Source organism: Embiotoca jacksoni, unplaced genomic scaffold (assembly GCF_022577435.1).
Source record: "Embiotoca jacksoni isolate LCO1_2020_lvr unplaced genomic scaffold, fEmbJac1.0.p SCAF_1, whole genome shotgun sequence".
In the NCBI taxonomy this organism is placed as follows: Eukaryota; Metazoa; Chordata; class Actinopteri; family Embiotocidae; genus Embiotoca; species Embiotoca jacksoni.
Window position 1 is genome coordinate 1419200 of NW_027185229.1, and position 72089 is coordinate 1491288.

The 72089-nt window shown below is 41.4% G+C and overlaps 2 protein-coding genes across 3 annotated transcripts in view; both read right to left on the reverse strand.

Annotated features, from left to right (window-relative positions):
- Positions 1 to 241: 241 nt before the first annotated feature.
- grm2a (glutamate receptor, metabotropic 2a) lies at positions 242 to 33001 on the reverse strand. 2 transcript variants are annotated; one of them, XM_069153990.1, is made up of 6 exons: positions 32122 to 33001; positions 20475 to 21204; positions 7789 to 8626; positions 5532 to 6595; positions 1888 to 2071; positions 242 to 688 (listed from the first exon to the last, which is right to left on the reverse strand). In XM_069153990.1, the coding sequence occupies exons 2-6, from the start codon at positions 21000 to 21002 to the stop codon at positions 615 to 617; spliced, it is 2688 nt and encodes an 895-aa protein (XP_069010091.1). In that variant the 5' UTR covers positions 21003 to 21204; positions 32122 to 33001; the 3' UTR covers positions 242 to 614. The 2 variants fall into 2 exon arrangements, with proteins under 2 accessions (XP_069010091.1, XP_069010102.1); XM_069154001.1 differs by lacking the exon at positions 20475 to 21204 and having other exon boundaries at positions 32122 to 32998.
- A 9280-nt stretch (positions 33002 to 42281) lies between these two features.
- Positions 42282 to 72089, reverse strand: part of tex264a (testis expressed 264, ER-phagy receptor a) — a 68144-nt gene continuing 38336 nt past the window's right edge. Inside the window, exons 3-4 of the mRNA XM_069154012.1 lie at positions 51123 to 51291; positions 42282 to 43502 (exon numbers count right to left, since the gene is read on the reverse strand). Coding sequence (XP_069010113.1) covers positions 43102 to 43502; positions 51123 to 51291 — 570 coding nt within the window. The 3' untranslated portion in view covers positions 42282 to 43101. The remainder of the gene's footprint in view (positions 43503 to 51122; positions 51292 to 72089) is intronic.

Below are 72089 nucleotides of genomic sequence, written 5' to 3' on the forward strand. Positions count from 1 at the left end.
CAGTCTATACAATCATATAGAGTTTCAGCTGTTTGCTGCAGGGTGAAAATTATACGTAAATATGTAGTATGACAGGATGTTTGACAGGTTTGTGCAGGCTGCAAAGACAACAAGGTTAACTGCATCTTTCTCTTTCTGCAGTGTGAAGAGAAGCAAATCATCATTTCAAAGCATTGTTGCATACATTATCGTCTGGAATATGCATCTCAGGATGATGAGCCAATCAAAAAAAACAACACACTTTATTTGATTTTGGTATTAATAAAAAACACATTTTATTTACATAAATTACAAGAAAGCACAAACTGTTCCACCAGAATCTACATTAAAAACGTCTTGTATATATTACATTTAACAGATTTACTATAATTTACTCAATTGTTGCAAGTAGACTCTTTAAAAATGAGGGCTATATGCGACTTTATTGGCATCTCATTCAAAATTGCTACGAGTCAAAGAACAAAATAAAATAATTGGGACATTGTACTCACAGCACTTTGAGGACAACAAAGTCAGGACGATCGTCTGTGTGACCTCTTTGATATCTGAGACACCTGATTCAGGACTAGTGATTATATAACTCTGTTTACAATGCTTGGCAAAGGAACTCATCTTCACAAGGAGGACGTCGTGGAGTCCACCACCTCTCGTCCGTTACACACCGTTGGAACAACGTTGGAGGCTGACGCTGAAAAACATTTAAAAAAAAAAAAAAAGGTTATTATGGGTAGTAAAAGAAATATAGACACAGGATGTAACGTGCTGAATGTGTTTCTGTTCCACTGATTTACTGAACGCTGCACAACCCAGAGGAGCTCGTGTTTCCAGATGAATGAGCAGCTTGATAAACAAGTCATGAATAATGTGGAATGAAATCAAATCTGCAGTTATTTGTGTGTATATGTTGGTGTAACTCCTCCAAATAATGATGCTAAAATGGTTGTGTCCTCTCTCTCTCAAATTACGCATTATTTTGACTGATTTATAGAAAGGACAGAAGATTTTTTTTTTTATTATTATTTTACTGGTGGACGTTTTTCATATGAACAAACTTAAGCCTCAAATAGTAATACAATTACAAAAGATTTAGTTTGTTCCAGCAAAAACAATTGCAGGCTGTTAAAAAAAGTCGAATAATCTTTATTTTTTCATTTAAAGAAATGTCTGTTAAGTAGGGATGATTCAGCATTTTTTAATTCATCAAATTTTTTTAAAGGTTGTGTACGACTATTTGTCTTGAATATAGCCTATATAAGGGAAAATGTAAATGTTGTCCTTTATATGTAGGCTATATATGGTTACCTGCACATGGTAGTGTTACTACGGCCAGCAGGTGGCAGCACTTTACCTAAAAGCAGTTTTCCAACCGCAATAAAGCAACAAAAGAAGGAGCAGACGATGCCGGTGTCACCGGGCGCATTAACACCTGAGTGGAGCTGAGATCCGATGGACGGAACAAACAGGAGAAACATGTGAGCCTCAAAAAAACTGAGCACTGAAGAAATCATCTGATCAACAATTCGTGTTGAACTGTCACCAGAGGAAGTAAGTTTGATGTTGGACCTGCAGAGCAAACAATCAGCTGTGACTTTGTTCTCAGCTGATTAAAACCTTCACATTTGATTTATTATCATCTGAACTGGATGTCTGTGGCGACATTCCCGGGAAAAAAAAAAATTACAATCAACGCATGGGCGGAGCTACAGCTACAGACTCGCTCTTCAATTGGCTCTTCAACCTCCGACTAACTGACGTCACACACGTGACAGTGTTTGGATTTCTGGGAAGTGAAGTCCAAAATAAGAACTGATGCTGCCAAAGACAAGAAACTGTTGATATTGTGACTTTCCATGTTTTTTGGTAGCTAATGAAGTTATCTTTATGTACCTTGAGAGAAACTGGAGCAGGAGCCGGGGCCGGTGGTGACGCTGAAGCGGGTGGTGGCCACCCGGAGGTTGCTGACATTCTTCTGCGGCTGGAACAGGATGATGTGAGTCTTGGGAGCGAAGAGGCAGCCCAGCACCACCGACCCGCTGAGGCTGACGGAGATGCACATGGTGGTGGTCTGCACCTGCAGGAGGAAGGTAAGCAAGCGGCCTCACGCTCAACAAACCAAAACACCCGTTTCATAGAGAGTTCAAGCTCCTGCATCTCCTGTACATCTTAAAGATACTCAGTGATTCACCAATATGTCGAAGAAATTCACATTTCTGGAGTGACAAACGTTGAGAGAAAATGTTTAAGCCCCAGCAGAAGTGCCAATCTTAGTTTCGCACCTCCGGAGGGTCCAAAACTGACAGAAAATAAGGTGGAGGATCATTTCTGAATATTCATTTTACCAAGAAATTAAATGATAAGCGCATCTTTCATAACTCAGGATGAAAGCCAGGTGGAAGGAGGAGCTCTCACCTGTTAACTAGAGGTGTTAAACGATCTGTTTATTTGCTTGTCAACCAACTCCTTAACCTTTCGACTGCTGCAGGTCACCAGGCGTCTCCTTCACCTCCAGCCTTTGTTTTTGTTTGCTGGGATACGAAGATGCCACCCTGCATCGTGTATTGTGTGTGTGTGTGTGTGTGTGTGTGTGTGTGTGTGTGTGTGTGTGTGTGTGTGTGTGTGTGTGTGTGTGGTATGACTGTGAATGGTAATGGAGGTATTAGGATGATGTGCTGCCGTGCACCGACTATCCTGCAGCAAAGATAACATGATAACAGCGAATAAACAGCAGCTGCTAGTTTGGATGCGATTGTAGCTGACACAAACACAGCGGTGTTTCATTGTTTTATGTAATTGTTTATCACTTTCTTTCCTTCTACATGTTTACTAATCACTCAGAATATTTTTTAGTTGGTAATAAAAGGAGAGAAAAAAAAAAATCCTTATTTTTTCCAACAGTTTCCACTGCTGAAGGCTGAATTTAGCTCTGTGTCTGGAGACGTGCTGCAGGTTACCATGTGCATTGAATGCAACATTAAGATTCACCTCATGTCATCTTTGAAATACAGTACACACTGACACACTCAGCTGTAGGGTACAGATGTAAATCCACTGATTGCCTTCCATCCCCGTATTTCTATACTGCAGATCTGAGCTGTGTGTTTCAAAACAAGAAGTTAAAAGTAACATAAAAAAACCAAAAGTGCACAAAAGCTAAATGCTTAATTCAGAGGTGGTTTTGAATGAAGCGTGGACAGAACTGCATAAGAATGACCTGTTAAGTGCTTTTAATAATTCACATGATGTTGCTGTGGAAGAGCAGAGGACAAGGAATCTGCTTTTCCCGTCCGATTATTCCAGATGTGGGTGGGTGGGGGTGAGGAGGGGTGAGGGGCGGGGTGGGTTGGGGAGGGGATATGGAGCACAGCTTCTGCTCACTCCTGTTTTTCCTGCGTTGACCTTTTTGAAGGTATTATTTTATTTAGAAAAGCAGCTTCAGATAGAAACGTCTGCTGTCTTCGGATTGTTTAATTCCTCCAGAGAATCTCACGCTGGAGATGAGAATCCACTTTTTATTGAGCTTTGTGCGTTTACTTTATTAAAAAGCTTTATTGGACGAGCCAGTCGAACAGCGCTGGAAATAGATTCTGTAATCTCAGATAGTGAGTGCGAGTCAGACGACATCATTTTGTTTGTAACTACTTTAATTTAACATGTAAGTTTGGTCAGCGAGCGTTTACTTTATAAATCATTTATGCTGAAGTTCTGTTGTCTTCTCTGATGCTGTCCGTAAAGTGTCCAGGTGATACTATGAGAGCTTTTATTATGTGCAGAATGTGGAGGACACCTTAGCGCTCTACTTGTATTAATGTCAATCAAACAAGCTTCATTTATTTTAGGAAAGATGTTTCAACACTCATCTTGATGGACATTACAGAAAGTGTAGAAGTTTCCAAGCTTTTCTTCCTCTGAAAGCTACATCGACAAAAGAAAAGTGTCTGAGAGCTCTTCATGTTGAGTATCATTTATTCACAAAGCTGAGCTCCACCCAAACCAGCTGAATCAGCTTCTTTTATGTGAACAATAACAAATTGTGTGGCCAAACTGGTTTCAAAAGTGTCTGATATCAGATTTAACAGGAAAATCCAGTGTTTCCCTTCGATTCTGCCCCTCCAGAGAGAAACACATCAAACTGGAAGGCTTTTAATTTGAAAAGTCGCAGTGTAACTTTGATCTCTCACCCACTCAGTGACAGACCCTCTTTATAGCTCCGCCCCCCTCTGTTGCGGTCCAGCTGAAAATATTTCTGTTATTGACCTCATTTGTGAGCAGCCGTTTGTTTCCAGCTCAGTGTGAGAGTCTCTGCTGTGTTTGTGTCCTCTGATCTCTGTGTGTCTCACTGTGGGCGGAGCTCCACCTCTGCTGCAATGCAGGTGGAGGGAGGAGGGGAGATTGTCCACCCGTTAATTCATCGTGTTGATAGCGTCGTTCTCTCAGACAGGTTAAAAAAATGAATAAATAAAACGTGCTGAAACGGATCAACCAATCTACCCGGGCGGCCTGGTTCTGTGTATTTGGACCGCAGTGGAAGTTTAAGTAGTTGTTTGTTGCTGATGTAAGATGACCGTCTCTCCCTCCGTCCTCAGAACATCTTCAATATTTCATATTTCAATCAAATGTGTTATTCATGGCCCAGCGGGTTGTTTTTAGCCAAGTTTAACATTTCATGACGGACTACAATCAAATGTTGTTATTCAGCTGGAGGTTTTGCATCAGGCTGCAACAACAATTTAAGAAGTGGTGTCAAACTGTGAGAACACTGGTAATACGTCGCTGCCTGTGAAAAACTAGAGACATCGCAGCAACTCAGCTGCTTCAGGAATGATTTCTCGGTGGAAGGGGAGTTGAGTGTCTGTCCGACGAGCCCCGCCGTGCTGCCTGGAGGAAACGTTCCTCTGAGGGTTCCTCTGAGCTTCGCTCCGGTCCCAGGACACCGAGCGCAGCTGGGACGCAGCATCCCGGCCTTTCACACTCCGTTCCACACAGATACTCACGGGGACGCGTCGGGACGCTCTGTCCCTCTCAGGCCTCACGTCCCGCCTGCCGTCTCCGTGCTGCTGCAGAGGCAGCTGTGTCTCTGTCCATGTCTCCCTGAGGGACGAACCCCCACGACTCAGACCACCCTTTCTTTATTCATTTGTGTCAAATTTTGTATTCCTCGCATGTTATATCACCACTAGAACCTGTTCGAAGCTTTTACTTGACTTTTGTCATTTTGATTTTTCACATCTTGGTATCATTCATTTTAAAATAAGAGAGTCAAAGGTAGCACAAGACAATTTGATGTACGCAGCAATTATTAGGAATTTAAGCAAAAAGTAATAACGAATAAATATTACACCGAGCCGGAGACATGGCTGACATGCTGAATCACTACTAGCTGACATTAGTTTGTGATTTGATGAGTATGAAATCCTGATCCGAGCCCAGAAGAAGAAGTCAGAAAGAAAGAAGAACCTAGAAAGAGTTTTTACCGCAACATTTTTTTTACTTAAAGAGGAATAAAGTGAGAATTCATCGATAATAAAACTCACCCTGTAGTCGCTGGCGGTGACGTAGAAGATGGGCTGGAAGGCGAGCCAGATGATGCAGGTGGTGTACATGGTGAACCCGATGAACTTGGCCTCGTTGAAGTTCTCGGGACACTTGCGGGTCTTGAAGGCGTAGACCGTGCAGAGGATGATGAGGATGCAGTTGTACGTGAGCGACAGGAGCATGCTGGAGTCCTTGCTGTTGCACTTGAGGGTGACCACGTCTCTCCTCTCGGGGCTCACCTCCTTCCTCACGCCGGGCGTCTCCACCAGCAGCCACACCACCACCACCACCAGCTGGCAGGAGATCAGAGCGCCGCAGATGGCGACCTGGGAGGCCGGGCTGATGAATCGAGGCCGCTGCGCTCCGTCCTTCACGCCGCTGAAGATCCGGGCGATGCGGTTGGTCTTGGTCAGGAGAGCCGAGTAGCACACGGCGAAGGAGGTGCCTAAACCGAGCCGGCGCAGCGTGCACACCGCCGTGGACGGTTTGGCGATGTAGATGAAAGTCATGTTGTAACACATCAGCACACCCAGCAGAAGGATGTAGGACAGCTCGCGCCCGCTAGCCTTCACCACGGGGGTCTCGTTGTGTTTGAGGAAGAGGCCGATGACGAAGAGCGTGCACATCATCCCCAGACAGGAGATGGTGACGGGTCCGATGGCCCAGGCGTCCTCCCAGCGGATGTACTCCTCGGGCAGGTCGTAGCAGCCCGTCAGGTTGGTGAGAGGCCACTGTCCGAAGCTGCAGTCGGCGCAGGTGAACTCGTCCTGCAGGTACTGGTAGGGCTGACAGGGGATGCAGATCCAGCAGCACACGTCTCCCGGCTGCATGCTCTTCACCTCGTTCTTCCTGCAGGGGTCGCTGCACTGGGAGGTGGGAAGCACGTGGCCGGCCCAGGGGATCAGGCTGGTGTTGAGGGTCAGGCTCTGAGCCCAGTAGCCCACTTTGCGGTAGACGTAGCGTCCGTCCTCTTTGTGGTAGTGGAAAATGTTGTAGCGGCCGAGGCTGTCTCCGAAGGCATCGAAGCGGACTACATTCTCCGTGTCGGGGGGGCGAAAGGGGGCTGGAGGGGATACAGGAAAACAGATCGGGTTGGAAACAGGTGTAAGGAGGGCATGGCGTGGAAAGTAAAGTAGTCAAACTGTTTTTGGGCAACAAGACTTTTCACATATGGTAGATGCTTTGGCTCCATAGTAAATTAGTCTTTTATAAATTTCATATGTCTCGACATTTGATTTGTCTCAGTAAAGACTGAACAGTGGCTGTGACGCGACGCAGCTGCAAACTGTCCATTTACGTGATGGAAGCCACCGTTTGAGTTTGTTTACTTTGATGGAAACTTCCTGGATGGAACAAAAGGTTTTGCACACAGATGGCACATCATAATGTATAAAATACTGTCGGGTTTCCACGTGAAATCAAAGCTGAAATAAACCGCCAATTAAAATTTCTAGAGGACGCTGACCAGAAAGGTGCTAAATGTACTTAAAGCTGAAACTAATTCATAACTCTGCAGATGATTTTCTAATTTGTTTAAACAATTTTTTTTTTCCATACAGCCAGCAGTCGAAAACACAGAGCGAGTTTTTGTACTCTGATAAATGGGAAAAAAGAATTGAGATGCTGAAACCCATTAAATTGTGTCCTTTTTGGTCCCCCTGTTTCTGAGTGTTGTCTCCTCGGGGTGCTGCAGTGCCTCTCGAGGCCGACTAAATTAAGGCTTTTAACTCAGTTTTAAGTCTCTGGATAGTAAAATCCTTTGGGTCTTTTTCATTTTTATTGAAATTGTGGAGAGCAGAAAAGCACAGCTGGATAAGAGCACAGTGCTCCACCTTTATCTCCCATCAAGGAAAATGTCAGCATTTCCATAAATCGAAGGATAAAACAAAGCATTCGCACTGTGTGGATGAGTGGATGCAAATCCAGCCATATTTGTGTGATGGGCGTCTGCAGTGCTCAAACCGAAGAGCTCTTTATTCACACACCAATAGAAGCAGCCGTGAAGCATGAGGATGTGGAAATGGTTTCATCTTTTCTAATTGAATTATTACTGAACTCATCTGCTGCTGCAGTGTATAAACATGTAGAATTATTCTTTCACTAATTCAGTCATTTTTATGAATAGGCAGAATGAATGTAAATGGATATAAATGTGGTAGTCTATGCAGATTGCACTTGTTTGTGTGGAGTTTTACGGATGCAATGAGAAATGCATTTCTTCTAAGCACCTTATTATTTCATCCTGATTTCACTCACCTTCAAACTTGACCTTGAGAATATAGTCCCTGTAAAACTTCCGTCCGTTGCCCGGTTTCAGAGCCTCGCACACCTTGGTGGAGTTGGGGCACAAGGCCTGCCTCATGTTATGTAAAGCGTTGGCCATTGCATAGACAGCGTTCACCACAAACATGATCTTGGACTCCGGTTGAAAGGGAACCTCTCGGAGCGAGTGCTTCCCGCAGCCCAGGTCGTGCAGGCTGCACTGGAACTGGTTCTCCCAGAACTCCCTGAACCAGGGGTTCCTGGTGTTGTTGTAGGGGTGCAGGGTGGTGAAGTAGTCATTGAACTGGGGGATTGGATAGGAGGCCAGCTCGATGGTGAACGCCCCGTCTGCCACGGCCTCGCTGCCCCTCACCACGCTCTCCTGCGCCCCCCAGCCGTCGCTGGCCACCCAGGTGAAGCTGACGTTCATGCGGTTGGCCGCCACCAGCAGCTCGCGGGCGTCTTCGCTGCGCGTGAACAGGATGACCACCCTGGCGTTGGACTTCTGCTGCAGGGAGCGGATCACGTTCTCGTAGCTCCAGCGGCTCATGGAGCGGCTCACCTTGGCCGACGTGGCGATGCAGATCTGGCGGGCGCGAGCTTCCTGCTGGAAGGCGTCGATGCCGGTCTCGCCGTAGTCGCCTTCAGAAGCCACGGTCGACACGTAGGTCCAGTTGAAGTAGCGCAGGATCTCCGCCATCGCCTTGGCCTGGTAGAAGTCCGGCGGCACGGTGCGGGCGAAGTAGTCGTAGCGGGTCTTGTCGCTCAGCTTGGCGCTGGTGGAAGCGTAGCTGATCTGAGGGATCTGGAAGAGTCGCAGCAGGTTGGCCACCTGGAAATGAAAGAAATACACCAGAACAGAGTCGGCACTAAATCAACCTGTACGCCTTGTCAATAAACTGTCATTAACTGTAAATATGCATGTAGTTAGACACGTGGTGATTACCCTGAGATCACACCTGCCAACGGTGGGACTTTTTATAATTGCCCGTCATTAAATGAATTAATGAAATTGGCTACACTACATGTTTTTCCCCTGCAGATGCAATTAGTCTCACCCCATTCAGTTGCTGTTTTTCCATTGGTTCCCTGCTGGGCCCTTCACAGCTTCACTCTCCTGCTGACTGAGTGGTGAGATCCTGCATTTAACCAAACGTGGGGGTTTCCTAATCTTTTCTGATCCGTATTACTGTCAACAAAACGAAACTGAAAAATACGCACTGTACGCAGGACCGAGTGGCTGCAGGTGTCACACACCATGGAGAGCATGCACTGTACTGCAGACACATTTTCAGGAAGCTCCTGCTCTGCTTTGGAGGGAAGAGAGAAGTAAACAGGAAGAGACAGAGAAGCAGAATGAGGTTGAGGGGAGTGAGAGGGAGTCGAAGTATCAACGAATCCTGAAACTTAGCGTTTTCTGTGTAATGGGTTTTGTCAGTGTCATGACACGGCAAGCAGTCTGCAGAAGCAGCTACTGACTCGAGCTCTTGCTTCAGGCACTTCTGTGGGAGCCTTAAGGGGAGCCGGTCTGATCAGTCGAGAGAACGCCAACCTGAATCTGGGTGACTTTAATGCCGACTCTCTCAGCAGCACACTCACGGCGCCACGTCTCGAATGCCGATGAGTCACTCCTGAGAAAGTCAGATGGGAAATTCACATTCAACTACATCCAGCGAGTGTTTCATTTGTCATTCCTATCTTGTCGTATCGTGGCTGTAGTGAAAGCGACCGCTTTCAAATAGCCCAGAGCGATCCAACTGCAGTTTTATGAGACAATTTCTCCTTCACGCTTTTCATAGGTTTTATGTACAGGTGTAAAAAAAATAAATAAATAAGTACATCCTGTGAAAAGTGTTGTCTTTCATCCCCTTGAACACCTGAAGAGCACCACGATGCAGCGTGTTATCTGGTTTCTGGAGGGTTGAGGTGTTGTGGTAGCGGTGGGTGGTTGTGGGAAGGTATTTGACGAAAAACTATTTCATTTTCATGGTATGTTCTGCAATAGAAATAATAATAAAGTTCAACTATGGTGGCTTTGGTGCTGTAAAAAAATTTAGTGCTGCACCCAAGAGGAGGGGAAAATTAGTTTTTAAACCATTTATTCAACAAAAATCATTTGATGTAATATTTTTCTGTGGAAAAAAAATGAAAGTGCAGCCTTGACCTCAGAGGCTTTTATTGCCGCCTTTAGCAGAAATATTTTTTGCATAATTGTTCAGTAGCCCCTGACATCAGCCTGCTGAAATGTTTGACCACTCTTCCAAGTAAAATGTTTTCTTGCATTTACTGTCTGTTTCTAATCCCCAACAACATCACTGTGACGAGTCTCTTCCATAAACCATCGTTTCTTCCTTCTGATCATCACGACTGTTTGCTGTCCTGGATCCTGAATGGTAGAATGAGCTCCTCAACGACATCAGGACAGCAGAAACTCTGAACATCTTCCACCACAAACTAAAAACACACCTCCTCCTCCTCCTCCTCCTCCTTTACCTTGAACAGTAGAACTTTAGTATCTTAAAATAGAACTTACTGATAGAACTTTGTAGTTTGGCTTTCTTGAAGAAATTGTATTTTCTTGATTCCTGTTGTTCTGGTTTTGTACCCTCATGGTTGAAATGAACTTATTGTAAGTCGCTTTGGATAAAAGAGTCAGATAAATGTAATGTAATGTGATGTAATGTGATGTAATGTAATCATTCTGTGGTGGCTTTGATGGCGTGCTTTGAATCATTATCTTGTTTAAAGGTCTACTTCTGGTTCAGCATCAACATTTTTAAATGGACAGCCTCACATTATCTTCAGCACTCTTTTTTATGATGCAGAATTGATTGTTGTAAATGTAGTTGCAGTGGTGGTAGAGTTTTGGTGCATATAGCGGTCACTGCTGATTGGTTAAAGGCTTTTCCAGCAGTTTTAAAATTAACCTGAGGTTTACGCACAGTACAACGCAACAACTGGAAATGATTCCCTGTTGGAGAGTGGAAAGACCACAGACTGGATATAAAACTACAGACTGGATATAAAACCACAGACTGGATATAAAACTACAGACTGGATATAAAACTACAGACTGGATATAAAACCACAGACTGGATATAAAACTACAGACTGGATATAAAACCACAGACTGGATAGAAAACTACAGACTGGATATAAAACCACAGACTGGATAGAAAACTACAGACTGGATAGAAAACCACAGACTGGATAGAAAACTACAGACTGGATATAAAACCACAGACTGGATATAAAACACAGACTGGATATAAAACACAGACTGGATATAAAACCACAGACTGGATATAAAACCACAGACTGGATATAAAAGTGTTCGTAGCTTCAGGTCTGTAAAATGGTTCCGATCCAGAAGTGTCTTCAGCTGCAATACCAGCGAGTGCCACTAGAGGTCGGCTCCAAAAAGCCTCCGGCTCCATAGACTCCCATTCAACTTCTCTCATCAAATCCAAAGTGAATAAAATGTGTCCATCAGTTATCTCGGTGTTGTTAGCTAAAGTCACTCCTTCTTATTAGTTTTCTGGAGGTCCATCTGAAAATAATCCCTCATTCATTAGAAAAGAAGATTCAAGAAGACCTGTTTTTGGGGGCGTGTCTGTTTGATTGACAGGTCTGTGGTGCAGTCAGGTTACAGCTATCGGTGGGCGGGACGTAATATCGTCAGGTTTCCAATCAGATCGGTCAGATCCACCGCTGGCTCCTCCCCCAGCTCGTCCAAATATGGTCACTTCCTGCTCCGAACCAGCAAGATGGTGACGGACAGAATCTGAACTGGATGCTTCATAACATAAGTTACCTGCAAACCCTAAGATTACATTTCTTAGACTTCTTTTTGTGTCCCACTGTAGCCACTTGTACTATTTTCCTGACAATGTGATTTATTTTCAAATAATTTGGAGAACTTTTTAAATCCCGAGTGAGACTTATCCACAACTTGAAGGCCGTAGAAAGATCTCTAGATCTCTGCATGATTACAACACGCAGGAGAACAGCAGAGCCTCCATGTCAGAGGTTTAAGTCGGTGAGGATCCACTCGTCAAACCTTAAGGAGACTCTTAATCACTAGCACCAAATCTGAAACCCTGATTCCACAAAGCATACGTCTGGAAAATAGTTCAGCAGTGTCTATAAATGATTTTACATGTCAGTGAATCTAATCGATTGTTATGGACATGATTAAGAACAAATCATCCCAATTTAGATTTTGGGTGGAGACCAAAACACAATCCTTATTTTCTCCAAAGTATCTGAATCAGATTTAAAAGGTACTCTTAAAAAAACAGATATTAGATAAACAGAATAAGGCAAGTATTCAATTTAAAGCATTTCTGCAGCCAAAGTGCAAATTGTTGATGTTATGGTCACAATAATGCTAAATTACTTAAATCTATTGTGATGTGATTGAACGGATTTCAATAATGACATCGTTGTTATTCTGCAGGATCACAGAGATGTGAACATTTAATGACCCGGTGGCAACCACACGACGACGTACGGACGTGATGTTTAACTGTTTTACCAGTTTGTGATCAGAGCTATTTCTGATTTGTCAGCGGTGAAACTACTGAAAAACAAATCCAGATAGGTGAAACACACAAAGCTCGGTTTCCCCCGAGAGCTCCAGGTCAGCTGGAGAGACTCTGACTGTGCAGGCGGGCTAATAATCCCACATCTACATGAAATCATGTCTCTGCTTAAAGCGCCTCGACAGCCTCTCGCAACATGTGGTGAAACAGCTGGCGGCAGAGCGCCGGCTCTCCGAGGAAGAAATCAGACTCTCATCCGAAGTGGCGAGTGACACATAAACACTAGATAATTGTTTGCACATCACTTTATTCTGTATTTAAAACTGCATAATTCCCATAATGATAAATTAATGAGATTCTTTTCCATAATTCCCTCATAATTGCACATTAATACTTTTTATAGTAATGGACGCTTAACTTGTTTGATATTGAGGACAGTTGACTCCTCAGATTTAATTGTGTGAACTGAACTAGTCTTTGCTTTCATACTTAACAAATATACCTTTTTTTCTGCTGTAATTACAGTCTGTAAAAGGATTTCAGCATGTTGCTGATCTTCATGTGTGAAAAAGTCATTGAAACTAATAGAAAAATGGAAGACACTTTTTTGAAAGAACATTTTCCTGAATATATCACAAATATCACATTTTCCCTGATGCTTCCTAAAAAGTGAATTGACTGACTTCAGGGATCAGCCATTCATATCATCATTACATCTTCATAAAACTCCAGATCCATCTTTTCCTTGTTGATCTCTCAGCCTGCCTTTGGGTGAGTGTTTTGTGATGCAGAAACTAAAGGAAATTAATATAAAGTGAAATTCTGCTTGGAAACCAGCAATCTCTCCTAAAAAGATGTTAATAAACAGACTACCACATTGTAATATATCTTACAGATCATTTAAAGGCTCTAATATTGGCTTCAGGAGGAACACGTCTGAGGATCTGATCCCTTTAAAGAGTGAGGTCACGTTTCTACTTCTAGTTTTAAGAGGAAAACTCAGAAAGGTTCTTGTATGAAAACGCAGGAGGTTCTCGTGGGACTTGAATCCAGGTCAGGAAGACGACGTGTGATTGTTGAGCTCCGGGACGAGGAAGACACGTGACACATGTCGACGCATTAACATGTGAGCACACGCACGTATGTAGCTGAGCGTAGCGTGGAGACTGAATTCAGGTGGACACATTAAGAAAGGATCTTTGCAACTACAGGACCAAATAACAAAGATGCAGTTTGGTGAAGACGGAAAATGGTTTCTTTAAAAGAAAACTGAGATTGTGCTCAACTTCTCTCATCAAATCCAAAGTGAATAAAATGTGTCCATCAGTTATCTCGGTGTTGTTAGCTAAAGTCACTCCTTCTTATTAGTTTTCTGGAGGTCCATCTGAAAATAATCCCTCATTCATTAGAAAAGAAGATTCAAGAAGACCTGTTTTTGGGGGCGTGTCTGTTTGATTGACAGGCCTGTGGTGCAGTCAGGTTACAGCTGTCGGTGGGCAGGACATAGTATCGTCAGGTTTCCGATCAGATCGGTCAGATCCACCGCTGGCTCCTCCCCCAGCTCGTCCAAATATGGTCACTTCCTGCTCCGAACCGCTCCGAACTAGCAAAGATGGTGACGGACAGAATCTGAACTGGAGGATTCATAACGTTCACAAACCAACGATGACATCACTGATGGTTGATGACATCACTGATGGTTGATGACATCACTGATGGATGCTGATTGGTCGTTACAAACTTCTCCAGGTCTTGTTCGATTTCTGCGACTGTAATCAACAAGTAGATTTAATTTAATTAGCAACCTTTAAGCTACTTAAGGGGAAAAAAAATAGTGTCTGTTGAAAATTGATCTTATTACAGTATTGTAGGACATCTTCTAAAAAGAAATTCATTGGAAATCATTCTGTAGACGTTTACATGTTTTAGATAAGAGACCAACGGCGGATATCAAATGGCAAAAATGAGCATCTAGAAATATTAACGGTGATCATGTTAAATTTTTTTTGATCATTTATAATCCTTGTCGTACTGGTAGAGAAAATGATTTGTTCCTTTACCCTGGGAGACCTCAGCCAACCGGCCACGAGATTTCTCCATCGAGAATCTCAACTCTGACAGGCTCAGTAGGAGATAAGATCAGAGAGGACAGGAAGTGCTTGAGGGATGAATCATGGGACATCAGAAAGTCTGAGCCGAAAGAGAAAGAGATGTGTAATGCATTGAGTCAATGTCCACACGAGGTAAGTTTCCATGCTGTGTTGTGTGTTCGTCTGCAGCCTCTGAGGAGCAACACAGTTCAACATGTGTGTGCAGCAACATGAAGACATGAACGTGAAGACAGACCTCTGGACAGTTCATTCATGTCATTGTGTCTGTGAGCATTCAGGGAAACTTCAGTTCAGAAGGACACGAGGAGGTTTACAAGTATCTCAGAGAGACTCAGAGTTTGTGTACGAGACGATGTTGAACAATGAAGTCCTGTAAGAATCAATGTTCGTAAAGTAAAGCAGATCAGATTGTAGATTCTTTCATGTGATTAAACTGGACCTAAAGTATATATTATAATATCAAAGGATGTAGGTTGTTGGTATAAACCTTTTATCAGCTGATTCATTTAGTCGTCGTTCTCCATCTCTTCCGCTATCTGTTACTCTTTTTTACATCCCCATGGCAACAGGAACCAACAACCTCCAAGCTAACGACACGCCGGAAATGGAAAATGTTGATAAAGTTTTTGGTATTTTGTTTGGACTTTGTTACCAGAGCTAAGAAATTCAAACGAACTGTTTTTCTCCCTTTTATCGAAATGTTATTGGTGCAGTCGGATGCGTCTTCAATGAGAGAACCAGCCAAACTGTACGGCTCACAGTTTCACACATTCGGCTACAAGGGATCATCCTGCCTGAGACGGCAACTTATTTCATTCAGGAAATGAAGACTCGGCCTGGTGTGGATTTACAGAGCCGAGCCTGGTCCCGAGCAGATTACTGTGAAAGTGGTTTCCTCTCCGAAACACAACACAACCACACACAACCTGCTACTGCAGATTCATTTGATACGGAGACAGCGAGAAACAGGATTGTTGTCTTCAGCTGTTTCCGTACAGGTCGATTAAAGCACCGGTGACACCTGAATTAAGATCATTTAGACTGAAAACATAGTTCAGTTGATTAAAATGAAATAGAAATGACGTTTCTTTCTTCAAATATGAGCTTTGATCTCTTGGAGATTCGGCACATTCCCTGCAGTGCTTTTATTTTGATGCGTGTCGAGATGTGTCCGTATGGAGGAGATGCGTTAAAGAAAGGGAAATACAAACAGAGAACACAGAAATAAGAGAGTCCCGGTCCTGGAAATATCAGGCCTACTTTGTCGAGATGTCATGATTGTTTTCTACATGAAAAGTCCATCTGCTCGTCCCAGAAGAGCGTCTCACTGCGCTCCGACAGCAACAACAGCGTCTTCCCAGCGCAGCGGTCCTTATCTCCACTCAGGATCACACGTCTCCGACACGTCGCAGCGTCGCAGCGCCGCAGCGTCGCAGCGACGCGTCCGAGCAGCGGACACGCATGCACACAGTGTCATCATTAGAGGACGCACTGAGTCATTATTAGTTTATTTCTTCCGATTTAGTTTCTTGGCAACAGCTTCAACAGGGTGGAAAGTGTTAGATACTCAAAGCGAGGATGTTTTCTCTCAGGTCCTGCCCCCTGATTACGCTGCAGGATAGTACGAGTCTCCTTCACGCTGCAGTCGTTCAGATCGCAGCACGTCGGGCCGCGGCTGCACCGCCGCTCGATAACAGCGTCGTAACTCGGCTTTCCACGTGCGCTCGCGTTCATTCCTTTCATTTCTCTCTCGTGTAACTCGTGCTCGCACAAACACAAAATTTAAAAACACGCGCAACCAACCTAATCGGGGTCCGTCCGACTTCCCGCCGCTCAGATCTGAAATCAGGAAACGCTCGTTGAGTTTGTGCTGCGGACACGATTTCAGCTGCGCAAATACTGGATTCTGCCAAACCGCTGAATAATCCAATCACATGTGAATTATTCACGATTTCAGAGCACGTTCTTTACTTTTAGCCATGAATAATGCATTTTCACTGCATGGCTTTACTGATACGTTTCATCGTTATTGTTCTCTCTGGCATGAATTCTGTCATGTGTGTCTCCGTGTTTAAATCCTTTGTATGACTCACGTTTGCTTGGCAGCGTCTACCTGCACATGGAGTTTAAAAATAGGCTTGTTTGTATCTCGAAGCTCATAAATCGATCTTATTATTTTGCTCACGCAGACGAGTCTTCAAATGTCAAGCCGGGCGTTGATGTCGGGATCCTTAAACTCCAGCACGTGTCCTTGTTAATGTGTCTTCTCCTGTCGCATTTAATCAGTTCAAATGAACATCGCTAAATATTCTGATCAATTCACAGAGATGCTTTTTTATTTTTGACACAGAGACACTTTCATCCAGATTCCCTGTTCGGCTCTGGGAGATCACAGTCGGTTACTTTTCACTTTTTGCACGTTGGTTCCAGAAATTTCTGCGTTCCAAACCGGAGAATATTTCTGTTTGTGTGCGTTTGACATTCGCCCGGTGATTAGGATGCTTCGCCCGGGGACGCTCCCTCACCGGTGACTCGTATTCAGCAGCGCAGACTGCTGCCGCGGTGACAGAAGTGGAGTCCCGTCCGTGAATTAATCAGCCGCCGGCCCCGAGGACACGACTTCCTGGATTGTCGTCGTAGAACTTAACACAACTCGGATCAACACACATTCAGGACGCTGCGGGCGAATGTTTCCGACATCACACCGGATGTTGACTGACGAAATGCTTTGGGGATATTTTAAGAAAGCAATGATACGCCTGAATATCTGCTGGTTAAACATGTATGTTGTCGGCTCTTCACACATGAATAAAGATGCTGAATTTAGCGAGCGTGTCATCACAAGGTCGTTGCTCTGCTCGCAGCGACCATCCGCCGGTTGGATAAACCACAGCGGGAAACCGTTCAAGGCTAAATACTTCAATCACATAAATATTTGTACATGCATATTCAGTCAAACGGACCAGATGGCGCCTCAGACGTCCTTCGGACTGTTTAAGATACGGGCTTCGGTTGTGAAATGCTTCGACGCCACGTGACCGACTGCGTCTCCTTCCATCCCAGATCCGACCTGCCCGTCGTCGTCTCCGTGAAACACGACGCCGCTTCCTCGACTTCCTCGACTTCCTCGACTTCCTCGACTTCCTCGACATCCTCGACATCCTCGACGTGCGCGCACACCTCTGCCAACCCTCCCGACAGCCCGGCTGCGACCACAGATGGGGAAGACGGGACCTCGCCCCCGAGAGCGTCATGAAACTTCGCCTCCACACTTAACTCGATCTGCGCCCACGGAACGGCAGCTCGGCCGGCCTGCAGCCAGATCCGCCCCCAGATCTGCGATTGTCACACCGCAACGCCAGCAGCACGGCAACACGCTTCTCCGTTGTGACAGATTTAGACAGCACTCTGCGTTCTCGCCATCTGTCAGCTCGCCATGTTCCACCACGTCGTCATGGCGATAAGGCTCTTTGAACTAATGTTGTTACTTGTCCCGTCGCTGCCGTGCCTTTGGGGGTGAAACGCACACGTCTGTACGAACCACCTGCCGCGCAGGTGGACGGGGGGGAAGGCCGGTTCACTCGGAGGTCGGCGTTAGTTACTTTAGATTCTGGACAAACCGGCCGCTCACAAAGGACAGACGCACTGAGCGGAGACGGTATCCAGCGGCAGCACAGAAAGGCCACGTAGTCTCATGGCCCAAATGCATAACTCTGTGCAATAACGTCGTGAGAGCTTGTCTGAACACATACACTTCTTCTGATTTTCAAAAGGGCACAACTCAAATTTACTGCCATGATTAGATGCTCAGCAACCAGCCAGAAGAAAGAGCGGCAGAGAGATCGCCTCCCAACTGAACTTCATTACAATGCCGAGTTGTTCACGGTGAGAGAGGGAGCGGCGTCCTGCGGTGAAGCTACGACTGATGAGGAAGATTCAGTGACAAGCTGGAGCGGACCTCAGACCTCAGGCCGGTAATAGTACATCCATAAATTACCACAAGACAAGGGCGCTCTCTGAGGAAGCCCAGATGCAGAGTTTTGCTAAAATTACCGCTCGTTTATCAAATCCTTTATTTCCAAACTGTCCTTTTCGCCAGGATTCCCTTTCTAGGTGCTCTGAATCCTCCTCTTGCATCATTTCCCAGGAGCTCTCCGCCTCTACGATGCATCACTGTACTGTACGCTAGGCAGGACTACAGTAAACAAAGATCTTTGTAGAGCTCCAGCACAAATGGGAATATTTAACTTAACCTACTTTTAAAAGTAGGATTTACTTGGTAGGACAAGGCATGAATTTCAAATGTTCGAATAGTCGCTAAAATATAACAAAACCATTAGTATATGCGTCTATCAATCCTCCTTATTTCTAAGAAATAGATTATATATAAATGTGTTCGTAGCTTCTGGGTCTGAAAAATAAAGTGCCTTCAGCTGCAATACCAGCGAGTGCCACTAGAGGTCGGCTCCAAAAAGCCTCCGGCTCCATAGACTCCCATTCAACTTCTCTCATCAAATCCAAAGTGAATAAAATGTGTCCATCAGTTATCTCGGTGTTGTTAGCTAAAGTCACTCCTTCTTATTAGTTTTCTGGAGGTCCATCTGAAAATAATCCCTCATTCATTAGAAAAGAAGATTCCTCTGCAGGTGAATCTGAGAGATTCAATTTCAGCTGTAAAACAAAAAAGTTCTTATGGAACTCCTTCGAAAAAGAAATGAGGATGAGTTTCAGTCAAACAAATAGATTTTCAACACACTGGTTTAAACTTCTATATCTATAAAATATTGACCGGCAGTGAAACAGCTACTCCCTCTGATTAATTCACCACCTAGCCTGGCTTCACCACAGTGGTTTTTCCTGAATACAGCATGTTTTTTTTTGTATTGTATTGATGAACTCCAGCTGCATGACGAGGTGCTGAACGTTTATTCTGCGCTGAACACTTAACATGCAGCAATTTTATTTTCTTGTTTTATTTTAAAAAAAAAAAATTAAAAAAAATTCCCGTCAATGACAGTTGAAAAATATTAGCACTGCGCTCGACGCTGTCACCAGCCGTCCAACCCCAGTGAAGGAGGGGCGGGACAAATGCGGTTAACCACCGACACCGCTCGCTGATTGGTCCGCCCTTCAGCGTGACTGCTAACGCTGACGCGAGTTCCCAGACGGATATCACGGAGAAGGAAAGTGGCGCTGCGAGCGACAGGCGGTTCAGCCCGGCTCGTCCGTAAGTAGCTGCTAACGGCAGACCGCCGCTGGCAGGGCTTCCTCCTCAATCTGTGGTTTATCTGTGATTTGAATCCAGTTATTATTTCTGGACGGGTAGAGCGCGTCTCTGTCTTCAACCAAGCAGATATGTGGGACACGAGGACGTGTCTCAGGGGAGGTGAACCGTGCTCTTCGTCTGAGGCCGCTGAGACGATGATGACTCTGACTTGATGCTTCACGGCATCTATATTTGTGGGTATTTACAAATCTCAGCTCCAAAGGACACACTATCTCCTTTCAAAATGACTTGCAATTACATTGATGTGGCAGCCATATTACAGCTTGAGATTCAGAAACCCAATTAGCAGAGCTTTCATCGCATCAGCTCGAGTGAGCCGAGAGGCGCCGCTGCTGTGAGTAATCATGCCGTCACTAGTCATCCTGTCAGCCCGTCCCGAGCAACATCTGGAGCACGTCTGCCTCCGACAGGACCGCCGCTGAAGTGTGAATTACCCGGAAAGAGAAAGAGATCCAGTAAATTAGATCAGCCGGGCGTGTGGGCGTGCAGGTAAACAGATCCTCCGTGTGGAACCGATACTCATTCAGTCCCCGTGTTAACATCTCGAACATGGTACTTAAGTCTAAATGGACACTTGTATGACAATCCATCACTCTCTCTCTCTCTCTCTCTCTGGCTGCCAACAGTCAAACACACCTTCGGTAACTCGAGTGGCGTTTGACGAGTCATTTCACGGCACAAAGCAAAGATGGAAATTCATTTTCATTTTACAAATACGAGGTGGTGACGTCGTCCTACCTGGATGGAGACGTCGCTGTAGGAGCCTCCGATGACGCCGGAGATCGCCAGGGGGACGTCGTCGTGGATGGCGTACGAGCCGTCGGGACACGTGTACTCGCTGTCGTCCACTTTGGTGAGGGACGCCCTGACGAACTCCAGAGACTGCTCCAGAGCGTAGGTGTCCTTGGAGCACGTGTCCAGTATGTGAGCTCCCAGTCTGATCCCGGGGAGGATGCGATCGTCCCTGTTGATGTCGTCTAAAGCCAGCAGCATGGCCTCCAGTCTCTGGATGCCTCTCTGAGCGTTGATCTTGCCACAGTCCTCCACGCCTTCGCCCTTCTGGTGCACCGGGAACAGGCCGCCCAGCATCAAGTCTCCGTCCAGCGTGATCTCCCTCTTGGCGTCGGTGTTAAAACCCACCACGGGCAAACCGTGGGCCGCCCGGGTCAGGAGAGACACGCACAGGCAGAGCAGGCTGAGGTGGGACAGCCGGAGGGGTCGGGGCGCAGGGCGCACCCCCGACTCAGGGGATTTCCCCAATGACATATCCCCGGGCGAAACGAGGGCAGCGTCCCGCCTGCGGTCTGGGGTCAGCGTCCGGTCGGCGTTCGACGAGGAAAAGAACAGGAAGGCGCAGCGGCACCGCCGGGTCTCAGAGCAGCACTGTTTTTATTCTCACAGAGGCCATTTACAGCATCATCGCCGTCCTCGCGGCCGTCTCTCCTCCAGAGTGTTTGTAGATTACAGCCTGCAGATCAAACACAGAAAGTCAGTCGCAGCTTTTTGAGCCCGAGCACAATGATGCCTTTGTCTCGCGGACGTCGTGTCTGGCAGGGACGGACGTCCCCTCTGGAAATATTTGCCGTTGTCGGCGCAAGTTAGTTAATATTTGCATCCTTTATTGTTTATTATCTATTTATTGATGATGATTAATATGCAAGAAAGAAAAATAAAGACATTTGTTAAGTGTCATCATGCGTGATACGACTCGTGGAGTAAACTTTGAGTAAAACATCTTCAGGTTTTTTTACAGAAATAACGAGGACGGTTCAGAACGTCTCTGTTATGTAAATTGATGATTGGAAGATGTATAAAATATGACGCTAATGAAGCGCTGGCAGCAGCTGGAGGACAGAGTTCACATCAGAGCAGCGGTCAGCGAGGACGACACAAACATCCTCTAAATGCTTTTCTCCTGTTGGTTGTAAAGCTCCTTCTCTCCTCTTCCTCTCGTCTCATTGTCTTTGTGACCTCGTGTTACTTTTCTTCTTCAGCAGATGATTGTACAACTCTTTTATAATCCCATGTGCACATGCTCCTGTACACCGAAATACTGCAGAGATAACAAACCATGTCCCCGAGGAACATTTTGTCAAATCACATTAACTGCTCATGCAGTCGCATAAAAACACTATTTATGCACGAGAGAAAAAAAAAACGCACGCATGAAAATAAAAGCTGATAAAGTATTCAAATCTATTTTGAGCGCACAAATTCATTTTGCCGCCAACGCGTTGATTTTATCGAGAGCTGCATAAAAATATTCATCTGTAGTGTGTTGCATTATGTATTTTTGATACGTTGAGCGAAACTCCAAATTAACGTGAGAATTTCTTCTTCATAAAAGTGACTCGTACCGAGACAAACAGTCCTTTTAGGGTTTTATGAAAAACCTCAGTGTAGTCTATGTAACACATTAGATTTCCTGTATTAGGTTTAGTCCTGTCTTTAGGTCGCTCTGGGAGTGAATGAAACACGGAAAATGTTTGCAGTTTAAAACAAGGAACTGAACTGCAATTTATTCGAGTTATTAACACACACAGAAAATCAAGGGAACAACAAAGAAAAATAACAAATTCAAGAAATGAACCCAATACCGGTATTTCTCTCTCAGTCAGTCAGTTTCAGTCTCTTGTCTTTCAGTCTACTACCCGGTAGTTTATGTCTGGAGGCTCTCAGACTAACTCTGATCTCAGTCTTCTGCTCCTCGGTGCTCCTGCAGGAGAATCCAAGAAGCCCAAAGATGATCAGGGGTCACAGGGTCACTCAGCTCCAGCTCTGTGGAGGTTTCTGGGGATCGCTGTCTCCATCACGGATCCATACAAACAAAAACAATCTGCATGCAGCAGAATTTAATACGATGTCACTACTGTAATTTATAAACTCTATCGTTGGTGTAACAGTAAATGACCAGTAATATAGTATACACACACATACATATATATATATATATATATATATAATATTCACTATGGTCAATATTAACATAGCACCGTATCTCACACACACATGTACTCATGTCTCAGTGACATCTGTCACTTACACCTAACAGGCATTATTTAAACGTCCACCGTTACTAAGCAACACACTCAACAGCTGTTCTCAATCTGACCTTTACTTCTGGCGCTAAAACAAGAACATGACGTCATCGTTCCCGCTCGCCTCAACCGGCGCTTAGCTAGCCCCGTTGCGTACATGTAGCTCCACAATCGCAGATATCAACCCCGTAAAATAATATTCATCAACTAATTCATATTTATCTCCGACTGGTTATTGTTCTCTTCTCTCCTGATCGGTATCTTTAACCCAACTAACAACTAAACAACTGTCCTCCTTTGTAGCTCTGCAGCAACGAAGAACTTCTTCCTTCGGAGTCGGTCTGGTTAACGACCAAATAAATAAAGATCCTCAACAGCAGAGAGCAGAAATCAACCCAATGAGATCTTCATGGAGATCATGACCTGCTGATGGAGACATGAAGGGTCTTCTTCAGGAGGCTTTGATCTCCCGACGTGCACCACAGCGCCCCTCTGGTGAACGTCGGTATTGCATGTGTGAGTTAACCCTTTAGTTTCTGGTAAAACTAACGTGGGTTACATCAGTTTTGGTGAGAAAATCTGCCTTTAAGTTATGAATGATTATAAATTCCCTGCATGTGTTTATTTAAAGAGTCAGTAACTCTATTGATCTGCCACCAGTCAGAGTCTCTGAGTGACAGGAGAGGAAACGACAAGTGCAGCTCGTGTGCCGCCACATTACTACAAAACTTGGACAGTTTGTACTTTCGGAGCAGCGACTCCAAGTCTGATGCAAGTGGTTCAGCAGTTTGGAAATCCTTTCTAACAGAGAGTGGGACAAGAAAAGTGGTTCCCACCTCATATCCATCTATTAAATATGAAGCTACGGTCTGGAGATGATCAACCAAGTTAAGCACAAAGACTGACAGCGGCGGGACGTAACTACGGTACTAATCAAGGTACTTTTACTTTACATGACTGTTTCCATTTGATGCTACTTTATTATTTTTCGCCACGATGTTTTTCCGACAGCTTGAGTTACCTTTCAGATGAAGATTTGACACAAAGGATCATTTGAAAAGCTTTTAAAATACAACACATTGTCACAGATTAAATGTTTGTTTAATACCTTTATCGCGTCTCACCAAACTGGGAATTTGCCCTTTAAACTTTTTCTAATGGTTTTAGTTAAACAAACGTTCAAATTATCCAACATCTCACCAAAAATGTGAATTGGAGAAAAATAAATCAAAAAATTTAAATCAGAACTTTGTTTTTTCTTCTTTCCTCTTCCAGTAATCAGCTGATGACTCCTCACATTCATCTGCTGCTGTCGCTGTATAACAGACCGTCTGTGACTGTAAGATAGAACACAAAGGCTGAATCTGCTGTCAGAATAAGAGCTTCACATGCTGTGTACTTCATATTAATCCAACACAGACTGTATGCACAAAAACAAAGTTCAGTCTCTTACAGCTGGAAGTGTGTAAAAAAAAACCTCATTTAACATACAGTATTCCTCATTTTAATGATAAGATAATAACAATAAGATAATGATAATGATAAGACCACATTTCCCACAAACTCCTGATGATTGTTTACAATTAGACCGACAAACAGATGTGAGATAAATGTATAAAAGGAGCCGTGAATGTCCACAGCTGCAAACTGACAGCTGTTGTGGTGTTGAAGGAGAGTCGTACCAGCGTAGCAAACGTCCAGTGAGTGGGCAGGTATCAATACGCAAATATCCGTTTCAGGCGTTTCCGTCTGAGAGGAAACGGGGCTCACATGTGTGCGTTCACTTCCACAGTGATTAACATTTATGAAGCAGCAGCAGTGGCTTTATAAATCTGTGTAAAAGAATGTGTTTGCATATTTCTGTTTTTGTGCGTACACTTGATTTTAGTCGTTAATCTGCGGCGAGTTTTTTTGCCTTTCATCACCAGTGTCGGTCGCCACAAACCCCAGAGGCTTAATTAAGGCGAGTGTTGAGTGCAGGAGAACTTTATCAGAGTCAATTATTGAGCCACAATGATCTGTCTCGTATCCTCTGTCTCAACAAGTTAAGTAGGCTGACGAGTAGTAATTAACTGTATTGAAGGGAGATTATGAAAACAAAGCAGGGCGATATTAATACTCATATTTCTTTCTCTCTGTTTCAAAATGCTGACTTACCTTTAAAAACAACATAAAGCTGTGAAACAGGAGTCAGACTGCAGACCACGTTCTTTGGTTTTTTTTCTCTCCCTATCCTCTGTCTCTCTCTCTCTCACCGTTGTTTCCATGGAAACTTGCCAGTAGATGGAGAGGGTTGAGAGAAAGTGGAAGACAGACCAGGACAAGTGGGGCAGTCTGATCATGCATGGTGCTCGGCCTTGTGGGAGAACTGGGAAGAAGCCTGCACTGTGAGCTGACCTCACCGATCAGATTCCAGCCGCAGCGTTTCATGTTTTTTCCTTTTAAACTGCAGCACGCCCCGAACGAAACAAACAAGAGTCTGTTTCAGACCGCTGATGGGTGCAGCTCCCGCTTTAATATCTTACCTCTGATGGAGCCGTATTATTCTGCAACTGTTTGATAAAGAATCACTCACAGCCTTGAAGATGCAAACGCATCTTTTAAAAAGAAATAAGAAGTGACATCAAGCAGCGTGTTTCAGCAACCGTCACTGAAACTTAAAAGATCCTTTTTCTTTTGCCACAAAAGTGAAACTGCAACAGCCTGCACATGTGGGCCGAGTCACAACCGCTTCCCGTGCAGACGACTGTTGGACGTGGTAATGTCTGCAGGGTGTTCTGGCTGCAGCATGTGAAACACGAGTCCTAAAATCCCACATGGCAGATTTAAAGTAAACATCAGGCTGTAAGATCGCTAAATGTCCTTATTTTGACTTGAATTCTGCAGCATCACTGGTGAAGCACGCAAGCACTCGATCTCGAGAGGGAATGGTGACAAAAGGATTTGTGGCGGACACGTTGTCAGTCTCCTCCCCGATCCTGCACTCCCACCGGAGGCCTGCGTCTCACCAGAGGACATTACATTTACACAACATAATATACACTAATAACATATAATACTAATGATGTGCACCTCTGTCTCCACACTCGTGTGTCCAAACGAGACTCCTTCTGGAAAACTGGCCTTTAACTATTCTGTCGATGCAAAGTTAGGAGCGGGAAAGGTTGGTCATCTCCAGCTCGTCTACATAAAATACCTTCAGACGAAACAATTCATGTGCGAGTGCATCCTCAGGTTCAGACATTAACACTGAGGAGTTATCAGTTTAAACCACTCTCATGTCTGTATTGTAAATATGACTTTACGACTTTGGGTTTCCTCGAACCAGTGAATCTTTGTTGCTGCTGAACAACACTATTTGTAGCTGAATACTAGATCCGTATAATGCAACTCCAAAGTAGTGTGTGCATGCATAAGTGACAGATGCTAAGAGCAATATTTAGACTTTTGGATGTAATATCCCACCCAGGATTCTGTCTACACATTAACTTCAAAGACGAGCGGTGCCTCTCGTTTCTTCGCTCCCCTCCTCTAGCCTGCCATCTCGTTTCCCTCGTCACCAGATGGCCTTTTTAATTCAAGAGCGTAAAGCCTGCCAGCCTCTCACACTTCAAACCAGACTGTGTGAAGGAATGGGGGGAGTGGATGGTGGTGGTGGTGGTGGTGGTGGGGTTGATAAAATACAAGAAAGGATAGCAGATGTGAGAGGGCAGAGAAAAAAATAATCATAATCATAAAAAGAGGAGTGGATGGCCGTGTGGGCAGCAGAGGGATGAGGGAGGCGTTTGAGAAAGATGCCATCCACACTGATTTTTAAATGACACTCATTTGGCCCCAGGAGTAGAGTGCAGCATTAATATGCTAATAACCCCTCCCCCCTCCCACATCCATCCCCCTCCCCCACCACCCCCAGAGTGGAGGTCATCTGCTGTATATGCAGCCCAGAGCCTGAATGGGCAGGTTGAAGGTCCCCAGTGGAACGACTCGCTGAGAGGAAGCGAAGGTAATGGAAGTCAGGCTTCCCTCAAAATCACATTTCCAGCTGACAAAGAGGATGGTCGGGGGGAGGGGGGGAGGGGGGGAGAGGCTGCTAATGGGGAAGAGTGCACACATACATATATCATTATGCACAAACAGTGAATGAGGCTCAAGATGGGATCACCTGTGACAAATGAAACTCTGTCATAGGCTGCAGTTGAATATTTTCATTTCGTGACGCTGTATTTTCCTCCGTTGTCCAAAATCACTAATTTCTCGTTCCTTCATTTAGATGAACACAGACACTGTTGTCTATGTTGGGTCAGTTCCACCTTCTTCTGCACTTAAAATCCTCCAGCGTACCGAAAAGGACGTGTTATTCCGTCGCCTAAAACTGTCCCCAACAAATGCAGTTTGATTAATATTATAGTTCCCAGCTGTTTAAGGAAATAACTTGAAGTGGAGCTGCTGTTTATGTTTGTGGCGCGTGATGTTTTTTAGGATTAGTAGCAAACGACACCAAAGTGACTCGTGGAAGAAAATGTATTTATTTTATATTTAATGAGAAGTTGAATTGGCGTCTATGGAGCCAACCCCTGGTGGCACTCGGTGGTATTGCAGTTTAAGGCACTTCCGGAAGCTACTTCACCCTTAAGATACTTAAACTCCTTGACTCGGGGCAGGTATTCAGTCCCAGCCTGGAGGACGTGTTACCACCTCAGACACGTCCACTTTCAAATATATCGTCTGTAGTTTGTTTTCCGTGTGAAGCGAACATATTAGTATTGAATTATTTTAACTGATGCAGTTTAACGTACGTGATGTAGCTTAAGTAACAAACCTAGTTATTTTTGTGACTTTTTTCCGTAACCTAACCAAACTGTGACTTTTTAACCGTGTAAACTACTGTTACCATGACGATGAAGCTCCAGTATGTCCTTTCGTTTATTGTCTCCAACGTTCAAATTACCTATGTTGTCATTTAAGTGCGAAAAAGTGTTGATCTCATTTTGTGAGTTGACATATTGTGTAGAAAGACATTTTTTTAGGAGGACGTCCTGCATGGAACTAATGTTGTGTTTTGTTACAGTTTATTTCTACTTGGAGAGAAAAAACAGCTTTAGTTTATTTAATCTGAAAAAAAAAAAAATTCTCGAGGTTTTCTACCCCAAATTTTAAAGACAGATGACACTAATATTATTGATACAATCTAGTGATGACACATGAATATTTACAGGATACCTATCTGAGTTATATCTGAACACAAACCCAGTATTTGAGTCCAGTTCGATTAATGTTGCAGGAAAGACCGACAACATCCATAAAACGCGCTGTTACGTCATTAAAACGAAGAAATGTCTCCTTTCCAGAAAGGACGTTTCTTCAACTATCAATTAAAGATGGTGGAGGACATTGAAGTTTGAATATGAGCCAAAGAAATTTGAAGACATTGTCTGAAGAGGCTGCGACCGTTAAGAAGACGTGAATCGATTGAGAGGACATCTGCATTCATAACGCCTGGCTGAGTGAGGCTGAGTCTCACATTTACTTCATTATAATCTGCGTATGTTGATGTGCTTCTGTTTAACAAACCGCTCGCTCCGTCTTCCAGAGCTGACTGCGTCATCCATCTCCTCTCGCTCCACCTGAAGGGGGGATTCCCTCCCTCGTACTCGGCGGTCCCGTCGCCTCCCAGGAGCCCCGTTCTGCCTCCCTCATCAAACATTCATCCGCTCTCCTTGTCTGTCAGAGATCATTATTGCCACGTCTGCAATTGGCCCGAGCACCGTGATGGATGTTTGGTGCTTTTGCTCCACAGGTTTTTATTGTAGCTTTGCATTATTCACCATCACAGCACCACACGGTTAAAGGAAAGTGGGCTGAAACACCAAAGGCTTTTTTTCCTTTGAGTGATATCATTCGAAGTGCTCGTTCTGGACCAGGAAGTCATATCAGTGATGGAATTTAAGCTGCATTATTTTACATGTGACATCATTTGTACATTTTAAAGTCAGAGCAACCAAGTTTGCTTTTTTTTAAATTGAGTTATTGCCAACAGTCAAAATAAAACCTAAAGACCAAGTTGTGATATTGCGGGAATACCACCAGGCAAGATTACAGTGATATTTCCCTCTTTATTGTGTTCCTTTTTAGTTTATTCATTTTACTTTGATTCAACTTTCCAGTAACAAATAAATATGGAAACCTGTCCTTGACTTGTGCTTTTTAAACCCTAGTTTTTAATCCAAAGTGTTTCTCTAGAACATTAAATAATTACGACTAAATAAATCATCCTTCATGTTGTGTGTGTGCTGCATCCAATACAATTAGCAAATCAAGCAAGTCCACAGCTGTCGTCAGATTTAGACCCAAAGCTTGGTAAGACCTGATTGGTGCACTGAAGTACATGACATCACATTTTTTCGCACCACCTAATTCAAATGAGCGAATACAGACAAATACAGAAATTTGTAAATCTTGCATGTGAAATAACCAACGTTGCTCCAACATTGGCAAAAAACATAAAAATAAAAAACAAACATTAAATCCAGCCAGTTCAAACACCTGAACGTCCATTCAAAGACTGATCCAACAACAACAAAGCAACTGTAAAGTCTAGAAGTCAACTACCAACCGGACATGACTGCAGAATCTGGATAAAATCAGGTGTTTCAGTTTTAATATTTAAATACATATTTCCGTTCTGATTAAAACGCTGCAGATTTATTCCTTCAAGATGGTAAAAAAGATTCAAATGAAATAATCTGAGAAATCCTGAGGAATTGTTGCGACCACCAGCCGAACACAGTGCCACTGCTTTAATACGTTAACTCAGCTGCCATCACTTTTGTTTTACTGAAGCAGAGAGGTCAGCTGGCCTGACCCCCATCCCCCACTGGAACCCCCCCCCCCACCCCCCCCACCCCCCCCCCCCCCCCCCACACACACACACACGCCCCACCCCCCTCCTCCACCGACCATTTGTACAAACAGACTCTATCTTTGTGAACGTGAACATCTCCTGAACAGAAGAGGAAACCAGACTTCCAGTTTTCATCCACAGATGTAAAACAAATCCTTTTTAAATGCTTTTGCATTACTGAAGTCAGGATTTATTTCAGAGGAATTAATGAGGGTTCATTATCACTCACCATATTGTGCAGCTGACCTAGGACTCACCTACAAACCTCTCACTCAGGCAGTGCAGCAGTTCATTTCAACCTGAGAGTCGCGCGCACATCATTAATTAACTGGAAGCTTCTCCATGAATGAGATTTTTGGCATGATGGCACAATAAATATTGGAATTTATTTAATTGGAAATGTACCCAGAATGCATCATTAAAACATAAATTACAGTCATTGTTTGCATCTAAAATCAGAGCCAAGACTGTTTTCTGTCACTTGTGATCCTTCATGGTCACTCAGCCTTCATCATGTGCACTTGCCTTATTAAGAGTGTTGCAGATCAGCTTCCCAAATACAAATCAGTGCATAAACACCTCCATTAACAGGAGTGTGGCGAGATATTTAATATTTCATTTAACAGATGTTGTGGGTATCAGGTGCACGATATAGACGAGACTTCACATGGACGATACTGGCAGACGTCCAGCCCCCTGCATGCTTGTGTGTATGTGTGTGTGTGTGTGTGTGTGTATGTGTGTGTGTGTGTATGTGTGTGTGTGTGTGTGTGTGTGTGTGTATGTGTGTATGTGTGTGTGTGTGTGTGTGTGTGTGTGTGTGTGTGTGTGTGTGTATGTGTGTGTATGTGTGTATGTGTGTGTATGTGTGTGTGTGTGTGTGTGTTTGCATGACCATGAGGAAGCTGTTAATCTGTCCTTTTTGATTGGACCGGCGTGCTTCATCATACAGGACTTTAATCACTGATGGCTTCCCCTGTGGATGGTAAAAGGTTTGAGTGATGATGAAGTAACAAGGCAGATGTCTCTTAACTTGAAACTGAGAAAAGTTTTGTTGTGCTGTGTTATCGGTCCTATCGATGCATCCTGGTGGCAGCTTTTCCTAGAAAGAGGCTTCCCAGAGAACCTTGTTGTCATAAAACAGAGTTTTTCTTTCTCTTGGCAGATAATGAAAACATTTTCCATTTTTTTTGTACCTGCTGCTGCCCCGCTCTGGTCGCCCAGCACCCACAGTAATTACAGTCATCATGGATTCCTGTCCCCGTGTTACACATTGGCAGAGAGTCCACTCAGCATCGCGTCCAAAGTAACAGGTGAAGCACACAGGACGGAGCTGAGAGGTAGGACACGCTTTGTGTCTGGACTCAGATGATGGTAGCGGAGCATGTTCTTCTTCAGTCAGTCGTGACCTGAATAATTCATAGTGATCAACATCTTCAGCCGTGAGTGCAGGGCTAACAGACCATTCTGTTTACTGTGCAAGCTGGTTACGTAAGAACATTCAGAAACATCCATCTGATGGTCCATGAAACAGCTTCCTAATTATTCTATTATTTTTGGGATAAAATAAATCTTTGTGTTGGCTGAACTGATTACACTGAACACTGAAGCTTCTTTTTAATGTGTTTTATCTGCTGAATCTGCAGCTCAGATGCCCCTGGGACTGCAGGAAGCATCCACAGTACATTCTGCTTCCCTTGATGACTTTGTCCAGTATTAACGATGCAGCCTCAACATTTCTGCACCTGTGGGTGTTCAGTCCTATTCCTCATGTGTTTCAAAATGTATTTTAAACTCAGTGAGGAGTTACTCACACATGGAGTATCTCGCTGTTCATCAGTGTAAGCACGATTTAAATGTCTGTTTTAATTCAACAGCAAAACATGTTACATTTTCTAAGACAGGAGACTCCAACTCCAGAAAATACAAACAGAACAAGATCATCGTCCTCCCTCGAACACTCTGTGGCACACAAACTAATTCTGATGAAGTTTTTAACTGTTAAACGGACCTCTCTCTAATGTTTCACACTTTTTATCGAACAAGTGATTTTCCAAATGAGCGAGATAAGGAGAGATGTCTGTTGGTGTGAAACACTGCAGCGTCTGTTTAGTAGTTCCTCAGCAGCCTCGCACATTTGGAAGGTTGTGCAGCTTGTATGGCTTCAGCCGGGGATGTAATGGTAAACAAAAAGGAGGTAAAACGTGCTCCTCGTATAATAAACAATCACGATAAAAGAATCATCACATCGCCAGAAAAGCGTAAATTACGCACAAATTGACGCCTTTTTCAGAACTAAATGATGCAAACTCCAGACATTTGATCAACATTAGGTCAGCTCCCAACAAAGTCCAGCCTGAATGAGCGGACTTAGTTTACCTTCTCTACAAACCAGCTGGTAAAGTTCAGAAAAATGCACCGTGAAGCCTTCAGCGTTTCTTCTTACCTGCTGCAGGGTTCCTCAGTTTCCAGCGCTGCCGTGCAGTGAACGCACCGTGTGCTCCAACGCATATCCTCCGCACTGCTTTTAAGCCTGAAACGAGCGTGGCTGGGGACTACAGTGGAGCTGGATGGATGGACGGACGGACGGATGGACGGACGGATGGACGGATGGATGGATGGACGGATGGACGGACGGATGGATGAAGCAGGCGACTGTCGCTGCCTGAAGTTTGAGCCGCGTGCCAGGAGCTGGCCGTGGTGCTGAACAAGCCGAGCCGCGCAAAGAGGATTCCTGGAGGTCCGATCCTGTCAGCAGCGGTTTAAAAGTCACACTCCCTCAACACGCCGGGAAACAAACGCAACATGACGCCCACTTCATTGTTCTCGCCTAAAAAAGGCGTTCACGCTCTCGAGCCTCAAGTGTGATGGACATAAACAGGAACATTTAAAAAAAAGATGGTGAGCCTGGTTTAATGACAGAGGATCTAATTTAGCGCGGGAGACAAAGTTTGAAGTCTACCTGTTGGTGGACAAATTTCTCAGTGACTGGCAGCAATGTTTTAATGTATCAGCTGATGAGCGCGCGCTCGCTGTGGCTCAGCTCTCCAACCTGCACGAGACAGCCTCAACTCTCAGAAGGGTTAGAACAAAGACAGGAGGAGCAGTCCCGGAGACATCTGCCTCTAAATGAACATCATGTCATCTCCACTCTGCGGTTTCTCTTTCCCGTTTGGAGAACTGTTGGATGACACGTGAATATTAGCGGGGGGGGGAATCGCCTCCTATTTGTTCACGTGCTCCGCAGGGGGTCGTAAAAATACAGATTCTTCAGAGACTGATTTTTTTTTTTTATTTGGGAACAAGTTGTGACAAGGCACGAGAGAGTGTGAGGTCAGTCCCAGATGACAGAGATGCGGGATGCGATGCTACCCTTCTGCAAAGCAGCTTCACGCGCGCTGATCGCTTCTAAATGTGTATGTTGAGACATCGCCTCTCTCTCTCTCTCTCTCTCTCTCTCTCTCTCTCTCTCTCTCTCTGTCTCTCTCTCTCTCTCTCTCTCTGTCTCTCTCGCTGTCTCTCTGTCTCTCTCTGTCTCTCTCTCTCTCTCTCTCTCTCTCTGTCTCTCTCTCTCTCTCTCTCTCTCTCTCTCCTCTCTCTCTCTCTCTCTCTCTCTCTCTCTGTCTCTCTCTCTCTCTCTCCCTCCAATTGCAATCTAATGTGATTAATAATTGACATCTTGGGAAGACAATAATCTCCGTGCCCTGGCGCTGCATGACACCCCTCTAGGTTTCACAATTAATTAAATCAGTTGTTGACCCAGTGTGTCATCGCAGTCTCTTCCTCACTCATTTTCATTTTTGCCTGTGGACAAAGGTTGGGTTGCCAGGATGAGACTGAAAATGCAACAGACATGTGGTGAGGACATCTGTCCCCGCGGACCGATCACACCTCTGCAGGCACGAGCTGCACCGATCTCATAAATGTCTGGAGGAGTGTTGGATGAGGGATAAATATCCAGGATGATGTGTTGACAAGAAGTGATGCTTCATTTCTTCATGACACATGATGGACAAACTAAACTGTTGGTGTTCCTCCACCAGAAGGAACACCAACAGGAAACAGTTTCAGCACTTAAATTTATTCTTTGTTTTATCTCGAGCAACATAACACAAGCAAAAATGTTTTAATTTATTATCATGGAGGACAAAATGAAGCAGAATATATTATCATTAAGAATCTGGAAACAGTGTTTTAAATGACTAGTTGCTGAAGCTCCAGTTGGGCATTTGGTTGCTGGTTGTGTTTTCTGCTCCTGAACTAATTCAGTGATATTTTTTGCCTCATATCTTAAATGCCTTTGATACCTCTCTCCATTCATATTTTTTATTTATTTTTATTTATCAACCCTCCGTATCTGCTGCCATCATGTAGGACATTCAACAACAGCCTAATGGATATCATATTTTAGACCAAGATAACGATATCGATGTTTGAGAGTTCAGATGAATAAATGACATGTTGCTTTTTTATTTTAGACGACATGCTATAGTATGACTTTTATATCATATTTTGGACGACATGTTATAGTATGACTTTTATATCATGTTTTGGACGACATGTTATAGTATGACTTTATTATCATATTTTAGACGACATGTTATAGTATGACTTTTTTATCATATTTTAGACGACATGTTATAGTATGACTTTTATATCATATTTTAGACGACATGCTATAGTATGACTTTTATATCATGTTTTAGACGACATACTATAGTATGACTTTTATATCATATTTTAGACGACATACTATAGTATGACTTTTATATCATATTTTAGACGACATGCTATAGTATGACTTTTATATCATATTTTAGACGACATGTTATAGTATGACTTTTTTTATCATATTTTAGACGACATGTTGTAGTATGACTTTTATATCATATTTTAGACGACATGTTATAGTATGACTTTTATATCATATTTTAGACGACATGTTATAGTATGACTTTTATATCATATTTTAGACGACATGTTATAGTATGACTTTTATATCATATTTTAGACGACATACTATAGTATGACTTTTTTATCATATTTTAGACGACATGCTATAGTATGACTTTTATATCATATTTTAGACGACATGTTATAGTATGACTTTTATATCATATTTTAGACGACATGTTATAGTATGACTTTTTTATCATATTTTAGACGACATGTTGTAGTATGACTTTTATATCATATTTTAGACGACATGTTATAGTATGACTTTTATATCATATTTTAGACGACATGTTATAGTATGACTTTTATATCATATTTTAGACGACATGTTATAGTATGACTTTTATATCATATTTTGGACGACATGTTATAGTATGACTTTATTATCATATTTTGGACGACATGTTATAGTATGACTTTTTTTTATCATATTTTAGACGACATGTTATAGTATGACTTTTTTTTTATCATATTTTAGACGACATGTTATAGCATGACTTTATTATCATATTTTAGACGACATGTTATAGTATGACTTTTATATCATATTTTGGACGACATGTTATAGTATGACTTTTTTTATCATATTTTAGACGACATGTTATAGTATGACTTTTATATCATATTTTGGACGACATGTTATAGTATGACTTTTTTATCATATTTTGGACGACATGTTATAGTATGACTTTTTTTTATCATATTTTAGACGACATGTTATAGTATGACTTTTATATCATATTTTAGACGACATGCTATAGTATGACTTTTATATCATATTTTGGACGACATGTTATAGTATGACTTTTATATCATATTTTGGACGACATGTTATAGTATGACTTTTTTATCATATTTTAGACGACATGTTATAGTATGACTTTTATATCATATTTTGGACGACATGTTATAGTATGACTTTTTTATCATATTTTAGACGACATGTTATAGTATGACTTTTATATCATATTTTGGACGACATGTTATAGTATGACTTTTTTATCATATTTTGGACGACATGTTATAGTATGACTTTTTTATCATATTTTAGACGACATGTTATAGTATGACTTTTATATCATATTTTAGACGACATGTTATAGTATGACTTTTTTTTTATCATATTTTAGACGACATGTTATAGTATGACTTTTATATCATATTTTAGACGACATGCTATAGTATGACTTTATTATCATATTTTAGACGACATGTTATAGTATGACTTTTATATCATATTTTGGACGACATGTTATAGTATGACTTTTATATCATATTTTGGACGACATGTTATAGTATGACTTTTTTATCATATTTTAGACGACATGTTATAGTATGACTTTAAATATCATATTTTGGACGACATGTTATAGTATGACTTTATTATCATATTTTAGACGACATGCTATAGTATGACTTTTATATCATATTTTAGACGACATGTTATAGTATGACTTTTATATCATATTTTGGACGACATGTTATAGTATGACTTTTTTATCATATTTTGGACGACATGTTATAGTATGACTTTTTTTTATCATATTTTAGACGACATGTTATAGTATGACTTTTATATCATATTTTAGACGACATGCTATAGTATGACTTTTATATCATATTTTGGACGACATGTTATAGTATGACTTTTATATCATATTTTGGACGACATGTTATAGTATGACTTTTATATCATATTTTGGACGACATGTTATAGTATGACTTTTTTATCATATTTTAGACGACATGTTATAGTATGACTTTTATATCATATTTTAGACGACATGTTATAGTATGACTTTTTTTTATCATATTTTAGACGACATGTTATAGTATGACTTTTATATCATATTTTGGACGACATGTTATAGTATGACTTTATTATCATATTTTAGACGACATGCTATAGTATGACTTTTATATCATATTTTAGACGACATGTTATAGTATGACTTTTTTTTATCATATTTTAGACGACATGTTATAGTATGACTTTTATATCATATTTTAGACGACATGCTATAGTATGACTTTATTATCATATTTTAGACGACATGTTATAGTATGACTTTTATATCATATTTTGGACGACATGTTATAGTATGACTTTTATATCATATTTTGGACGACATGTTATAGTATGACTTTTTTATCATATTTTAGACGACATGTTATAGTATGACTTTTATATCATATTTTGGACGACATGTTATAGTATGACTTTATTATCATATTTTAGACGACATGCTATAGTATGACTTTATTATCATATTTTAGACGACATGTTATAGTATGACTTTATTATCATATTTTAGACGACATGTTATAGTATGTCTTTTATATCATATTTTGGACGACATGTTATAGTATGACTTTTTTATCATATTTTAGACGACATGTTATAGTATGACTTTTATATCATATTTTGGACGACATGTTATAGTATGACTTTTATATCATATTTTGGACGACATGTTATAGTATGACTTTTGTATCATATTTTAGACGACATGTTATAGTATGACTTTTATATCATATTTTGGACGACATGTTATAGTATGACTTTATTATCATATTTTAGACGACATGCTATAGTATGACTTTATTATCATATTTTAGACGACATGTTATAGTATGACTTTATTATCATATTTTAGACGACATGTTATAGTATGACTTTTATATCATATTTTGGACGACATGTTATAGTATGACTTTATTATCATATTTTAGACGACATGCTATAGTATGACTTTATTATCATATTTTAGACGACATGTTATAGTATGACTTTATTATCATATTTTAGACGACATGTTATAGTATGACTTTTATATCATATTTTGGACGACATGTTATAGTACGACTTTTTTATCATATTTTGGACGACATGTTATAGTATGACTTTTTTTTATCATATTTTAGACGACATGTTATAGTATGACTTTTATATCATATTTTAGACGACATGCTATAGTATGACTTTTATATCATATTTTGGACGACATGTTATAGTATGACTTTTATATCATATTTTGGACGACATGTTATAGTATGACTTTTTTATCATATTTTAGACGACATGTTATAGTATGACTTTTTTATCATATTTTAGACGACATGTTATAGTATGACTTTTATATCATATTTTGGACGACATGTTATAGTATGACTTTTTTATCATATTTTGGACGACATGTTATAGTATGACTTTTTTTTATCATATTTTAGACGACATGTTATAGTATGACTTTTATATCATATTTTAGACGACATGCTATAGTATGACTTTTATATCATATTTTGGACGACATGTTATAGTATGACTTTTATATCATATTTTGGACGACATGTTATAGTATGACTTTTTTATCATATTTTAGACGACATGTTATAGTATGACTTTTTTTTATCATATTTTAGACGACATGCTATAGTGTGACTTTTTTTTATCATATTTTAGACGACATCTTATAGTATGACTTTTTTTTTATCATATTTTAGACGACATGCTATAGTATGACTTTTATATCATATTTTGGACGACATGCTATAGTATGACTTTTATATCATATTTTGGACGACATGTTATAGTATGACTTTTTTATCATATTTTAGACGACATGCTATAGTATGACTTTTATATCATATTTTAGACGACATGCTATAGTATGACTTTTTTATCATATTTTAGACGACATGTTATAGTATGACTTTTATATCATATTTTAGACGACATGCTATAGTATGACTTTTTTATCATATTTTAGACGACATGTTATAGTATGACTTTTTTTTATCATATTTTGGACGACATGCTATAGTATGACTTTTTTATCATATTTTAGACGACATGTTATAGTATGACTTTTTTATCATATTTTAGACGACATGTTATAGTATGACTTTTATATCATATTTTGGACGACATGTTATAGTATGACTTTATTATCATATTTTAGACGACATGCTATAGTATGACTTTATTATCATATTTTAGACGACATGTTATAGTATGACTTTATTATCATATTTTAGACGACATGTTATAGTATGACTTTTATATCATATTTTGGACGACATGTTATAGTATGACTTTTTTATCATATTTTAGACGACATGTTATAGTATGACTTTATTATCATATTTTAGACGACATGTTATAGTATGACTTTTATATCATATTTTAGACGACATGTTATAGTATGACTTTTATATCATATTTTGGACGACATGTTATAGTATGACTTTTTTTATCATATTTTAGACATGTTATAGTATGACTTTTTTATCATATTTTAGACGACATGTTATAGTATGACTTTTATATCATATTTTAGACGACATGTTATAGTATGACTTTTTTATCATATTTTAGACGACATGTTATAGTATGACTTTTTTTTATCATATTTTAGACGACATGTTATAGTATGACTTTTATATCATATTTTGGACGACATGTTATAGTATGACTTTTATATCATATTTTGGACGACATGTTATAGTATGACTTTTTTATCATATTTTAGACGACATGTTATAGTATGACTTTTATGTCATATTTTGGACGACATGTTATAGTATGACTTTTTTATCATATTTTGGACGACATGTTATAGTATGACTTTTTTATCATATTTTAGACGACATGCTATAGTATGACTTTTATATCATATTTTAGACGACATGTTATAGTATGACTTTTTTATCATATTTTAGACGACATGTTATAGTATGACTTTTATGTCATATTTTGGATGACATGTTATAGTATGACTTTTTTATCATATTTTGGACGACATGTTATAGTATGACTTTTTTATCATATTTTAGACGACATGCTATAGTATGACTTTTATATCATATTTTAGACGACATGTTATAGTATGACTTTTTTATCATATTTTAGACGACATGTTATAGTATGACTTTTATATCATATTTTGGACGACATGTTATAGTATGACTTTATTATCATATTTTAGACGACATGCTATAGTATGACTTTATTATCATATTTTAGACGACATGTTATAGTATGACTTTATTATCATATTTTAGACGACATGTTATAGTATGACTTTTATATCATATTTTGGACGACATGTTATAGTATGACTTTTTTATCATATTTTAGACGACATGTTATAGTATGACTTTATTATCATATTTTAGACGACATGTTATAGTATGACTTTTATATCATATTTTAGACGACATGTTATAGTATGACTTTTATATCATATTTTGGACGACATGTTATAGTATGACTTTTTTTATCATATTTTAGACATGTTATAGTATGACTTTTTTATCATATTTTAGACGACATGTTATAGTATGACTTTTATATCATATTTTAGACGACATGTTATAGTATGACTTTTTTATCATATTTTAGACGACATGTTATAGTATGACTTTTTTTTATCATATTTTAGACGACATGTTATAGTATGACTTTTATATCATATTTTGGACGACATGTTATAGTATGACTTTTATATCATATTTTGGACGACATGTTATAGTATGACTTTTTTATCATATTTTAGACGACATGTTATAGTATGACTTTTATGTCATATTTTGGACGACATGTTATAGTACGACTTTTTTATCATATTTTGGACGACATGTTATAGTATGACTTTTTTTTATCATATTTTAGACGACATGTTATAGTATGACTTTTATATCATATTTTAGACGACACGCTATAGTATGACTTTTATATCATATTTTGGACGACATGTTATAGTATGACTTTTATATCATATTTTGGACGACATGTTATAGTATGACTTTTTTATCATATTTTAGACGACATGTTATAGTATGACTTTTTTATCATATTTTAGACGACATGTTATAGTATGACTTTTATATCATATTTTGGACGACATGTTATAGTATGACTTTTTTTATCATATTTTGGACGACATGTTATAGTATGACTTTTTTTTATCATATTTTAGACGACATGTTATAGTATGACTTTTATATCATATTTTAGACGACATGCTATAGTATGACTTTTATATCATATTTTGGACGACATGTTATAGTATGACTTTTATATCATATTTTGGACGACATGTTATAGTATGACTTTTTTATCATATTTTAGACGACATGTTATAGTATGACTTTTTTTTTATCATATTTTGGACGACATGCTATAGTATGACTTTTTTATCATATTTTAGACGACATGCTATAGTATGACTTTTTTATCATATTTTAGACGACATGCTATAGTATGACTTTTTTTGTATCATATTTTGGACGACATGCTATAGTATGACTTTTTTTTTTTATCATATTTTGGACGACATGCTATAGTATGACTTTTTTTTTTTATCATATTTTGGACGACATGCTATAGTATGACTTTTTTTTTTTTATCATATTTTGGACGACATGCTATAGTATGACTTTTTTTTATCATATTTTAGACGACATGCTATAGTATGACTTTTTTTTATCATATTTTGGACGACATGCTATAGTATGACTTTTTTTTTATCATATTATAGACGACATGCTATAGTATGACTTTTTTTTTATCATATTTTGGACGACATGTTATAGTATGACTTTTTTTTTTATCATATTTTGGACGACATGCTATAGTATGACTTTTTTATCATATTTTAGACGACATGCTATAGTATGACTTTTTTTTATCATATTTTAGACGACATGCTATAGTATGACTTTTTTTTTTATCATATTTTGGACGACATGCTATAGTGTGACTTTTTTTTTTTTTTTTATATATCATATTTTAGACGTGTTTAAAAGATAAAAAAGTAATATTATAGTTTGTCGTCCAAAATATAGATAGCATACTATCGGATGTCGTCAAACTTTTCATTAAAAAAAAAGATTATTTATTTAAAATAAGACTTCATTTTCTGTCTGGTTGTTGGTGTATTAATCAGTAAAATCATCATGCATACGATTGTGTTGGATGGGAGACAACATTCATACTTATAGGTCATGATGCTCATTAAGGAGCCGCTGGCTAAAGAACACGTATGTCCATCAAACATGTTCTTCTGCTGTACACAGCTGATTAGATAAACTGTGACACAAATGCCAAACCACTCAGTTAACACTCCTCCTGCTAAAGTGACAGAATTTGGACACAATAACATTTTGTAATAATGCTTTTAAGAGTGTTTATGCTTCCCAAAGGTACCTAAATTGGAATTATTTTGTGCACTCATTAAACGGCTAAAGTGTGTCGGGGGAAAATACTCTTTCAAAATAATCTTAAAACAGCTAATTTGCTGAATTTGCCCTGAAAAAAAAAGAAGAAAAACTGCCATTATTGGCTTTTTCTTGAACATTCTTTTTATTGAGCTGCTGAATTCACGTCGGTTCCCAAACAAAGCAGAGCCAACGGCAGTCACCGCTGTGAGAGCATGAAAGGGCTTTAAGAGAAAGCTTAATAACTGACTAAGAAGCGACTGCTTCATCAATGACTTGTGAACAACACGGCCACTCGTCCTCTGCTGCATCTCCCAGACTGACAGGAAACACCAATAGAAGTGATGAGAAACGTCCTCGGTGCTCAAACTGGTCACTTTCTGGTTTCTGTGTCGGAGACGCATTAAAAACAACAAAATCAACAGCTGATTCCTGTTGAATGAACAGTTGAAGTTTTTATTACTCACAGAAAGACACAAACATTGCAACGTGCTGTACATCACCTCCACCGTCTCCAGCAGCGCCACAGCGTTCACCTACAAACACGTCACCACTACTCTGTGAATTCTGGCTACAACAGGAGAAACAGAAGTGAAGAAAAACAAACATTACATACAAAAAAAAAAACAAAAAGCAATTATCTGAGCACAGTGACGATAAAATAGTCTGTACAGTCTCCGAAGGGAAAGCATCTTTGAATTTTCTTATTTAATCCTGGTGACACGGAGGCGTCGGCATACTTAATGTGTCCTCCGCCTCAGATTAGTAAATAACAATGAAATAGGTCCATCAGAAGTTCAGCTGTTCACTCAACCAGTACTTCATATCAAGACACCGAATTCAGGAAACGCACACAAACACGTGACAGAAATCTCCTCAGGACAACATCGACTGTATCACGGAGACGGACCGGTCTGGCTGGTCGGGACCGTCGGTGTCATCAGATTTCCTTTGATACTAATCTCACACGAGGCGTCGCCTCCAATCGGAGCAGGAAGGGCGGCGATGCGCAGCAGATTAGTTTGATAGGAAACATGGGATAGTTAAACCAGCGGGGTCGTCTGTTTCTTTTATGTTTTTAACACCGGATCAGGATTTATTTTTAAAAAACGAGATTACATGATAACAAAGAGTACAGGCTTCAGAAAGAGATTCAGAAGGCGCAGAAACACGGCGTGTTGGTGATGAAACGAACGGCTTCAGATCCACCAACCAGATTCCAGGTCAGATAACCAGGACGCAGCCTCCTCTACTGCTCTCCTCCTCCCGAGTGCTCCTTCTTCTCAGCCACCAGTTCAACTGCTTCTCCGGCTCCATCTCGGCCCTCAGGGACAGCCGCCTCCTCCTGCTCCTCCTCCTGCTCCCCCCCCTCCTCCTCCCCATCTTCCTTCTGCGCCCTCTCCGCTCCCTCCTCCTGCTGCTCCTCCTGATCCATGTCGAGCTCTTCGAAGGACGAGCCGCTGCCTATAGACTCGTTGGAGCCTCTGTCGCTGTGTTCCCTGTGCTTAATGTCTTCGTTTGCGTCCATGATGTCCCTGAGTGGCAGGGAGGAGGCCAAGGAGGCGGCGGTGGAGGCGGCCAGGGACGTCTCCCGGCTGTCCCACGGCACGCCGCCGCTCACCGAGCTCACGTCGCTGTGGGAATCTGCACCTGCAGCCAAACACAGAAAATACAGACGGATCAAACAGGTTGAGAGAGGCGAGGCCGTGCAATGATTAACGCTAATTCAAGCAACCTCAGCAATATTTGCAGCTGCTTCCAATTTTGCAAAATTCCTGCAATTTTTCCACAAAAAAAAAATCATCAACAAAAACTCTGCTGAAAGTATGACGGCATGAAGTCGCCTTTACAAACAAACAAAACTCACTTTATTAACAAATATAACTCATCATTTCCAATCATTAAGCTCCGCCCCCTCTCCTCTTACCATCAAAACCAACTGCTATTTGCAATATTTTCAACTTTCCACAATTTTCCTGCAAAAAACTCACTTAATACTCCACAAAGAACGTCGTCATTTGTGACCGAATCCACCAGAAGACTAAACATGAAGTCGAGGGACCGGCTGACAAAATAATATTATTACACGCAAAGAAAGCTCCCTTTAAGTAAAATGTAGAAAATATTGTGCTGGTTCTTCAAGTAGATGTTGGGATATTTTACAGGTGTGTGACCTTTGACCTTTGGCAATCATTATAATTCATCAAAACTGGAGCGAAGCGGTTCGGTGAGCAGCCGGCCGGTCGGGTCGTCTTTCGTCTCCTGGTTGACACATGAAGTCACATTAACGTGATGCGTAGAGCTCATTAAAGATGATGCAACGCTGTGAAGATATGAGTCTCTGATTTACATACTCCACCATCCTTTGATCAAAGATGAGAAGTAATGTTGGTCTCCTGAAACTTCTCTGCACAAAAAATGAATGTTGAGCCCGAGCTGATCTCAGAGGAGAAACATCGTTATCTACAGACACAAACGAGCTTTGATATGAAGTCACGGACCGGTCGTTAGCATGTTAGTATTACTAGCTGCTAATCATCCTGTGTTGTGGTTGTGTCGTTGACTGCAGCGCTGCAGAGGGAATATTCCTGCTGCCGCCGTCTGCAGCGTCGATCTGGAACCACGAACAACCTCCATTAGCTTAATTGATGGAGATTTCCTCGCCCACATGATGAGCTCGCTAATACTTTCCGTCTCAAACCTTTGATCTCTGATTCACTGTGACCTGATGTACACTCACACCGCCTGGATACCGCTGTTCTCCGTCCACAGGGTGAGTGTATTCAAACACATTTTGTCCAACAATCCCTGGACAGCAGAGCGCTGCGTGTCGGGAGGATTAAAGATGGAGACGGACCAAACTGAACGAGAGACGAGACGAGACGTCTGTTGGTTCGCTTCCGTAAAATCTAAATCAAAATACGCTTTAGGACTGAGATCTGTAAGAAGCACTTCACACCTCCCACCTACACAACAAACACTCCTCAGTGTTCTTTCCACACTTCGTCTTCAGAGGTGGAAGAAAAGCATGTGAATAAAACGCAGTGAAAAGGCTCACGTATGGATTATATTCTCAAACACTCGTTTAAGCTGCGATCAAATCAACAAAACCTCCGTTTTATTCATCGTACAGGTTTGATTATTTCTACCTGGTGAAAAACACAGAAAGATAACTGATTACTGACATTAAGGTGTGTTGTGCATTTCGGTTACTATTTCCTCATCGCCATGGTAACAGAAAAAATGGTATTAAAAAACAGGAAGTGAACAGCGATCTTCTGTAACCAAGAACCACCTACTGAACCCGCCCCCTTTTTAATAAGAAATAAAACTTTCTCATTTTATCAACTGAACTGCGTCAGTTCTCCAGGACACAAAAGTTAAAGGTCCCGTTAGGGTCGGTTCAGACCACAGACTGGATATTAAAGGTTCGTAGCTTCAGGTCTGTAAAATGGTTCTGATCCAGAAGTGTCTTCAGCTGCAATACCAGCGAGTGCCACTAGAGGTCGGCTCCAAAAAGCCTCCGGCTCCATAGACTCCCATTCAACTTCTCTCATCAAATCCAAAGTGAATAAAATGTGTCCATCAGTTATCTCGGTGTTGTTAGCTAAAGTCACTCCTTCTTATTAGTTTTCTGGAGGTCCATCTGAAAATAATCCCTCATTCATTAGAAAAGAAGATTCAAGAAGACCTGTTTTTGGGGGCGTGTCTGTTTGATTGACAGGCCTGTGGTGCAGTCAGGTTACAGCTATCGGTGGGCGGGACGTAGTATCGTCAGGTTTCCAATCAGATCGGTCAGATCCACCGCTGGCTCCTCCCCCAGCTCGTCCAAATATGGTCACTTCCTGCTTCAAACCGCTCCGAAATAGCAAGATGGTGACGGACAGAATCTGAACTGGAGGATTCATAACGTTCACAAACCAACGATGACATCACTGCTGGATGCTGATTGGTCCAGACCAAAGATGATTTAAAACTTGGAACTACTCACAGTTCACCACCAACAATCTGAAACAAAGCAACTGAATGTGACATCTCCACAGCATCTCCAAAACTGACAAATAACCAAACAACAACGTTTCCCTGCTAGAAGCACGGAGAGGAAGGAAACATGACCGAATCAGGACGTAAGATGAGAACATGAAGCCGTGCAGAGGACGGCCCGTGTTCGGTGGAACATGCAGGTTGAACCGTCTGGTTTCATTTCTGCAAAGTTAAACTCCTTGAAGTTAAAATGTGTTTGACCAATAAAAGCTAACCTGACGTGTCCCTCTGGACACTCCAACACTTTTGTCCGCATCATTTTCCTTCTGCTTTCACACTCCGAATGAATCTCATCTGCACATCTAAGTGTGTTTGCACTAAATGTGTCATCGGGGACCTCGACACAATAAACAGGGAGTCTCACCGAGGTCACGCCTTCCTTTTCATTCATTTGAATCTCAGCAATCTAATTATCACATCCGGCAGTGGAGTGTCGGATATTATATATGAAGTCCATTTGGATTATTGTAAATGTCTATTTACGGGCATGTTGATTGGCCAGCAAGTCCAAACAGAAGCAGCGGGGAGGATCTTCAGGGGAGCAGGTCGGGTGTGAAAGTGCTTTAAAATACATATAGGTTTTATGTATATGAGCGTTTATGAAGTGAATTAATCCCATTTGCATGTTGTAGGAAAAGCATTTTATCCCAGAGAGACTCGTTTTACAATATCAAGAATTTTAGGGGAAATAATGGGTGTATTTAGGGTAATTGGGTGGACGGCCCCCCGAGGAAGAGCCTCAACACACCGACAACTTCCACCCTTTCACAACTGCAAGCAAGTTGTGAAATTGGTTCTGTGGCTGAAGCCTCTGAAAGTCTTTTAGATAACATTTGCCTGAATTAGTTGCTAAATTGGGCCCATTGGGATTATTAGCAGAGAATCAAGGTCTTGTTCTTCAAGCTGTTTGAAACGGAGGAGAGGATTTTTTTTCTTTTTCAGGAGATAATGAGACGCAGACGGAGCTGAAGCTCGCTGAGAGTTTGGAGAATCAGAGTCTGAATGGATGCCGAGAAAAGTGTGACAAGAAACGCAAAAACCGAAGATAAGAAGCGACGCAGGAGGCGGATATTCAAAATGTTCATGATTGTTTCCACAATTATCAGTCACCTACAGTAAACTGAACATTGTTACCTCATGACCTGAAGTTACTTCATGATTTGACTTTACAAATAGACGTTGAGTTTACAAATTTGAATTGTGTGAATAACTTCAGGAAGCTTGCTGTTTCTTTCTGCATGAAGTTGATCTCTGACGTCGGAGTATCTGGTTTCAACACGAAGCCCGCTGGCCTGGTTTTAACTGAGGTGCGTTTCTTTCCTCAAAAGATTAACAAGCTTCTCGCAGCACAAAACGAGTCCCTGCAGCGATCAGCTGATCATCATTAAAGAGTTTTCATTGTTCGCTGCTCTCCGGTCCGATCGGGACGAACGCTCAGCAGGACGCTCGCTAACCTGCACGACCCGCGGAAAAGATGTCGGCAGCATCGCACGCTCAGAAGAGGGACTTACACACACACACACACACACACACACACACACACACACACACACACACACACACACACACACACACACACACACACACACACCTATACATACACATACACACACACACACACACACACACACACACACACACACACACACACACACACACCTATACATACACATACACACACACACACACACACACACACACACACACACACACACCTATACATACACATACACACACACACACACACACACACACACACACACACACACACACACACACACACACACACACACACACACCTATACATACACATACACACACACACACACACACACACACCTATACATACACATACACACACACACACACACACACACACACACACACACACACACATTCACACACACACACACACACACACACACATTCACACACACACACACACACACACACACACACACACACACACACACACACACACACACACACACACACATACACACACACACTTGGACTTTGTTTTGAGGAGTCTTCATTTCTCCGAAGCCTTAAAAAATCACAGATTCCAGCTGTGACGTCGATATTTATTTTTCTTTCCTTCACATCTTCCTCTTCCTCTTCCTCTTCCTCTTCTCCCTGCGTGACGTCCTGTAACCGTGCAGATGTTCAACAATTTAAAAAAATGTCCACTTCAACTAAAATTGTTTCTGTTGCAGAAGAAAAAAATTGAAGAGGTTTTTAAAGAAAACTTCACCAACAAACAACCGAACTGTTTTTACAATCTTATTTCCAGGCAGAATATTCACTTCAAACACGCTGCTACTTCCTGTCAGCGCTCCGCTGAACAATAAAGAGGTCCCGAGTGTTAAGTGCTTCAAAAGGAGCATAAAAGAATCTGACGTTCTTCTAAACGGGGTCGAAAGCAGACGTGACGTATTTGTGTGGAGAGTTGGAAGCGAGAAGGTCGACGTTCCTGCGACTTCCTGCGTTTAGAAACTAAAAGATTCAAATGAATAACGGCTTCATTCAATCTGATGAAGCTGAATTTGACTAAATATACTGAGACACCGAGAACGTGATTCTCTCTGAAACTGTGCAGACAGGAAGTGAAGTTGTATCATTTGTAAACAAACAGCCGTCTACGGACCACGATGGACGCGCCGCTCCTCCGACTGATCTTCCGTTTCACCAGAGACTCCGTTTTCTATCGTCGTCCTTCATCCTCACTCTTTAGAAGACGGAGAAGATTCACGAAGCCTCTGAGGTTTGCACATATTTGTTTTTAGCTCAAGCTGAAACATTTCGAGCTTTGTGAACTCAGAGCTCCGAGATAATTCACGCCTCATCCTGTCTTTACGTCGACGCTGTATACGATCGCTGCCTCGACTCAGACAACTGGTTGGGTTCACAGTTCTAACTGTACAAGCACCAAACCAGTTAACAAGTCGGAGTGCTGACGGGAGTTTTTTGGGAACAGCCAGGCGAGCGGTTTCCTGTCTTTATGGTAAGATAATGATAATTAAGCATCTTGTTTTAGCACCACGAGTGCAGAGCTGGTTGAAAAGAACCTGTTATCATGGCGGTACGATGGCCTGGCGGGTGGTACCATCGTCTTTAGAGTTAATTGAGCTTGGTGCTGATCCTCGGTGTTTCAACCGCAGAGCAAACAGCTCGTGGTGGAAGTAGTTAAAAAGACCCGGTTAGCCGGCCGAGGTCGCCAGGTTTGCGGTCATTTTGCGGTAGTTTATCAGTCACCTTTTTATGAAAATGTATTTATATGAAACGTGTCTCATGTCCAAATCACACCAAACTCACCAGCAACACACACGGCGAGTCTGAAGCAGATGAGACGAACGGTGAAGGACAAACATAGATTTATGAAATTAGAAGATACGACAAGCAGGAGAGCCGCATCCATCTGTACCTGAACACTGGGAGGATAGAAAGACAACATGTAATCACATTCAGAGACGTGCGTGTGCGTGTGTGTGCGTGTGTGTGTGTGTGTGTGTGCGTGTGTGTGTGTGTGCGTGTGTGTGTGTGTGTGTGTGTGTGTGTGTGTGTGTGTGTGTGTGTGTGTGTGTGTGCGTGCGTGCGTGCGTGCGTGTGTGTGTGTTTACTAGTGGATGAAAGACACCATCTGAAAATTGCTTTCTTCTCGTGTGATTTTGAAAACATGCGACAGCAGCTGAATTTCATCTGAATTACTGTGCTGAAATGTTTTTCGAGCACTTTATTTCTTTCTTATTAACTTTCCCATTTGTTAGAAAGCTGAGCAATAATCCAAACTTTGTCTCGGTCCGGTGACGCCGACTAACTCATTTAAGGTTGTGACTTTCCTCAACTTTCAGTTCACCAGCGTCTCAGCGGCTCGGCGGCCGACGACCGGCGGTTCTTTATTTCAACGCCATCTAAACACACTGAAACCCATAAACATGCAGAGATCATGTAAGACCTTCTACCTGTTGGGTTTCCACAGGATGTTTATCAGCCTGACTCCGCCCACTCCGTCCCAGCAGCCCAACAGCATTTTCCTCCTCTGGTGATTTGTACACTGACAGAGTCGATACTGGCGTGACACCGAGCCAGCGGTCCAGAGTGATCGCAGCAGAGACCATGTCGCGCTCCAAGACACAAACTTGTAATGACAGAACAATTCCAGAGTCTCATATATCACACGTCCTCCATGATCGAGGTAGTGGGGGGGGATAAAAGGGTGGTGGGGGGGTAAAAGCAGCCTCATATTTCCTCTGTTTGCTTCAAGCTGACAAAATCTGTTGTCTCACCGGAGCAGAAACCTGCTGCACGTTTCTGCAAAAGAATCTTCTGTTTCCAACTGCAGACAGCACACCCTTAATGCAGCGTCGTTACCGTAGCGACGCCACTTGAAACTGCTGATGATCAGCTTGTCTTACAAAAACTATAAAACTCAATCAACTCTCCATCTCAATTGGCTGTTAAACACTAAAGGAAACAGTCGTGCCACCATGGACTCCGCCAAAATAAAACAACAAATTACGCATTTCTGTGACAGCTACACGTTTAAATAAAAGTCGGAGGATAAAAACCGAATCAAATGTTTTCAGAAGCTCAGATTTTGCAGTCGTGCCCACAAAACGTTTCGGATTCTTCATCAGTTCAGAAAAACAGATACTGATACGAAACATCAGTGATGTCATCAACCATCAGTGATGTCATCAACCATCAATGATGTCATCGTTGGTTTGTGAACGTTATGAATCCTCCAGTTCAGATTCTGTCCGTCACCATCTTTGCTAGCTTGGAGCGGTTTGGAGCAGGAAGTGACCATATTTGGACGAGCTGGGGGAGGAGCCAGCGGTGGATCTGACTGATCTGATCGGAAACCTGACGATACTACGTCCCGCCCACCGATAGCTGTAACCTGACTGCACCGCAGGCCTGTCAATCAAACAGACACGCCCCCAAAAACAGGTCTTCTTGAATCTTCTTTTCTAATGAATGAGGGATTATTTTCAGATGGACCTCCAGAAAACTAATAAGAAGGAGTGACTTTAGCTAACAACACCGAGATAACTGATGGACACATTTTATTCACTTTGGATTTGATGAGAGAAGTTGAATGGGAGTCTATGGAGCCGGAGGCTTTTTGGAGCCGACCTCTAGTGGCACTCGCTGGTATTGCAGCTGAAGACACTTCTGGATCAGCCTCATTTCGACGGTGTGTGATGGTGTGTAAAATTCTACCTGTGATGTCGGTCCCTCTGTCTTCATCTGAGTCCTCTTCTTTCACATCTGCTTTCACCTCCTTCATTTCAGGTACGAAGAAGTCCGTCTGACGGGACAGTGGAACCATGTAGTTGATGACGTCTGAGCTGCAGATCTCAATAGTTGGGAACGCACAGAGCTTCCTCTCCTGTTGAAAAAAAAAGAGACACAAAAGAGGAGGTTAGATCTACAACACATAAAACCCCGAGGACACGGAGACGCCTGAATATCAGCTGATGTTAACAAACGTGTGCATGTTCCTGTAATTAGGAAAGTGCTTAACTTTCAGAACAACATGGTGCCGCGAGAGGAAAGAGACAGAAAGGAGATGAGTCGCTTTAAGCTACGAGAAAGATCAGACCAACACTGAGAAGATCGTCTGCTCAAGTTCAGGATACAACAATGATGTGTGTTCATTTTCACAAGTCCAATTAATTCTGGTCTTTTCCGTTAATCTGCCATCGTTATGTATATTGTACGTTATATATGTATGTTATATATGTATGTTATATATGTATATTGTACATTATATATGTATGCTGTACGTTATATATGTATATTGTACGTTATGTATGTATATTGTACGTTATATATGTATATTGTACGTTATATATGCATGTTGTACATTATATATGTATATTGTACGTTATATATGTATGCTGTATGTTATATATGTATATTTACGTTATATATGTCTATTGTTTGTTATATATGTATGTTGTACGTTACATATGTATGTTGTGTTATATGTATATCGTACATTATGTGTATTGTACATTATGTAAGTATATTGTACGTTATATATGTATGTTATATATGTAGGTTTTACGTTATACATGTATGTCGTACGTTATATATGTATGTTGTACGTTATATATGTATATTGTACGTTATATATGTATGTTGTACGTTATATATGTATGTTGTACGTTATATATGTATATTGTACGTTATGTATGTATATTGTACGTTATATATGTATGTTGTACGTTATGTATGTATATTGTACATTATGTATGTATATTGTACGTTATGTATGTATGTTGTACATTATGTATGTATATTGTACGTTATATATATTGTACATTATGTATGTATATTGTACGTTATGTATGTATGTTGTATTTTATGTATGTATATTGTATGTTATATATGTATATTGTACATTATGTATGTATATTGTACGTTATGTATGTATGTTGTATTTTATGTATGTATATTGTGTTATATATGTATATTGTACATTATGTATGTATATTGTACGTTATGTATGTATATTGTACATTATATATATTGTACATTATGTATGTATATTGTACGTTATGTATGTATATTGTACGTTATATATGTATATTGTACGTAATATATGTATGTTGTACATTATGTATGTATATTGTACATTATATATATATATATATATATTGTACATTATGTATGTATATTGTACGTTATGTATGTATGTTGTATATTATGTATGTATATTGTACGTTATATATGTATATTGTACGTTATGTATGTATATTGTACGTTATATATGTATATTGTACGTTATATATATGTTTTACATTATATATATGTTTTACGTTATATATGTATGTTGTACGTTATATATGTATGTTGTACGTTATATATGTATATTGTACGTTATGTATGTATATTGTACGTTATATATGTATGTTGTACGTTATGTATGTATGTTGTACATTATGTATGTATATTGTACGTTATATATATTGTACATTATGTATGTATATTGTACGTTATGTATGTATGTTGTATTTTATGTATGTATATTGTACGTTATATATGTATATTGTACATTATGTATGTATATTGTACGTTATGTATGTATGTTGTATTTTATGTATATTGTATGTTATATATGTATATTGTACATTATGTAAGTATATTGTACGTTATGTATGTATATTGTACGTTATATATATTGTACATTATGTATGTATAGTGTACGTTATGTATGTATGTTGTATTTTATGTATATTGTACATTATATATGTATATTGTACATTATGTATGTATATTGTACATTATGTATGTATATTGTACGTTATATATGTATATTGTACGTTATATATGTATGTTGTACATTATGTATGTATATTGTACATTATATATACATATATATATATTGTACATTATGTATGTATATTGTACGTTATGTATGTATGTTGTATTTTATGTATGTATATTGTACGTTATATATGTATATTGTACGCTATGTATGTATATTGTATGTTATGTATGTATATTGTACGTTATATATGTATATTGTACGTTATATATGTATATTGTACATTATGTATGTATGTTGTACATTATGTATGTATATTGTACATTATGTATGTATATTGTATGTTATATATGTATGTTGTACATTATATATGTATGTTGTACGCTGATGTTTCAGGGGAATCAACTGAAACACTCCAGAAGGGTTGAATCAGTTCTACTGAAGAAGCTACACATCCGTCAAACACTCAAAAGGTTTTATAACAATTAAATCCTCTTTTTTTTAAAACCTCACACCAAATTCTAAATATACATAAAAAGCTCAAACAACAATGACCAATCTTGGAGGTTTTTAGACAGACAGAACAAAATATCAGAGATATGTAGCTCAGAAATGCCAACATAACGCGATGTCTCCCACATATTAATGTGAATATAAGCCCTCCTATGTAGGTGCATTAAAGTTGCATTACAATCCACATCAATGTGTCTACATGTGCACTCTCCGATGGTGTTCGCAGAAAGTGGAGAGTTCATAAATATTATACCATATTTTCTCTAAAGTGGACATTACTCTTGCATCATTTTTGCTTTATGCTTCCATACAGTTCTCGGGGGGGCTGCAGGGGAGGGAGCTCTCTGATGAGGAGGAAGTAAGAGGGAAGCTGCTGCTCTGATGATCGCTCGCAAAGTGACAGATGAACGTTTTGGACACCGAAGAGGATCGACAGCAGGTTCAACTTCAGTCCATCAAAATCAGAAGAACAGTTTGCTCGACTTCACGGAGGCAGAAAGGTCACGGTGGGAAGTTTTTACAGTCCTATGCCATAACTTTTACATTCGTTCTGATCCATGTGAGCAGTCAGTGTGTTGGTCCAGCAGGTTATAACACACTGACGGTGTGGAGGAGGTTTTTAGGCTCTTCCTCTTCCTCTTACGATGCAGCAAGAGAATCTATGTAGCTGCCAAACTTAGAACGTGAAAGTCGCTCTATAGAGCCCGAGTTTAGTTTGTCCCTTCTGGGCTACTGTAGAAACATGGCGGTGAAACATGGCAGGCTCCGAGAAAGAGGACCTCCTCCTCATCCCTCCCCAACAAAAGACATGACTATATGGAGGGCGTTTCAATCAATCAGCCACTGATCGGCCGATATCAGCCCTAAAAAAACTCTGTGCTCAGTTTAAATTGCTTCAGTTTGTATTTTTCTTATTAAAGAGAGATATTTGATGAACCTCTACCTATCAGAGCCTGCTGCCTGTTATTTCAGGAGAATAATAAAAGACAACATCAGTCTGAGCCAGCAAGTGTAGATAGCTTGTAGCACAGCACGGAATATAATCAATTAATGACACTTTATTATCTCTTAATTTGAAAACATAATGTACAGCGTTGTTAAGAATAGTTAAATATATAAATAATGCTGCACAATAAATAAAAGGTTTGAAATAGAGTGTGTGATTGGTGATCAGACTCAAAAGCATCAGAGCATCCTTAGAATATACCTGAAAATGGTGAATTATGGGCGGCACGGTGGTGCAGTGGTTAGCACTGTCGCCTCACAGCAAAAAGGTTCCGGGTTCGAATCCGGTCCTGGGCCTTTCTGTGTGGAGTTTGCATGTTCTCCCTGTGCTTGCGTGGGTTCTCTCTGGCTTCCTCCCATCATCCAAAAACATGCACCTCAGGTCAGGTTACCTGGCGCCGCGCTAGTGGCAGCCTGCTGCAGCAGCTCCCCCCTGAGAGCCCCCCCCCCCCCTTGCTGTCGCGAAGAAATTTCCCCTCAGGGATTAATAAAGTGAAATTTGAAGAAATTGTATTTTCTTGATTCCTGTTGTTCTGGTTTTGAACCCTCATGGTTGAAATGCACTTATTGTAAGTCGCTTTGGATAAAAGCGTCAGATAAATGTAATGTGATGTAATGAATATTATATTCCATTTCTTTCCCCTGAATCCTCACGCTGCACCTTTTAGGGGAAACGCTCTGCAGATACAATAGAAAGGAGAGCTGGTCTGACACATTACATGATCCAATTTGGCTCCTTCCTCATTGTAAAGGACATTTTCTGACAGTCTGCAGCCGCGGGCGTCGAGCTCAGCTGCAGCTCTGCTGAAGCTGCTGATGTGCTTCCTGCTCGGACTTCAGCTGCTTTTAAGGTTAAAGCTGCGGTGCTGCGGATACGTCCAGTTCTGAGACACGGAGACGGAGCGCAGAGCACACGGCTGCATCGCAGTCACGCTGACAGCTGCGCTGTGATCACAGCTCCAGTCGGGCTCCTTCCAGCTCGGCAGCTACAGACACGATGAAGCGGCTCCGCTGGCTGCAGACGGGAAACCAGAAACACAACCCAAGCACTTTCTCTAAAATCTTCATCTGCACACAAAAAAACACTTTTTTTCTGCAGATGCTGTTTGCAAAGTGAACAAACTTTCTAAGTTTCTATCAAGCTGCTACAGATAAATGTATTTTCTATGTTGAATAGTACTTCCGTGATTTTGACACCTTTTCTTTCCCACATGGACACATTCACTGATCCATCTCACACTCTTTCTCTTTATTAGATTTTTATGCTCACTGTTCTTCCTCCTTCAGGATTTAATAAATTCATCTCTGAATCTGTTGAATGTACATACTAGGCTGTGTGATAAAAAAAAAATAAAAAAAAAGGTCTATTCTGAGAGGGACAGACAGAAAGCAGCTGGTCGGTCTCACGGCCGTCACCTGGCTCCTTTTCCTTTGGGTCAGGATGATCTCGGCTGATTGATTGGTTTTAATTTAATCCTTTACAAAATAAGAGCGTGGGAGCCGCTATGAATCACCTGGCTGCTGCTCACAGTGGCTGCAGCCCCGAGGCTACTGATGCAAATGAGCACCCGTCTTCTTCAACCTGCACCGATAATGAGCAGGGAATTCAAACAAAGCCAGTTACCGCGCATGCACACACACACACACACACACACACACACACACACACACACACACACACACACACACACGCGCACACACACACACACACACACACACGTCTCCAAGGAATATTGTAGCGTAAAGACTAAGAAAGCCTCGTGTGAGATAGATGTCTACCAACACACGTGACGGCACAATTGATCTGGTTAAACAGGACCTTGTTCACAACTGTCAGCGTGTCTGTGGTACGAGGCGGCCTCAGTTTTATTCTCACCTTCTGATGAGCTTCTATCCAAATTGTTTATTAAACCGAATCCCTCACTGCAGATTGGTTTAATCTGTGGTAATAATATTTATTTCAGTTCAACTTTCATATTAGTATTGATTTCAAAGAACTCTGTCACTCTACATGTAAATATGTTATTTCTTATCATTCCCTCTATCGTTAACAAGGAGAACGTCTCCAAATTATATTGTAATTCATACTTGACTCCATTTGTCTTTGTCTACAAGTCATTCACATATTAAATAAACTTCAAGTGATATTAATTCGTTTTCTTTTATCAGTATCAGTTGACATTTAATAAAAAGTAAACACAGACACAAACTGCCACACATACAGCGGTGGGGAATTCCTTTTATTTTCGAAATATTCTCTATATTTCTTTATAAATTTGAAAAAGGGCAGAAATTAAATGTCAGGGCAGAAATCATAGAAACTGTTTTTATGAGGCAAAGATAACCTGACTGCACCACAGGCCTGTCAATCAAACAGACACGCCCCCAAAAACAGGTCTTCTTGAATCTTCTTTTCTAATGAATGAGGGATTATTTTCAGATGGACCTCCAGAAAACTAATAAGAAGGAGTGACTTTAGCTAACAACAACAACAACAACAACAACAACAACAGCCTGATTGTTCAGGTCTGGAAGCTACAAACACGTTTATATGTTTATAGTTAAAGTTTAGAACAAGTGTTACTTCAAGCTCTTTCCATATTGTTGTTCAGCGTCTAAAATCGATTTTATTATTCTTTTCTTACACCCCAAATTTTTCGCCTGACAGCCAACAAAAGCAAAAACACTTCCAGCATCTATTATTAAGCTTTGATATGCAGATCAAAGCAGGTCTCACTGACCAGTAATCCATATTTCCTCTCACTGGGGAAATGAATAAAGAAATAGCGGACAGATGAACTGTCCCGTCATAATCAAAACTCGCTCCTGGCTCCAATGTTTGAATTATACCACAAGCAAGATGTTCTATTTCCTTCCACTGGCCTTTACTGATCTCTGCCTCCACGTCTGCTGCTGATTGGGTGCCATCTATCTCCCTATAGCATATCATGCACATGCATCCACTTAACCTGCACGTGCGTCGTGAAGCTGCTGGGATCGAAACGTGTTCACCTGCAGGAGACGGAGGAAGATGAGACTGAACCGTCTGAAAACAGGTCGGTCGCTTCCTCGCCTGAACGGCAGCGATCATCCCGGTCTCACCGGGAGGACGTGGCATCCTGGTGGAGATCCAGCCGGGAAAAACACCAGTGAAACAGACCGTTCCCTTTTCCTAACCTTCTTCATGGCTCGACAAAATGGGTCACTATCGGCCGTGGCCCTTCTCTCCACGTTATACAACCTCACTCCGTGATAATTAATGATCTTGCAGCGCTGAAGTGTTTTCGTTATTAAACACATTACATGTAAATTAGTGGTGAATAAGTGACTGAGGCATTCGGCTACTCTACAAAAGAAATACGTTTCTCTTACAACTTAAACAGCATTTATTTGAAAGGAAATGCTCGTAAAAGTCTTGTTCCAGCCGCAAACTGGAGGTCAGCCAAGGACTGGGGTGTAATCAGAATATAACTGAGGTGTGATATATATTTATTATTTTTTATGCAGCCAATAATTAAAGATATACAAGATATGCATTCTCCAAACTGTTGCTCACTGACTACCAGCAGCCCACGACCCGGTTCTGAGCTCGCTGAAGGTTTAAACAATATGCAATAGCAGAGGAGGAGCTCCGCCCACAGTGAGACACAGAGATCAGAGGACAGAAACACAGCAGAGGGGCGGAGCTATAAAGAGTGTCTGTCATATACTCGGTTTTTACTTGGACATGTGTTTCTTTCAGGAGGGGCAGAGGGTCCCAATCGAAGGGAAACACTGGATTTTATTAGTTAAATCTGATTGTAGAACGATTTATTTGAAACTTTTTAAACCAGTTTGGTGACACGAGTTGCGTTCACTGCAGGAGGCTTTAAGGAACACTTTCATTTTGTCAAAGTAGATCTCAGAGGAAAAAAGCTTGGAGACCCCTGATAATACACGTTTTCATTTCAAATGAAAACCACCTGATTTCTCAGAAAAAGTCAATAAGAAGGAGGCGTGGCCACAAAAGAAATAGGTAATCTGATGGGAAGTGACAGCCAGCTGTGCGACCATCATCTAATAGAACGAAGCCCAGTTCTCCTGATGTGCCCTTGACCATCTCAATCTCCTTCACACCCCCGGGGTGCGACTCAGTGGTCGACCTTTTACCTACATTGGAAGATAGAAGCTGTAATTCCCCACAAAATCAATAAAAGTGTCACATTTTACCCCACCGCTCATCAGGCAGCCTCCCGGGAGTTTGATAATTGCATCTGTAACAATCAAGATGAGTTTCATGATCTTCATGAGTCTCATAAGGTGACAGTCGAAACTCAAACTGCTTTTCTCAGATCAAACCAAACGAGACCGGACTACAGATACGACAGAAAATATCAGAAATAATTACAAGATGCATAAGCTGATTGGGATCATCCCTTATGCATAAATAATATCTAGTTTTCTTCTTTTGACCTAAAATGATTTCCTTTAAAGCAAGAAATTAGTGCAGCTGAAATCACTTTGTTTAAGTGGTGAGGTCATTAGTCGGTGATCTAACGACACCTTCGGGTAAATCAGGAGCGATTGGGACAATTGTTTGCTGAAAGCATGCGCTGTGAATGTATTGTTGAGTGCAATCAGTGTGTGTGTGTGTGTGTGTGTGTGTGTGTGTGTGTGTGTGTGTGTGTGTGTGCGTGCGTGCGTGCGTGCGTGCGTGCGCGTGTGTCAGATGCAGGCGAGGGTCCCATTGGGGGGTTCGGTCGTGTTTTTGACCTCTGGCAGCTGCTCTCTGAATACACAGCATCCTTCCTCCAGTAGAAATACCAATAAGAGGAACGTAAACACAGATAACAACCCCTGCAGCTGCATTTACTGCATCACTTAACCAACTCTGAACCATAAAGACGTCCGCGGAGGAACTGGGCCAGAAGGACGGCAGTTTATATATGAAATGTCTTCGGTCCGCTCGGGTCGGGTGAATATCACGAACACGCCTCCTCTTACAGATGTGTCTTAAAAGATATGATATCAAAACAAACATTTTCAAAGATCTGAGCATCGGGCTGGTTTTCTTCTTTTCACGTCTGGACATCCCAGAAAAATAAGAGACTGGACACGTCAGAGAATCTGAGTCTCAAGAGGGATGTCAGCAGGTGTGATGTGGGTCATTTTTACGTCACTCTGAGTCGCGTGGTTAAAATCTTAACTGAGTATGTTGCTGACATTATACTCTGCACCCCGAGTCCTGAGGCCAATATTAATTATATACAATATATATTAGCCGACATCAAACAACCCGAGGAGAAGAGGAACGCATTGGTACCCGGCTCTGGAGCTTTGCAGGTAAAACTGAGACGCTGTGAGATTAGACGCCAAGTTGATTAATAATCAAATAGTTCAGGGCGAATTTCAAAATTGTATTTTTGCATTTGCTGGGGCAAAGTCTTGGTTCACTGATCTGCGCTGGTTCATGTTGGGTAACTCGATGACACATAGCCTGAAGATAACCAATGAGTTAGTGTACCTCCAAAATGAAGCGACCTCCAAGGAAGCCCATAATGACTGTGCCATACATCACTGAACACAATCTGTGATGGCAGATTACATACAAAGCAGCAGTACAAAATAAATCCTCACATTTATGTTAAAAACACTGCTGTATCTCCTTCTTTATATCTTTAATTATAAAAGTGGTGAATTCATTCTATGGTTGTGGCTCTAGGGGGGGAAATGTCTGTCCACCACTTTGGACTTTAAAATCTCCAGATCTGATGGATGGATTTCCATGAAATTTGGTGCAAATATTCTCATAATTAAACTCTCATAACCCCGCTGCCATAATTAGATATCTCAATACTGTGGCTTCATAGACTCGACACTATGTTGTGATGTTTGCCGCAGTGGTTCAATCAGAGCTGATAAAAGTGAGTACACTTGGAAAATTTCAGTAAAATTTGAGAGCTTGGTTCTTGGACTTCAGCCTCGTATTTCAACCATCAGTGATGTCATCATCCAGCAGTGATGTCATCATCCAGCAGTGATGTCATCAACCATCAGTGATGTCATCGTTGGTTCATGAACGTTATGAATCCTCCAGTTCAGATTCTGTCCGTCACCATCTTACTAGTTCGGAGCAGTTTGGAGCAGGAAGTGACCATATTTGGACGAGCTGGGGGAGGAGCCAGCGGTGGATCTGACCGATCTGATTGGAAACCTGACGATACTACGTCCCGCCCACCGATAGCTGTAACCTGACTGCACCGCAGGCCTGTCAATCAAACAGACACGCCCCCAAAAACAGGTCTTCTTGAATCTTCTTTTCTAATGAATGAGGGATTATTTTCAGATGGACCTCCAGAAAACTAAGAAGAAGGAGTGACTTTAGCTAACAACACCGAGATAACTGATGGACGGTTTTGCTGATGTCCACATAAATACACATCTTGCAGTTTAATGATACATTATACTGTATTTCCAGCCAGTGTTGTTACACTCTTAATTAGCTTTAGTAATGATTCAGAGCAGCGACTGTTTTGACTGAAGAGTTTGGTTGTGATCAGAGACACAAAAACTGCTCAAAGCTTTTCCCTAAAACATGAAATCACCTCCTGAAGTAGACGGCGATGAGGCAGCTTCAGGCGAAGTACGCAGAAACCGAAAAATGAAATTACAACACTTCACAATGGATTGAAGGGAGCATCGCAGATGAACTGATGGTTTTCCTCTTCTCACCGTTTAAAGAAACTACTGATCCTGAGACAAACAACAGTGGTCCTGTCGGGAGTAAGAAGCAGTGACAGCCCCCCCCCCCCCTCCTCCAGGGAGAGATGTGAGATATGGCTGTGGAGCTGCGCTGAATAATGAAAGGAAGACAGAGTGTTCATTCAGCAACAACCTGCAGCACGGAGGAAGACTCCGGCCTGATGAGCGTCTGCAAGGTGCTTCAACACAACAGCCTCAACACAGAAAACATCCATACAAACACACACATCTATTTATAGGCAGGTGATTTTTCACTCTGGTCCCCCGGCATACGAAAAAGGAAAATTAATACAAAAGCCGGGCGCCTCATGGTGACGATTGGTGCCAGTCTCCTGAGCTCTCTCTTACCGCTGGTCTATTTACTCCCACTGCAGCATTACAGCCACATAATCCACCCTCCTCACACCCTCTGTGACCTCCTCCCTCCTTCCTATCCACGCAAAGAGACAAAAACTCTACTTCACACCTCGGCAGAGGTGTCCAATTCCGACTGTCCCTCATGGTCACACACTTCCCCAGAACATAGTATTTTCATTCTGCCTGTGATAGGGCTATTTTCTGCATCCCTCTCAGCAGGCCCGGGCGTCTTCCATCACCTCCTCGCCGTGTGCAAATACGGCTGTGTGGAGGTCGCGGAGATCTGAGGGCTGAAAATGGCACCGCTGGAAGGACTCCGGCGCCGGAGGAGCAGGAAGGCAGGGCGGTGGGTTTGTTGCAACCTCTCGTTGCACTCATGCAATCAATAAACACAAACACTTGATGAGCTACAAGTATAGTGACTCTGTCAGCAGCTGCTGTGGTCTCCAGAGGTCCTCCGCGATTGATCCGGTGAGCTGGCGAGAGGCAATAAGAGCAGCTCGCTCCCAGCGGTCGATTATAAACTCCCCCTCACGGTTTCCTTTCCTTCTTCTGATCAGGGTGTTTTTAGACGACGATAAAAGATTAAAAACAGGACAGTTCGAAGGGAAACCTGAAAATATACTGCTGAGGTTTTATTCTGATATAATATATGTGTGTAGTTCACAAATCCTGCTGACTACTAATGCTGTCGGCATGAGTATTAAGAGTAATCTGGTTAATGCAGGTAAGAAAATCTGTAATCAGAAGTCTATGGATGCTGCAACCTGCGTTTTTATTATGATTTGTTGAGAACATTTAAATATTAGGTGAAATATTCTGTAAAAACGGCCTTTTATGGACTTATTTATTTCAGTTTTCGTCAAACTTAGTTTTCAGTTATTTTAGATACAACAAAGCCCCTAACGTCTACACTTTTAGAAACCAGTCTGAATTACAGCATCTCATGTAAAAATCAAACTGCGTTAACTAAGTTTGTTACATGTAAACCCACTGAAGTTCCTGGAGCTCTAAATACACCCTTCACTGAATGTTCTTTAAGGCCTGAAGAAAACAAACAGCAGCTTTGTGAGATTTCCTTCTGAGAAGAGATTCAGGAGAAAAGAACGAGGCCATTAAGAAAACCGTTGGAGAGGTTTGCAGTCTATTAGTCCTGAACATTAAAGCTTTAAGATTCAGTGAAGCATTGCATTGGAGAGCAGGATATGGAAATACATGAATATGAATAGTGATTAATTTTAAACAGGCCGACGGATTCTGTGCTCTAATTGAGATCTTAATCTGAGAGTCTAATGTTAGAGATATTCTCATCTCTATTCTAATGAGATACAATTAGGAGGAAGAGACGTGGCGACACAATAGACCATCGAATCTTTACTCCTGCAGGCCTCTCATGTACAGAGCACCTTAAATATTAGTCATATAATAACTCTGCAGCTTCTCTGCACCAGCGAACCTGCAGGCTTTTAGTGGGACCAGAAAATTATTCGTGAATCATTTCTGACCTGTCAAGTGAAGAGGGCTTCTTCTCAGGAAATGGCATTTTGTTAAGTTTCAGCAGTTTAATGAAGCTCCACAAAAAACACACAACCTCAGAAAGATCATTAAAAATGTGCCTCTGCGTCCCGGTGGCATCCTTACAGAGCCATGCACAGCCAATCAATTCATACACACACTTGTCCAGACATAATTAAAAGTTATGAAAGGAGGCAGCAGCAAAAAAGTATCGTCCACGGACAGAGAAGGTGTGATTAATGTAGCGCCGATGTGATTAATGCGCCTGTAATGAGTTGTGTCTGGTGTTTTGTTGAAGATTTGGCCAAAGAATTAAATGACAGACGGGACGAATTATAAGAGTTGTGAGGTAAAAAAAAAAAAAAAAAAAAAAAAAAAAAAAAAAAGACCTGCGTTGAATAGAAGGGAAGTCATGGGTGATGAAAAATATTCCCTCCAAACATCAGAATGAACAGAGAAACAAATTTCTGTTGCTCAGGACTCCCTGGGTCAGTTGTCCCTCGTGAAGTCCGGACCAGTCGGGATATCAGCCATTCTACCACGATATGAAAAAAACATTGGTAACCATCCCAGACCTTCACACAGGAAGAGGATGCACACGACAAATGACATTCAACTTTCTACAAAAAGGACTTCTGAACCTCTTCATTTGCTTTAAAGTAAAGAAAATCCAAATTTACTGAATATTCTGCACAATATTCACGTTTCAGTATTTAATTGGCAAAATGGGAGCCTGGTTACGCTCCATAGGGAAGCGTCTGCAGTCGTTCCATCCTACTGGGAATACACCACACATTAATTTGAACCAATCAGCATGTGCAAAAAATGCCCTTTGGAAACCCTCTTTGAGGATAATTCGAAATCCAATTCTGTGGATTTGAACAAGAAGGTATGTTTTCGTAAAACCACAAACTACATAAAAGTGGGTGAAGATTACGGGTCTCTAAAATGGTTCTGATCCAGAAGTGTCTTCAGCTGCAATACCAGCGAGTGCCACTAGAGGTCGGCTCCAAAAAGCCTCCGGCTCCATAGACTCCCATTCAACTTCTCTCATCAAATCCAAAGTGAATAAAATGTGTCCATCAGTTATCTCGGTGTTGTTAGCTAAAGTCACTCCTTCTTATTAGTTTTCTGGAGGTCCATCTGAAAATAATCCCTCATTCATTAGAAAAGAAGATTCAAGAAGACCTGTTTTTGGGGGCGTGTCTGTTTGATTGACAGGCCTGTGGTGCAGTCAGGTTACAGCTATCGGTGGGCGGGACATAGTATCGTCAGGTTTCCAATCAGATCGGTCAGATCCACCGCTGGCTCCTCCCCCAGCTCATCCAAATATGGTCACTTCCTGCTCCGAACCGCTCCGAACTAGCAAAGATGGTGACGGACAGAATCTGAACTGGAGGCTTCATAACGTTCATGAACCAACGATGACATCACTGATGGATGATGACATCACTGATGGTTGAAATACGAGGCTGAAGTCCAAGAACCAAGCTCTCAAATTTTACTGAAATTTTCCAAGTGTACTCACTTTTATCAGCTCTGATTGAACCACTGCGGCAAACATCACAACATAGTGTCGAGTCTATGAAGCCACAGTATTGAGATATCTAATTATGGCAGTGGGGTTATGAGAGTTTAATTATGTTCAAGTGTTTTAATTAACCTCCATAAACTGCACATATAGCCGACAGAGGAGTGATCAAGGCAGCGAACTGCCTTCATGTCCATGGCCACAATCAGTGTGAAGGGAACAGTGGAAGGAAACAGGAAACTGGAACTAATCTTATGACTAATGGCACGTTTTAAGTGCTACCAAAGATAACAATTTGTTTTCTCATCACGCCTCCATCCCCCGAAGACAAACGGAGCGAACACAGGGAGGGCTGGTCCGATGTCAGCCCCGAGACGAGGCAGGCTGTTGGGTCTGGGTTGAAAGTCGCCAAAAAGTCGCTGCTGTCCAAAGGCCGAGAACCGTGTTTAAGCCGCGGGCCACCCGCTATTCAGGCTCTCAGCGTGGCACGACGGCAGCCTAATGCTTACAATTAACAACCCCTTCTGCTGACAGAGCTCCGATCTGAGAGCCCGGATCCGCTGCTCGCAGCCTGATCCGGCCCTAATGACTGTGTTTTATAAGAAACGGGAGCCAAACGACGGGGCAGGAGGCAAACGAATACAAGAAGAAAATAAAGTGAGAGTCAGACAAGAAGTTGAAGATAAATCGGAGAGAAAATAGGGCGAGTCGCCGGCTGATTTGGGTAAAAAAAAAAAAAAAAAGCACCATTACATTATCGTATAAGAAGAAAAATGAGAGAGAAACATCAGCCAATATTTCAGTTTTATAGGTTTGTTTCGATGCTAAACACAAACACCAGTGCGAGCCATCTCTTCATGATGAAGGTATGATGATGTGATTGATCTGTCGCCTACGTTGTCACGTCTGCTGGGGGAGAAATAATATCAGACACTGTTGTTTAAGGGAGAAAATACAGAGAACAAAGAGCTGAAGAAAAAGTGCGATAAACAACAGCTTTATGTTGCTTGTTCCAATTCTTTTAACCACCTGTTGTCCCTTTACACTTTATTCATTATAACACTTCCTGTGGAGGAGCGGAGCTGCTGCTTCTCTCAGTTTTGAAGGTTTTTACGATTTAAACTTCTTGTCAAAATTAAGCACTTTATTTTGGTAATCTGTTTTTAAATTATTATGTTTTAATGATGACAGAACTGGCTACCTTTCGGTGCCACTGCTTTAATTACTTAGATATTGAAAATTAAGTTGAGATGGACGTTGGCAGTCAGAAGCCCACAGACCATCTGGAGGAGTGGGAGTTCTCCTGGTGGGCCCGTGGACCCGGTGGGCCGCCGGTGAGTCGTAGCAGCACCAAACATTAAATCAGGAGGAGAAATATATGTTGTTGGATCCGTCTGACTAACAGGCAGATGTGAGTTTAAGTTCACATCTCAGGAGTTCATCACTTTTTCTCCCACCAACATCACTTTGGTACATTTTGCTTCTGAAACACCTGACTGACAAATAATAATTACAAAACGAAAGAATATAAATAAAGGTTTAAACATGATTATGATGTGATCACTGTAACACAGGAATGGATGAATTGGTGCAGAAGTTTTCCAGATATTTTCCCCATATAACATTCATCACCGTGATGATTAGATGATGATTAGACCTTAATACAAAATATAGTTTAGGCTTATGGGAGTATCAATAATTTCAGTTATTTGGTGATAGCAATAAAATGATTTGTCTGGTTGGTGACCTGAATGTTTGTATCAAAGTTAATAGAAATCCATCCAACAGCAGTGATGACATTTCACTTTAAATCACAAAAGTTATCCTAATGATGGCGCTGGAGGAAAAAGGCACGGTGATGCATATACGGATGTTATACAGGCAAAATAAAAGTATCTGAGAGCTCCACATGTTGAGTAACATTTATTCACATAGCTGAGCTCCACCCAAAGCAGGTGAATCAGCTTCTTTTATGTCAACAAATTGAAAATGTAATTAAAATGTTACATATTTTGCAGAAACTTTAATCTAAAATAGAATTTGAGAACAATTAAAACACTACTCTAATCTGCGTAATAGTACTTTTATTATTTTGCAGAAATTATTGTCCAAAACAGTCGTCTCTCCATTTTCTTTCTAAATGTTCTCGTTACAGTTTGTAGTCATTACAGTTCGGATTTGACAGCACTTAAGAAAAAGGCGAATAAGCACGAGCTTGTCAAATATCACCGTGGGCCAACAGGAAAAAAACCACTGTTTCCTGATCTTCATGAAATCTGTCTAGTTTTGGACTTTTATTGGCCTGGTTACTGTCTGCAGTCAAAGTCAGATCCGTTGTGTTGTTGTTAAAGAAGCTGATTCAGCTGGTTTGGGTGGAGCTCAGCTATGTGAATAAATGTTTCTAAACACGAGGCGCTCTTGGACACTTTCATTTTGTCAAAGTAGCTCTCAGAGGAAAAAAGGTTGGAGATTCTCCAACTCAATTTCAAGGCAGCGACTGAATGTCGGATACCGATCACGAGGTCCGACTGCTGACGGATGACGTCACTCAGAGCTGAAAAGACTTTCAACCTGACGCACCTTCACCGAAATGATCTGTTGCACTACTGATGTGGATAATTCCTGTTTTACATCTGCATTTGTGCATAAAATGTTCAGGATATTTAATCTAACATTTATTGGGAAGAAAAACATGCTGATCAGCAGAGACCTCCTCCTCTGTTGTCGTTACTGTACTCTGCTCGTTGCTCCTACGGTCGGACCGTCCATCCTCCTGCAGCTCCTTCAATCCGGCCACACCTCACCGACTTTAAATGACTATTTGTCCTGTCCATCAGCCCCGACCGGCCCTCCTCCTCCTGTCACTCCACCTGAGAGGTGCTCATTATGTTCTGGCCCTGCCGGGAAAACTTCCACTTCCCCATGCTGTCTGTCTGTCTGTCTGTCTGTCTGTCTGTATTCAGATTCAGAGCTTCATGCTTTTAAATACCTGCTGGCTTTCACATCACAGATTCCGCTTTGTACTTTTCTACCTCCTGCTTTCTCTCCTTAAAGTTCCTGACGAGGTTTTTGATTTGGTTAGAGATGGTAGAGCATCTCTGCAGCGTTGTTGTATATTTGATGCAGCGTATATCTTAAAAATGTATTCAGCATTTCCTGATATTGAGGCCGTTTGTTAAAACCTAAAGCTGTGGCACCAGCAGGGCGGACACTCAGCTGCATCTCATATGGCTGACATTTTCATTTCGGACCTTTTCATGTCTCCCAACTTGTCCGGGTATTACTAATTGGATGGTCCGGTCCCCGTGGAAACCAGGCTGGTCGATGTCAGCAGCAGAGCTGCTTCCAGTCAGGACGGAGCATCAACACCCCCGACGCGGCCGTAGAGTCCGCTCAGGTCGATGTGCGGGTGTTGTCGGGCCGCATCAATTACCGATACATTATTTAGTCCTCCTGATTTTGGATGCCGCTCCAAACGAGAGGAAATCAATAAACTTCCTCTTCTTCTCTCCTGACATCATGTATTGAGCAACGTTACTTTATTTTACTGTAGCACGTCTGAGCGCAGCACCTGCAGCGTGTCAGCTACAGCTTTTATGATTTTCTACCGGTGCTGACAGCAACACAGATGATGGAAAATGTCAACACCGCTGACTGCTTCCTCAAATGAAACACATGACACCGACAGTCTTCAATGAAAGAGACTTCTGCACAGGAAAGTGAAGAAAACTGAAGCGCTCAGCAGCTCAACCTAACAATCCCTGACACGGTGCGGTTTGAGTGACAGCACGCTCACAAAATGCAAACTAGGACGAGTGCAAGACGAGGCAGCCCACCGCTGCGGTCCGTTTGACTGCTGGTGTCAAAGGTTCTGCTGCATATTACCGATAATGTCAATACTTTTAATCTGCACAGGTAAAATACAATAAAGACAGGAGGTAAAGGAAAGAAAAATACTTCAGAAACAGAAAAGTGTCAGTTCATCCGGCGAAGATCTCAAAGGTTCTTCACATTATTCTGGTGGACAAGCTGAACCGAGACAGGCAGGTTCTTCATCCTGTCAGCCGGCCAGGTATGTGGTCGAGTCAGCTGTGTTTTACCCCTGCACTGGACTTTAGCGAGCCTGTTGCCAGGGCAACCGCCTCTGCTAAAGATGATCCCACCCCCCCGCCCGTCTGTTTTCCATGGAGACTGGATACTTTGATAATCTGAGGGATTGCAGAAGATGTGGGAGAAGTGCAGAGCGGCTGCCAAACGTCTTCTGAAGCACGGAGTTCAGTCCGCAGAGCAAAACGAGGAAAAGAGGCAGAAACACAACGAGCGGTGCTGCGTGTTCTTCACATGTCTGCGATTCACCCACTCATTTCACGAGGTGCTGGTTTTTAGGTTGTTTTTACTTGTAAAAATAAAAGCGCCTGATTAAATTCTAAGTCGTCAGGAGGCCTCAAGATGCAAACATAAATATTTATGATTCTCAAAACAATTTAAACAAACACTCAGAAGGCTTTTTATGGCCTGTAGTCACAGACATTCATCTTGTATGTGAATTATCATGTTGCGTCACTACCAGATATTATTCCTTATATTTAATGTTTTTAACTAAAATAATAAAACTGGTCCCAAGTCAACATGAATTCTTGTCACACTGGATGTGTTTAAACCACAGACTGGATATAAAACCACAGACTGGATATAAAACCACAGACTGGATATAAAACCACAGACTGGATATAAAACCACAGACTGGATATAAAACCACAGACTGGATAAAAAAAACTACAGACTGGATATAAAACTACAGACTGGATATAAAACCACAGACTGGATAAAAAAAACTACAGACTGGATATAAAACTACAGACTGGATATAAAACTACAGACTGGATATAAAACCACAGACTGGATATAAAACCACAGACTGGATATAAAACCACAGACTGGATATAAAACCACAGACTGGATATAAAACCACAGACTGGATATAAAACTACAGACTGGATATAAAACCACAGACTGGATATAAAACCACAGACTGGATAAAAAAAACTACAGACTGGATATAAAACTACAGACTGGATATAAAACCACAGACTGGATAAAAAAAACTACAGACTGGATATAAAACTACAGACTGGATATAAAACTACAGACTGGATATAAAACTACAGACTGGATATAAAACTACAGAGTGGATATAAAACTACAGACTTTATATAAAACTACAGACTGGATATAAAACCACAGACTGGATATAAAACCACAGACTGGATAAAAAAAAACTACAGACTTTATATAAAACTACAGACTGGATATAAAACCACAGACTGGATAAAAAAAAAAACTACAGACTGGATATAAAACCACAGACTGGATATGAAAGGGAAAAAAATATAAAATGGATATAAGAGTTCGTAGCTTCAGGTCTGTAAAATGATTCCGATCCAGAAGTGTCTTCAGCTGCAATACCAGCGAGTGCCACTAGAGGTCGGCTCCAAAAAGCCTCCGGCTCCATAGACTCCCATTCAACTTCTCTCATCAAATCCAAAGTGAATAAAATGTGTCCATCAGTTATCTCGGTGTTGTTAGCTAAAGTCACTCCTTCTTATTAGTTTTCTGGAGGTCCATCTGAAAATAATCCCTCATTCATTAGAAAAGAAGATTCAAGAAGACCTGTTTTTGGGGACGTGTCTGTTTGATTGACAGGTCTGTGGTGCAGTCAGGTTACAGCTATCGGTGGGCGGGACGTAGTATCGTCAGGTTTCTGATCAGATCGGTCAGATCCGCCGCTGGCTCCTCCCCCAGCTCGTCCAAATATGGTCACTTCCTGCTCCAAACTAGCAAAGATGGTGACGGACAGAATCTGACTATTATAATTAAGAATAAAGTAAAAATAAGAGTTCCCCTTCTACCGACGTACAGCTAAGTAATAGTCTTAATTGGCAAATGTTCTCTAGTGAAAACAAACCTTTTACCAACGGAGTCACGACAGCCAGCTGCTCTAAAAAGGATTCTGAGGGATCAAACTTTAATTAAATCCATTAAGTTCTGTCATCGTTTAGGCCCAGAAATTCTTCTTTCTGAATATGATGGACAGGTTGGAAAAGTTCTTCAGCAAAGAGGAGATTTCTCCTTTGGATGTTGTTCCTTTTTTAAACGGGAACAAATTTAGTTCCAGGTTACCTCTTAAAAACAACTTACATTAATGCTGTTGTTCCAGCTGGTGGTTTTCTGGGGTTCTTAAAAAAGGTTTTACCCCTGAGTCAACCTCATCACGTTAATTGGATTTGTGACAGCGATGAAAACTGTGTTAAAAATAATAGTGAAATGATGAAACATTTCAAAAGATGACTCACAAAGCTGCTGGACTGCTGCCAAAAAAACTAAATAAAATAAGATCAAAAACACAGAAAACCCAAATGGATTCTCCTGCTTACCAATAGATTTAATGTGAGGAAATTAAATGAGCTCTTGGAAATAAAAGCTGTAGAATTCCTCAGAGAACCAGATATGATACTGTATATATAATACCAATAGACATATTGAATATCAAATCCTGGAGCGACGCCTGATATGAGGAATAAAAGTGCCTAATGACCTGGTGGTGTTCTTTGAGTGTTTGAATCTCTACATCATTAGACTGTGTCAACAGGGAAGTGAACACAACACAGAGTCCAGCGGCCAAATGAGCAGATATGCAAATGAGTGAGGGGGAGAAGAAAATGTAAATTTGTTCCCTGCTCGCCACACAAAACATAGAGACTATTTATCTTCATTTTCAGCCAAATACAAAAAAAAGGTTCCCCAGACATGGAAAATATGGAGAACAATAAGCTGCCAACGAGTCTCGGAGGGGGGGTGTCCATATGAAAGTATTCGTCACAGCTGACAGCAGGAGATGAATGAAGGCTCAGCACAGTGTTACGGTTTTATTTCACGTTATTAATGTACAGCGTCCTCCACCGACGCTCATTACCTCATTCAACCTATGTAATGTAACACGCCTGTTCATTCCCACATACACACACACACACACACACACACACACACACACACACACACACACACACAGCACCGCACTGTGAGGAGGAACATGTCTGCAATAAACTCGACCTGCCACTCGGTATAAAAGGTTCCAATAAAACTCTATTTATAGCACAATCTCCCTCCAATTAGCAGACATGTGCAAAGGCAAAGCAGCACGCCTGCACACACAAACGCGCACACACACACACACACACACACACACACACAC

Coding starts and splice junctions, on each gene's coding strand:
- grm2a (XM_069153990.1), bottom strand. CDS start 21,002: ATGTCATTGGGGAAATCCCCTGAGTCGGGGGTGCGCCCTGCGCCCCGA. Junction 8,627..20,474: donor ACAGCGACGTCTCCATCCAG/GTAGGACGACGT, acceptor TTTCATTTCCAG/GTGGCCAACCTGCTGCGACT. Junction 2,072..5,531: donor TCACCGCCAGCGACTACAGG/GTGAGTTTTATT, acceptor TTCCTCCTGCAG/GTGCAGACCACCACCATGTG.